The sequence below is a fragment of the Heterocephalus glaber genome, unplaced genomic scaffold (assembly GCF_053883595.1).
Source record: "Heterocephalus glaber isolate CG9 unplaced genomic scaffold, H.glaber_assembly_v1.0 deba00001447, whole genome shotgun sequence".
Lineage (NCBI taxonomy): Eukaryota > Metazoa > Chordata > Mammalia > Rodentia > Bathyergidae > Heterocephalus > Heterocephalus glaber.
Window position 1 is genome coordinate 8,601,313 of NW_028258299.1, and position 72,089 is coordinate 8,673,401.

Here is a 72,089-nt window from a genome sequence, read left to right on the forward strand (position 1 = left end):
GCTCTCCTAAATTCTTCTCTGGCTCTGACTAGAGATTTGGGAAAACCAATCAATGCTGACCTGGGATTAACTGGGTGGAGAGGGAGAAACCCTCAGGGATCAGAGGGTGATGGGAAGGGAGGAGCTGGGAAGGTAAGGTGTTGCTAACAGGGGGCGATAAAAGCAGGAGAGGAGCTGAGGAGATGCTCAGTCCTGGAGCTTCCAGTCAGTGCCCAGTCCTGCCAGGATCCCACAGCTCCCTCACCCTCACCTGCCCCAGGTGAGTCACTGCCCTCCAGGAGGATGCCCCTCTCGCCCGCCATCGACCAGGGTCCTGTGAGGACAGAGGTCCCATGGAGCATGGAGGATTCTGGGATTGCTGTCTCTTCACAGGGATACTTTTGGGAGTTTGTAGTAGTTTTTGTGTTTTGGAACCAAGGTCTTGTTATGTTGCCCAGCTGGATTTCAATTCACTACATAGCCCACATTGTCCTGCCTCAGCCTTCCTACCACTGTGATCATGGATGGATGTACTAAGCCAGAGTTAGAGTTTCGTTTTGATTCAAACTTGCTATATTTGCCATCATTCCTTATATCTTCATTTGGGCGTGGGTTTATATCATTTCATAACTTTTTTGTTTTTTGAGAAACAGGCTCACCATTTACTTCAGAGTGGCCTTGATATCCCTTTGTAGTCCAAGCTGCCGTTGAAATCACAGCGATCCTCCTGCTTCAGCCTCCAGACTGCTTTGATTACAGGAGTAAGTAACCATATCTGGCTTTGTTATTTCATAACTTTTTAAAAAGCTTATAATTTCTTGGGCTAGGGATGTAGTTCAGTGGCACCGTGCCTGCCTCCCAAGTGCAAGGTCCTGAGTTTGACCAATTGTACCAATAAATAAAAGCATATATTTTTCTTTAAACAAAAGCCATCTCTTCAAATCTCAGCACAGTCAACCATGTGGTTCTTCTGAATTCCTTGTGAGGGTGAAGCATGGGAACAGGAGGATCCAGGACACCCATGATTAAACTGGACTAAATTGCTGAAATTTTTGTACTGAGGATTGCACAGTGACTTCCCCCTCTGCTACATCTTCCAACTTTTTTCTTTTATTAGTGTTTTGAGACAGGGTCTCATTAATTCATCCCGGATGGGCTGCCACTTGAAGATATCGTGAATCAGTTTGCCAAAATGCTGGATTGCAGGAGTGGATCTCCAAGCCTAGCCTAACCTTTGTTATTATTACTCATTAATTTTTAAAATTTTTGACAAAGATTCTTACTATGCAGTTCAGGCTGGCCGTGAATACACTGTGGAGCCCTGGCTATCCTACGATTCCTGTCCCAGCTTTCCAGGTGCTGGCACTACAGGCTGCCCTACCACCCGAGGTTTCTTTTATACCATTTTAACAGCATTTCTGGGGATGTTGCTCCATGGTAGAGCCCTTGTCTAGGCAGCCAGTGCCTCACGGTTTCAAGCTCTCCGATTGAATGGAAGAGAGAATAAGGTTTTCTTTTCCTTTAGTACTGAAGACTGAAGACAGGGGTGCAATGTCACGGCACTAAAACGCCCTGACACCCATTTCTGGCTGTTTTTGTTACGAGACTGGCTCTCCCAACTCAGCTAGGCTGACTGTGAACTCTTCATCCTTTGTCAGTCTCCCAAGTGGTGACATTAGAGGCTTGGACCCCCTCATGCAGCTACAAGTTTCTTTCCTCTCTCTCTCTCTCTCCCCTTCCTCTGTCTTTCTCTCTCTCTCGCCATCTCTCTCTGCTTCCCCAGGCTCCATTTTTCCTTCCTTCCTTCCCTCCTTCCCTCACAACTTCACTCCCACCATCCTTCTCTCCTTCCCTCCATTCCAGCACTGAATTCGAACAGCACCTTGAAGACAAGATTTTGCTAAGTCAGTACATTGACCAGTTTGGGCTTGAAATCAAATTGTAGTATTCTCTGGCCTCAGCCGCTCAGGGTGCTAGGATTACAGAAGTGTGCATGAAAGTATGTATTCACAAATTAATGTTCAGTTAATATTTTCTCAGTGATCTTTCATGGATGTTCATTTGTGATTTTAGCTAGGGCCCTTTTTGCTCATGGGCAAGTTCGATCTTATCTCAAACTGAAATGCCAAAAGGAGTGTTGAAGCTGTCACTCTGAAGAAAAACTATATTCAACCCACAAGACTGCACACACATTAAAAATCTATATAAATTTTGTATTTGAATATTTGGGGGGAGTTTTTTCTTTTGGACGGTGGGTTTTTTGTTGTTTTTGTTGTTGTTTTAAATCAGTTTTCCCTATGTAGTGCGGGCTGGCCGTGACCTTGGACTCGTAAAGCTCATTCAGCTTGTGGAGTACTGGTTCGATGGGCTTTCACCACCAATACCTGGCTCTATTTCTTGCATTGTTTTCTGTGGTCCTGAGCTTGAAACCAGAGCCTTTCTGCTGACCCACCTCCCCAGCTGTATTTCTCCTTTCATTAGAATTCACTTCAGAGAAGTTTTGCTAAGAGACCAATTGTACAGGTTGGGCTTGAAATTAGAATTCCTTTGACTCTGCCTCCCAGAGTGCTGAGGGGAAAACCATGTTCTACCATGCCCATGTCTCTACAGTATTTTTAAGGAGGAGACTTGTTTTGATGTATTTTCTCCCCCACACTCGATCGCAAAGTGGTAGGTTGTCATACATGGAAGAGTTTTAACACCCTACACCAGAGTTAGCATTTTCCATCTCTAAATTCAACGTGCTCTAGAACAATGTTACATGGCTTTTATAGTAATGGCTTATTGCACTTCCTAAAATGAAAATGAAATCCACTTTGCAGAGTCTCCCTAATATCTCCTGGGTGGCCTCACAGGTGAAATGGAGATGGTAAGGTTCTGGGGCCATAAGACTCTTCCTTTGCTATTGTTCGAAGGCCTTGGAGCAGAGACCAGAAACTCCCAAGCAAGAAGGGGCTGAGATGTTACAAAGCACAGAGCCCACTTGCCACAGGGACTGGAATGCCAAGCACTAGTGGTTCCAAGTGGATGGGGTGGTGGTGTCATGGTGCCAACAGTGTCAGAGGTGTGGTTTTTGGCCACCTAAGTCAAAAATTGGGGTAAACTGAGAAGGCTCCATTTATAGCTAGACCGGGGGTCATAACAATGATTTGGTCTTCATGGATCAGAAGGGGGCTCATGAGCTTGGCCTGACTGGATGCCCCTTCCTGGATGTGACCCCACATTCTTCTCCTTGCAGGTTTTTCAGGATGACTACACAGAGCCCACTGACTCTGTATGAGCTGACCAAGAAGAGCCTGCTGAACAGTGAGACTATAGCCAGCACTGCTCTGCATGACCTGCCCTCCATGATCTTCCACGAAATTTTCATGGAGGCCTTCATGGGGGAACACAATGAGGTCCTAAAAGTGATGGTACAGGCCTGGCCTTTCCCCTGCCTCCCTTTGAGGACCCTGATGACTCTGAGGAAACCAAAGACCCCACACCCTCAGTTTGGAGAAATCACACTGCAACAGAGAAACCTACGGACCTTGCAAGCCCTACTGGATGGAATTGACATTCAGCTGTCCCAGAAGGTTCACCACAGGTGAGGGGGATACACGATACTGGAATGAGGGTTCTGGGAGCCCAGGGAAAGGAGAGTTGGTATTCAGGACATGGGAGATGGAAGTATAAGCTTTGATGTTGAGGATTTTTCACCTACACAGTTTGCCTACTGGGACGGGGTTTCCTGAAGAGAAAGCTGCATGTGGGGAACTCAGGAGGAACCTGAACCTGCCTCCTCTCAGAGGGAAGAGGGGTCAAAGCCCACTGCACTGAATGGTTACAAGGGTAGAAACTGGAAGGCAGGAAAAGTAGGGGTTCCCTGAATGTCCAGAGAGTGAAAGAGAAGCACAGGTAGGAAACAGGGTCTTTACCTGAGTTCTGAGACTGCTTCCTGATTCACTCCCGCCAGGTGGAGACTGCAGGTGTTGGATTGGAGGGATGTACACCGGGACTTCTGGACTGTAGGGCCCAGAGCCATGAGGGCTGCCTACTCAGAACATTCCAGCAGTAAGGAAGCAGGCAAGCCTGGGTTGAGGAAGAAGAAGCCGACCTTGAAAATATTTGCACACCTTTGCTTTGAAGCCTGGATTAGGTCTTGTGCCACCTGTGATGAATTACAGCTCTGTCTCTTGAAGTGGGCCAGGAAGAGAAAAGCTTCAGTACACCTGAGCTCTGAGAAGGTGATGATCAAGTCCGATGCTGTCTTTAAAATCCTGAAGCTTCTTCGTGCTGTGCAACTGGACTCTATCCAGGAGCTGGACGTGTTCAGCGACTGGACTCGGGAAAGCATGAAAGCATTTGTTCCTCACCTCAAGAAGATGACGAACCTTCACACATTTCACTTCAGTAGCCTGAGCCCAGAAGTGTTTACTTCAGCCTCAAAAAACAAGTGGCATTCCCGCATCTACGCTTTTCACTTAGGACAGATGCAAGGTCTCCGGGAGCTGCATATAGATGACGTCTTCTTTCTGGAAGGAACTCTGCACAAAATCTTCAGGTGAGTGGGTGGTGAGGTTACTTGCACATTCAAGAGGACAGTGAATCTGAAGTGGGGATCTGTGTGTCAAGCTGGTGGTAGAGTGGGAGATCCTAGGAAGTGAGATGTCTGGACCATGGAAGTGCCATGTCTGGACCATGGCAAGGTCTCCCATGTCCCATGCTAACTCATGTGAAGGCAGGGAATAATCTGGGACTGGCGGTCTGCAACCAGTCCTGTGCTCAGCAAACCAGGAGTGTACGAGGGGACATAAGGAGGGGAGCTGTGATTTCTTCCTTTGGAAGCATGTGTAGGTTAAATTGCCCAGAAGAGGAGCATGAAAGGAGGGACAGCTCTCACACCTGCCCATTGAACAGAGGACTAAGCTTAGTAGCTCTGAAAGGGAGCAAGCCCTTTTCTATATCCGACTTTCAGAAAATCTGCTGGGTGTTGCCTCATGTTTTTGTCATACAATATAATACCTCACACCCAGAAGTTAAAGGAGCAAATTTTCTTTTAGCTCAGTTTACAAAGATTTGGATCCATAGTTACCTGACTTCAAGACCCGGCACAGAAGAAAAAGTCCACAGCAGGGTCCACAGAAAGCAGCCAGCCTGCCTTCCTTCTATCCATTTAGATTCCATCCAGGCTGCAATTCTGTTCCTTGTTGCCATCCACACCCAGCAGAGAGGAAAGAGGGCAGTGTATCCCTCTTCATGAATTCCATCACCTTCAGCCATGCTAAACCAATCATTAGACCAATCCAGATACCACACCCATGATCTGACCAATTTCCCATATCCCCACTGCAGAGGGCACAAGGCTTTGGAGGACATCTAGACAGAAGCCATAACTTGTTCCAGGCAGGGCAATGAGCACATGGGATGGGCAGGAGTCTGGATCTCAGGGTGAGGAGCAAGAGTGCAGGGCTGAGAACAGGGACACAGGCTTTGCTCAGGACACAGGGCCAACTCCAGGCCAAGCGGATAATCTTGCCCGGCTTCCTTCTTTCTGCGTGTGCCCCCCCTGGCCTCCTCTGGACAGAGCTGAGCTTTTTTCTTGGCAATGAGCACAGAGGACTGTAGAGAACTGGGACTGAGCCAATTACACACGTGATGGTGAGTTAACTGAACAGTGCCTTCAACACACAGCATCTGGGTGATGATCATCAGATGGTGAAGGCAAGCTAAGCCCCAATCTGACTCTGCTACCTTCAGGTCATTTCATCATGCACCCCACTCATCATGGCAATTTATACCAAACAACTTTTCTCTCTCTCTCTCTCTACAGGAGCCAGACCCCCTTGGAGGCCCTCTCCTTGAGTTCAAGTCCACTGCAGGAGTCTGACCTAAAGCATCTGACCCACTGTCCAAGCATGAGCCAGCTGAAGTCCCTGAGTCTTAGGAAGTTCTCAATGAAGTCATTCAACCCGGAGACCCTCCAGGCTCTGCTAGACAAACTGGCCAGCACCCTGGAGACCCTGGTCCTAGAGCACTGTGACATCACGGACACCCAATTCCTTGCCATCGTGCCTACCCTGAGCCGCTGCTCCCAGCTCAAGACCTTCAGTTGCTATGGGAACCCCATTTCCCTGGGCATCCTTCAGGTCCTGCTGCATGAGTGCAGCGCACTGAGCCAGTTAACCCAGGGGCTGTATCCTGCCCCACTGGAGAGCTATGAGTCCAAGATTCCTACAAAGTTTGTTCACCCTGAGAAATTTCACCAGGTCTGTGCTAAATTGGCACTGGTACTGATGGACATAAGGCCATCCCTTCTGGTCCAGATCTGTACCTACTCCTGTGATTGGTGCATGTTGTGCCAACTGTATACACTGGAGCCCAGTGGAAACTGGGAAATCACAGAAGAGTATCGCTATCGCAGTAGGGTTAGATGTGACAGTTGTGAGAATCCCCTGCGTGGTAACCGTATATTTCTTCTGTAGAGGTCCCCTCAAAGCCTTCTGTGCTCACAGGTAGTCCTTTCAGAAGTGACTGGATCATGGGTGCATGATCCTCATCAGCGGACTTCTCTACTGAGTCTACAGCTCAGTGTGATGCAGGGAAATGAGGTGAGGTCAGAGGAGGTGGGTCACTGGATGTGTGGCCTAGAAGGCTCCATCTCTCACCCTCCTGTGTATATCTCCCTCTGCCTTGCCAACCTATGAACTGAACTATAAGAGCAAGTAAACCTTTCCTCTTTAAAATTGTGAGGGTTGTCTAGAGTGTATCATTGATGATGGAATAGTGAATTCACACGCATGTGTCTGAAGTTATTGTTGCATGGATTGTCAAGGAATGAGCATAAAGGGACTCTTGGCAAGTAAGGTAGAACACGTCCAGTGGCTGGACACTTTGGTGGCTGAGGGTCCCCTTAAGTTTGAGGGCCAGCCTGAGCTACATTGTGAGACTATCTCCCAAAAAGATTAAATACAGAAATAAATAAATCCTCAATATAAAATCTTTTATGGTGACTCAGTGACTTGCTTTTCCATGATATTTATGCCTTCATTATTTTTGGTTTCTTTCTACTTGTATGTTTCCCATGCATAATGATATTTATCTTGGAGAAGGAAGCATTCTTTTCATCACTGTTTGTTTTGTTCAGTATAGGGGACTGAACTCCAGATCTTCACACTTAGCTATCACACTTACATTATTTCAATGTTTCCTTCATCATGTGGCGATGGTACATGTACAGGTGACATCCTGACTGTTTTTATGTTCTCTTACCTCCCCTTCCATATCTTGGTCCTCTTCCATGGCAAGTTTAGTTTTGGAGACAGGCTTTCACTACATAGCCTAGCGGAACTATTAGGCTCAAACCTGTGTTCCTATCTCAGCTTCAAAGAGTGCTGAGATTACAGGCATGCGCTCTCACACCCAGCTTACTTTCTCACTTTGACCTCAGCAATTTCCTGTGGTTGAAGAAAAATAAAGTATCGGTTTGTTTCTTGTCCTGGGGATAGGTTGCAGCCTCAGGAAGCACCAAAATAACATGGTGCTCTTCAGATGCTTCCTTCCCGCTTTTCAGTTCTTGGAATGGAACTGGAGCCTCACCCATGCTAGGCCAGTTGCCAGCCATTGAGCTACACTCCCAGCCCCCCTTTCATCTTCTTTCCTTCTCTCGGGTCATCTGTTGTATCCCTGCTTATTATTCTGGATGTTTCCAGAATGGTCAAGTCTAGCTTGGCTTCATTCACTTGGGGTTGCACCTGTGATGCCCACTATCTCTCATGGCTCCACCATAATCCATCATCTGGACAGCAAAGTTGAGATATCCTTTCATCTACGAAGGACAGCTGGTCAATTCCAAACACTCGTAGAGATGAAGAGAGTAACTAAGGATATCAAGGGGGAGGTCTGCTCACTTGGATAAACACTTAAGAGTTCCATTACTCAGTCATGTGTTAGGGATACCCGTCAACATTTTTTCCATGACATTTTCACCTGTTAGAATTTTCAAGGGGCATAATCAAGTTCCCGCCACCCTGGCCTCCACACCTGAGCATGACACGTGGCAAGTGGCAATAACCACCGAATGAGTACATGTGGCTTGCAAATTCCCTATGTCCGGTCATAGTTATGGAGAGGAAAGTATATGTAAGGGAACAAGAGTAGGCTAAAAATGAGAATAAGGTGGCTGTCATCACAACGTTTGTGATGATGTGGACACTGAATGGGCGTCATGAAGTGCAGCATTTCCAACAGAAGAAAAACTTTTAAAGCTATTTTTACATTCTCCCCCAAGCCATGGAGAATGATATTCTGACTGTAAACAGTCCTGTAATGTAGTCTGAGCCAAAATCTCCCCTGCACCGCAGGGCCCTCTCCAGACATCCCAGCTTAAACTGCTTCCAGATCACTCTGACATCCCACGTATTTATGCATCTTGAGGTCTCTGGTTGCTTCTTCCCTTCTAGAAATGGTATCTTGGATTACCAATCCCTTTACTTCTTTTCCACTTAAGAATAGGTCTTACAATTTTGTTTTGTCTGGGCATAGTGGGGCACACCTGCTGTCTAAGCCCATAGGAGGTAGAAGCAGGGGGATTGCCTTGAGTTCAAAGCCAGCCTGAACTACATAGCAAGATGCTGCCTCAAAAAACAAAACAAAGCCAAACTCAAAGAAAACAAAATATGATTTGTTCTAATATTTGATCAAAATAGTGACAAATTCCTATAATCCCAGCACTCTGAGGGACTGAGGCAATTCTTTCTCAAAATAAAAATTACAAAGCCAGGTGCAGTTTCACAGGCTTGAACACCTGTAAATTCTGAACAACTCAATATCAATCAGGGAAATTGAAAACGTAATTACACAATTACCTATAAGAAAAGTGAAGACCTTGATGGCTTCACTGCTGAATTCTACAAGACATTTAGAGAACTATTCCCACTACTTTTTCATCTATTCAATGTAATTGAAAGGCAAACAATACCCCCAAAGTCATTGCTGGAAGCAAGCATCATCTTGATCGCAAAAATAGAGAAAGACCAACCCAAAAAGAGAACTATAGCCCATTCTTACTATTGAATATAGATGCAAGAATTATTCATAAGATACCGGCCAATAGAATGCAGAAAATTGTGAAGAGGATCATACACGTTTACCAAGTGGGATTCATTGACTGATGAAAGGATGGGTCAACATACAAAAATCGATCACTGCAATACACGATATTAATAGAGCCAAATACAAAAACCATATGATCATCACAGTCGATGCAGAAAAAGCATTGGACAAAAATCCAACACCCATTCATTAATAAAAAACCTATGAAAAATTGGAATAGATGGTCTCTACCCCCACCTGATAAAAGCCATCTATGAAAAACCAACAGCCAATATCATACCAAATGTTCAAAACCTGAAATCCTTCACACTAAAATCAGGAAAAAGACAAGGATATCCACTATCACCACTCCTGTTCAATCTAGTTATGGAAACATTAGCCACAGCAATTAGATAAGACAAAGAAATAAAAGGAATAAAGATAAGAAATAAAGACATCAAATTGTCATTATTTACAGATGACATCATCCTCTCTATGGAAGACCCCAAGAACTTCACCAAAAGTCTTCTAGACTTAATAACCAAATTTAGTGCACTAGCTGGTTACAAGGTCAACACACAAAACTGAATACCTTTCTTGAACATGAACAACAGACTGACGGAAATAGGAACTGGAGAAAAACTTCCATCCCTATAGCATCCAAATAAATGAAAGACCTAGGAATCAACCTAATGAAAGAAATCAAAGACCTCTACTGTGAAAACTATAGCACTCTGAAAAATGAGATCAGAGAGGATATCAGAAAATGGAAAGACATAATCAATATAGTGAAAGAGGGCAGACTTCCAATACTGCTATATAGGTTCAATGCAATCCCAATTGAAATTCCAGCAGCATACTTCACAGATCTGGAGAAAACAATCCCTAAATGTATTTGGAACAAGAAGAGACCTAGAATAGCAAAAGCAATTCTAGGCACTAAAGACAAGGTAGGGGGTATCACAATCACCACCTTGAAACTATGGTACAAAGCTACTGTGATGAAAATAGCATGGTACTGGAAAAGAAACAGACTGGAGGATCAATGTAACAGATTAGAAGATGGAGAAGCAACTGCAGACACACTCAGCCACTGCATCTTTGACAAAGGCACCAAACACCCTCACTGGAGGAAAGATAGCCTCTTTAATAAATGGTGACAGAAAAATTGGATTTCAACCTGTGTAAGCTTTAAACTAGACTTACATCAAGCACCAAGCACCAAACTAAAATTGAAATGAATTAAAGTGGTACATATGAAAACAGAAATGTCACATTGTCTGGAGGAGATGTTAGGTTGAACTCTTGAAGACATGGGTGTAGGAAAAGATTTCATGAACAATACCTCACGTGAACATGAACTAGACCAAAGAAACAACAAGTGGGATCTCTTCTTATTAACAAGCTTCTGTACAGCAAGAGGAACCAGCAACAGCATGAGGAGAAAACCAATAATGTGAGAAAATAATTTTATCAGCTCTTCCTCAGATAAACATCTACTGTCTAGAATCTATAAAGAATATAGGATTCATCAGAGTCAATGAAAAAGGAAGCATGCACAAACAACACAAAAAGCTATTCACAGAAGTAATGACAGAAAACTTCCCAAACAGGGAAAAAGTATTTGACATACCAATAAGTGAGGCATGTAATATCCAAATAGCCATGATCAAAAAAATTGTCCTCAAGGGATATAATGGTGAAGATGCCAGAAATTCAACACAAGGACCGGATATTAAAAAGGTATTAGAGAACCGGGAGACAGAGAGGATCCCCCCGCATGCCCCTGGGCATGCCAGCTCCACTGCATGGTCACCTGCAACAACAGGCTCCCCCATATCTGGGATCTTGGCTTTGTAGATCCCTGGTTCCACACTACAGAGGCACAGGGAGACAAAAAGCCATTGTCCTGAGCTGCAGATGTGAACAACAGAGAGAGGAGCTCCCTCAGGCTGGCTGATGAAAACTGAAGCCCACTGGAAAAGTGAAGAGAATCTCTGCAATAAGCGTACACAAGACCACCGTACTTGGTAAGTTGGAGAGATCATCACCTCCCATGTGAACCTGGATTATCTTTTGGGGAAAGGCAGGTGCAATCTGCAATAGAATATTGCAGAGTTCAATCCTGCAGGAGGACAGGGAGATCTACTTGGGACTTGCAGCCAGGACGCTGCCTGAATCTCATGAGTCTGTGACTGGATTGGTGAGGCTCATTGACTTATAACTGCACACTGCTGCCCGTGGTGGTTATTGTGACAGCAGAGACATACCATGAAGGAGACCCTTCATTTTCAGCGTTCATTTGTTCTTTTAAAAATTACCACTATTTTTTTTTACATATTTTAATTTTTTTCTTCTTCTACTCTTTTAAAAGTTTTCTTTTGCTCCTTTTCCTTGTTCTCTTGTCTTTCTCTCTTTCTTTCTCCCTCACTCCCTTGCTGTCCCACATTGCTCTTCATCATCCTTTTTGTTCCTGTTCTGGCCCTAATTTGTATTTCTTCTTTAGTTTTCATTTCTTCCCTTTCCTTCTCTCACCTGTGCCCTCTGGCCTCACTGCTAACCTTCCCCTATCCCTCACCTCCTTTTTCCTCCCTCCCAACTCCTTCGAACACCCCATCCCAAAGGGTAAAGTTGCTATATTGAAGAGTTTATTCACTATAAACATATCTTGGATTGGTCCTTGACCTCAATTTAATTGACACAGTTAAAGGTGATAGGTTAATAAGCACCACAAACTTACATTTTCTAATAGGTATTTGATGCTATGGTGTTGTTGATTGTATCACTTGGGCTAAGGTGTTTTGATTGATCTAGTCAGTTATCCTTCCTGGTATAATGAAACTGAGACAGCCTCAGAGGCATTAGAGACTCAAAACCTAAAGACCAGCTATACCTGGAAGACACTTCTGAGAAGCAATCATTCCATAAGTGTTCTAAACACATCAACAAAGATACTTACAATAAGCAACTTCAAAGTATCAACCCAGGAACTAAGCCAAGGACAGTACCAAAAACAAAACTGAGAAGACATTTAAGCAAGTGACAAACTCAGACTTCCACCTCACAAAGGGAAATTCTGAGGGAAACGAGGTGGAAAAATCTGATAATCAAACACCTGGACACCCTGAACTGATAGTACAGGGAGTAATAAAACAGATGAATGAGGCTCTAGAAAAATACAAAACAGAAATAATCTCCCAGACAGCTACAGAGATGGTGAGCAGAGTGAAAGACATGATTAGAGGCTCTAGAATGGAAACAGATTAAAAACAATAGATGAGCTCAGAAACATGCTGGAAGTCATGAATGCCCAGCATAAGATAGAAATGGAAACCATGATTGCTCAAAATAAGAAAAAAACGGAATCTATGAAAGAGATTCAAAAAAATATTCAAGAGAGTAAAAACTCCATCAAAAGCATGCATAGCAGATTAAGGGAATCTGAAGATAGACTATCAGAGATAGAAGACAGGATTGTGGTGAAGGACCATGCAAACTGAGATTTCTTGAAAACAGTAAGGGACCATGAGAAATCAATCCAGCAGCTGCTAGATGATGCAAAGAAGAATAACATAAGACTGATAGCAGTCCATGAAAAAACAGAAGATAGTACAATTGACATGAAGAAAACTGTTCACAGAAGTAATAGTGAAAAATTTCCCAGACAGAGATGGAGAATTGGACATACAGATAAGTGAGGCATATAGAACTGCAACTAGCCATGATCAAAAAAACATCTACACATAGACACATAATAGTCAAGATCCCAAAAACCCAACAGAAGAACAAAATGCTACAGGCAGTTAGAGAAAAGAAACAAATCACCTACAAATAAAGCCCATCAATATAATGGCAGATTTCTCAACACAAACCCTCAAATCAAGGAGAGCCTAGAGTGAAGTATTTCAAGCCCTAAAAAAAAGAATTCCAACCTAGAATGCTGTATCCCGAAAAACTATTTTTCAAATTGAATGGGGACACTAGATACTTCCTCGACAAAGAACACCTGAGAAATTTCATGAACACCAAACCAGCACTCCAAACAATTCTAAGCAATATCCTAGAAAAAGACAATGAAGGTCACAACTCCATGCGGCCTAACAGAAGGAAGCCACCAGGCAAGAAAAAAAAGAAAAGAGAAAGGGGAAAAATAAGAAATAAAAGAGACAATAATAGTGAAACGTCATGACAAGTATGAGTCAATATCTATCAATTATAACTATCAATGTTAATGGTCTCATTTCATCAATCAAAAGAAACTGACTGACAGAATGTATTGAAAAGCAAAATCCAGCAACATGCTGTATACGGGAAACACACCTAACTCAAAAAAAATTCATACACTGAAAGTAAAAGATGGAAAACAGTTCTCCACACCACAGGAACACAGAAAAAAGCAGGGGTAGAAATTTTATTTCAGACACAGTCAATTTCAAACCCAAACTACTTAAGAGAGACAAAGATGGTCACTACATCCTTGCGAGGGGAACAATCCGAGAGGAAGAGATGACAATCACAAATATATATGCACCAAATATGAATTCCCCCAACTATACAAAACAAATATAAATGGACATGAAAAACCAAATAAGCACTAATACAATTGTAGTAGGGGACTTCAATACCCCATTATCAGAAATAGACAGACGATCTAGACAAAAAATTGACAGTGAAATTCTAGAACTGAACCAAGCTATAGAAGAAAGGGACTTAATAGATGTTTACAGAGTGTTCCACCCCACAAAATCAGAATGTACATTATTTTCAGCTGCACTTGGGTCATTCTCCAAAATAGACAACATGCTAGCTCATAGGACATGTCTAAGTAAATGTAGAAGAATTGAAGTTACCCCCTGTATATTATCAGACCATAGTGCAATAAAATTGGAGGTCAATGACATAAGAAGCTGCAAAACTCCTACAAACACATGGAAATAAAATAACACCCTCCTGAACAACCAATGGGTCACAGAGGAAATTTAACAAGAAATTAGACAGTTTCAGTAAGTAAATGATAATGCCAGTACAACATACAGGAATCTATGGGACACAATGAAAGCATTTCTATGTGGAAAATTCATAGCAGTCAAGGCCCATATTAGGAAAACAGAGAGAACTCAAATAAATAGCCTAATTGAGAATCTCAAGCTCCTAGTAAAAGAAAAGTATAACAAACCCAAAGATCATAGAAGAGAGGAAGTATAAAGACCAGAGGAGAAATCAATGCAATGGAGACGGAAAGAATGATAGAAAAAATCAATGATTCAAAGAGGGTTTTGTTGAAAGAATAAATAAGATGGTTAAGCCCTTAGCCAAGTTTATCAAAAAAAGAAAAGGCTCAAGTGCATGCAATTGGGAATGGAAAAGTGGAAGTCACGACAGACCCAGCAGAAATCCAGAGTATCATCAATACCTACTTTGAAACCTGAATTCTAATAAAATGGAAAACACAGAAGAAATGGACAGATTCCTAGATACATACGCATTTCCAAAGTTAAATGAAGAAGATATAGAAATTCTAAACACCCTATTTACAATGAGTTAAACTGAAAATGTAATAAAATATTGACCACCAAAAATATCTCAGGTCCTGATGGCTTCACTGCTGAATTCTACAAGACATTTAAAGAAGAGCTATCACCACTACTCTTTAAACACATCAAGGAAATTGAAAGGGAGGCAAGGCTTCCAAATTCATTCCTGGAAGCAAGTATTACTTTGATTCCAAAACCAGGGAGAGACACAACCCAAAAAGAGAACTACAGACCAATCTCCCTAAGGACCATAGATGCAAAAATCCTCAACAACATACTGGCCAGCAGAACACAAAGGGTCATCAAGAAGATCATACACCCTGGCCAAGGTGGATTTATCCCAGGGATGCAAGGATGGGTCAACATTCATAAATCAATAAATATAATACACTATAGTAACAGAACCAAGGACAAAATCTTATGATCATCTTAAGAGACTCAAAAAAGGCATTGGACAAAATCCAACACCCATTCATGATAAAAAACCCTATATAAAATTGGAATAGAAGGTTTTGATCTCAATCTGATTGAGGCTATCTATGAAAAACCAAAAGCCAACATCATACAAAATGGTCAAAAAATGAAAACTTTCACGCTATAATCAGGAACAGAACGAGGATGCCCACTATCACCACTCCTGTGAAATATTGTTCTGAAAACATTAGCCACAGCAATTAGAAAAGAGAAAGAAATAAAAGAAATAAAGTTAGGAAAGAAAGACCTTAAATTCTCATTATTTAATGATGATATGATACTGTACCTAGAAGAGCCAAAACACTCTGCCAAAAGACTTCTAGCCTTAAGTGACAGATTAAGTGGAGCAGCTGGATATAAGGTCAACACTCAAAACACAATAGCCTTTTTATAAACAAATAATAGAGTCACTGAGAGAGAAATTAGGGAAACAATTCCTTTTACAATAGTATCCAAAATAATGAAATATGGAGGAATCAATTTACCAAAGGAAGCAAAAGACCTTTACACTGAAAACTACAGCTCTCTGAAAAGGGAGATGGAGGAGGATATAAGAAAATGGAAAGACATCCCTTACTCCTGGTAGGAAGAACAAATATTGTGACAATGGCCATGCTTCCAAAAGTACTATATCAATTTAATTCAATGTCAATTGAAATTCCAAAAATATATTTCACAGAGTGAGAGAAAACAATCCAAAAATGCATCTGGAACCAGATAAGACCTAGAATAGCAAAAGCAATTCTAGGCAACAGAGATATGGCTGGGGGTATTACAACCCCCGACTTGAAACTATAGTACAAATCTACTGTGATAAAAACAGCATGGTACTGGCAAAGAAACAGACCTGAGGATCAGGGAAATAAATTAGAAGATGCAGAAACAACTCCAGACATACTCAGCCACCTCATGTTTGACAAAGGAGCAAACCATCCTCATTGGAAAAAAAGATAGCCTATTTAACGAATGGTGTTGGAAAGACTGGATTTCAACCTACCAAAGATTAAAACTAGATGCACCAAACTAAGGTTGAAGTGAATTAAAGACCCAAATATTAATACAGAAATACTAAATTTGGTGGAAGATATGTTAGGTAGAACTGTTGAAGACATTGGCATATGAAAACACTTTATGAACAAAACCTCTGTAGCACAGGATCCAGCACAATGAATCAAGAAGTGGGATCTCATCTTCTTAAATTGCTTCTGCACTGCAAGACAAACCACCAACTGAGCTAAGAGAAAAGCTATAATGTGGGAAAAAAATTTTCAGCAGCTGTACCTTAGACAAATGACTACAATCTACAATATCTAAAGAACTGAATAAATCAGAACCCCAAATTCAAACACTCAATTTATAATTGGGCATCTGAAATGAACAGACATTTCTCAGAGAAAGAAGTGAAAGCACCAAATAAATATATGAAATCATGTTCAACATCACTGGTCATTTGAGAGATGGTGATGAAAAGAAGTGTGAGATTCCACCTCACCCCAGAAAGAATGGCTGCTATCAACAAATCAACCAATAGCAAATGCTGGGCGGGGTGTGGGGAGAAAGGAATCCTTCTCTACTGGTGGGAGCGCAGACTGGTGCAACCACTGTGGAAATCAGTATGGAGATACCTCAAAATACTAGGCTTACAGGTCCCATTTGACCCAGCTATTCCCCTGCTGGATATCTTCCCAAAGAGTTAAAAGAATCATACCATAGTGATATATGTGCACTCATGTTTATAGCGGCACAGTTTGTAATAGCTAACGCTTGGAAACAGCCCAAGTGCCCCTCAACTGGAGACTGGATAAAGAAGATGTGGTTTTTTAAATAAAATGGAGTACTAATCAGCCAAAAACGATAAGATACTGGAGACATTTGTAGCTAAATAATGCATAGTGAGCCATCCGCTTAAGTGAATTAAATAGGACACACATGTTGTAAATACCGAATATTTTATCTAGTGTGAGAAACTGAAAGTGTAATTAAGGATTAAAATGATTAAAATGAATCATTGATAATTTGAAATAAAAAGAAAAGTTTCAAAGAGTAGGGGTGGCAGGCGGAGAAAGGGAGAGATCAGAGTTACAGGCTGGAATATGGAAAGAATCCATATGTAGATTGTATGTAAAACTATAGGGAGAGATGTAGATAGAGACTAGGCAGGAGCTCAACAGTGGGTTGGGAAGGAAGAGTCACTGAGATCAAAGGAGTGAAGGGTGTGTTTCCAGAAGAAGCACATACAACTATGTACAGTAGACAGTACATGATAGTGTGATAAATGAGTGCTACTGCTTTAGGTACTTATCCTAACATGTTGTGCTTTCCATCCTTTAGAGCATAATCCTACTTATATAAAAGAGTTTACTATAAAACAGTGTGCTGCAATGCCAGTGGTAGCCTCATGTATCTCATGATGAACTGCGTACATGGATAACATCAAGGGGCCATCACAGATGATTGACGTTTACCTTCTCAGTTTGCACTTAGAAGTTGGCATGCTGTGTGGTACTTTGTGATACACATGGATGAAATTGCCTAATAACATATTTCTCTAATTATATTTCCATCACGTGTCACTTGACTATATTGAAAGTTAAATTTTAAAAATTTGGCCTATGTAGAGTCTACTACCTAATTTAATTTTTTTCCAGACCACTAATATTTGTTCAATATTAGTTTTGAAAATCTTCCTAAAACAAGTCACATTCTTTGATGTCTTGTTAGGGATGGAGATTTTTTTTTTATTATATGGAAAAATGTTTAAGTACTTTTTAGTTTTGCTTTGGTTGAGTTCTAATATATTTTAATACTATTATAGTATTTCCCTTGCATTGCTTTTCTTTGAATAATTTTAATTTTCATATATGTGTGTTTAGTGAATGATAATAAAGTTATAAAGGAAAGGTATTAGAAAGCATGTCCTCAATGTGCACCCACTTAGGGGCTAAAGGAGTAGTTTAAGTGGGAGGTGTAGGGAAAAGGACAAATATGAGAAAAAGAAAACTGTGGAAGCAAAGGCTTTGTAAATAGGGAAGAGAGGAGGAGGTAGAGGGTGGGCAGGGGAATGGGGAAAAAATAAGAACCAAGATACATCATTTAAAGTTACAAGATCCCAATAATGAATGTAAATGTACTGTATACCTAAAGTGTACCAATAAACTTAATGAAAAAAAAAGACCTGCCAAAAATAAAAAAAAAAGATTTGAACAGAAGAGCTGTACCAGGATGATAGAGTGTTCCACTGGCAGTGATGAAAATGAAGAAGAAATGAAAGAAGGAAGGGGAAAAACCAGGAAGGCAGGAGGAAGAGAGGGAGTGAGGGAGGGAAGGAGCAAAGAACAGAAACAAGACAAGAAGGATTCAAAGAAAAAATGTAGGAAAGAAGGGATGAAGAAAAGTATATACAGTCAGTCCCCAATTTATGAATGAATGAATTCCATTCCAGGAAAAAGACCATAAGCCTGATTTGTCTCTGTCTAACAAAGTGAATCTCAAACACTTTTGCCACAAATATACAATGTACAGCATAAAAAAACCCAGATATAAGGATGTTCATATCTGTGAAAGATGGCAGCCCGAATGTGCCTAAGTCAGGCACTTACTTAACTGCAACCAATCAACAAATTCTTTCCCCCACAGCTCCTCCTCAGAACACTGCCCCGGGAGCAGTCTGGGGTCCTCAGCTCATAAACTGCTGATTCTTCCCCAAATGAATTTTCCTTTTTCATTATGTGTGTGCAACTAGGGATCAAACAGAAGGAACGGCCACCACTAGCTGTGTCCCACCCCAATTAGTTTTGTGTCTTTTTTGTTGTTTGTTCCAGGACTAGAGCCTGACTCCAGAAGCCTTGTGTGGACCTACAGCCCCAGGCCCCCAACACTATTTTTTTATTTTGAGACAAAGTCTTGCAAAGTGAATAAGTCACCCAGGTTGGGGTAGAAATCTAGGGACCTCAGCCTCCTAGAGTTCTGGGATTAGAGGTGCAGGCCACCAGACCTAGCTAAAGAAATTCTTCTTAAAAGCAAAACAAATGTCAGGAAGTGGTAGGCACACCCTTGTATTCCCAGCACTTGGGGGGCTCAGGCCAGGAGGATTGCTGTGAGTTTGTAGTGAGCCTGGAGTACATAGTGATTTTCTGTCTGAAATAACCAAAGGAAATTTTAAAAAAGAAAAAAAAGACAGTGACCCAAATGAAAGATCCACATTTATTTATTTTCCAATTTTTAAATCCAGTGAAACCCTATGCAAATAGTATAAATATACCTATAGCCCCAGAAGTTTAGACTTCCACATCAAGAAATTCTAAAGAGAAAACAAATGAACAAAGAAGTGTCACCAGGCATGGTGGGCCACACCTGTAATCCAAGAGCTCAGGAGGCTGAGGCAGGTGGATCACAGCAAGTTTGAGCACAGCCTCAGCTTCATAGTGAGTTCAAGGCCGACATAGAATAACTAGTGAGCCACTGTGACCAAAAGCCAAAATAAATCAATGAACATGTGAATAAATTAATTAATTAATAAAGTGATGAAGAATCCATATTTGTGAGTTCCATGCTCCTCCCCTGGTAAGGTGGGACCAGGGGATGAGCAGCACAACACTGCCTGGCCTCCAACAACTTCCTGTGCCTCTCAGACACTAAAGTGTGGAGTCTCATGCACCAGGCCTTTGGCATGACATCAAATTTGTGCTCATTTTTCCATGTTTAAAAGCACTTTTTCAAGTTTGAAAGTTACGTGTGCATTCATGCCTCAGTTTTCTAATTAATGATATTTTCCCAATAACTCAAGTGAGGGTATAGCTCAGTATAGAGGGCTGGACTGGCATTGGGGAGGGGCTGTGGTTTCCACTCCCAGCACCACAAAACAAACTGGTTTTCACCTAGAGTAGCACAAGACAGTGGAGCTTACATGCTGCCTCTGTGTACATAGATATATAGAGAGGCACAGATGTCTTTGTGCTGTTTTCATTCTTTGGTACTGGTGAGTGAACACAGTTTTTGCACTGAATGAGTTTTGCACTATGATTTGGTTATTTTTTATTTTTAAGAGAGGGTCTTGTTTCCCCACTATATTGCCCAGGCTTGACTTGATCTTGAGAGCTTCAGCCAGCTAGAGCACTTGAATTACAGGTATAGGCCGCAATACCCTGCTCCATTTGTTTTTTTTCAGGTGCAGCCTTTCTTTACATCATAGATGCACCCAAGGTACTTCATCCAAGTGATCATCCTGCCTCAGCTTCCAAAGAATGTGGAATTGCAGCTTGGAATTGCACAGCACCCTGATACTATAAAGTGGCACAGCATCAAACTTTGGGTGGAGACTAAGATTGCTTTAGAGGAATCATTCTTGAACACATTAATTCCCTTCCCATTTCACACTGTCACCTATGACTGCTTAGTAATGTTAATAAAACTGAACCTGTGTTTGTGAAGTGAATCAGTGACTGGTTCCTTGACTTTCACTTTCTCCTTTCAGGAGTACTTGATGTGGGCTCTCACTTTTTAGTGCAGGCTGCACTTGAGCTCACAATGTGCCCAGGCTGTCTTCAAGTTCACGCCCATCCTCCTGCCTCAGCCTCTCAAGTGCTGGGATTACAGGGGTGTGTCACCACACCCAGCCTCAGGCTCTCCTAAATTCTTCTCTGGCTCTGACTAGAGATTTGGGAAAACCAATCAATGCTGACCTGGGTTTAACTGGGTGGAGAGGAAGAAACCCTTAGGGATAAGAGGGTGATGGGAAGGGAGGAGCTGGGCAGGTAATGTGTTGCTCATTCCGGTGATAAAAACAGGAGAGGAGCTGAGGAGATGCTCAGTCCTGGAGCTTCCAGTCAGCACTGGGTCCTGCCAGGATCCACAGCTCTGTCACCCTTATCTGCAACAGGTGAGTCACTGCCCTCCAGAAGGGTGTCCTTTTTGACAACCCTGCCAGTGTCCTGTGAGGACAGAGGTACTCAACCACCTGGACTCTCTGAACTGGCAACAATAGAGGATCTGGAAAAAAAGATATCAGAAATAATTACTCAGATAACAGCAAAGATTTTGCTCATGGTCCAAGACATGATTAATAAATCTAGAGAGGACACAGATAAAAAAAATAGAGGATCTGAGGAACATGATGGAATCTCCACATGGGAAACAAATGGAATGCATAAAACAGATGGAAACAGATTTCCAAGAGATTAAAACTCCATCAAAATTCTGCACAGCAGAATGAACAAATGTGAGGATAGAATTTCAGATATAGAAGATAAGATTGCAATTTGTAACCAGGAAAAGAAAAATTGGTTTAAAATTGTAAGGAAACCTGAGAAATCAATCCAGCAGCTGCTAGATGATGCAAAGAAGAATAACATAAGACTGATTGGAGTCAATGAAGAAAGAGGAGAGAGTGCAGATGACATAAAAAAATCTGTTCACACAAGTGATGGCAGAAAACTTCCCAAGCAGGGGAAAGGAACTTGACATACAGATAAGTGAGGCATATAGGACTTCAGCTAGCCTTGATCAAAATAAATCTACACATAGGCATATAATAGTTAGGATTCCAGAAATCCAACAGAAGAACAAAATTCTACAAGCAGTGAGAGAAAAGAAACAAATCACATACAAAAGAAAGCCCATCAGAATCACAGCAGACTTCTCAATGCAAACCCTCAAGGCAAGAAGAGCTTGGAGTGATGTATTTCAAGCCCTAAAGGAAAACAGCATCCAACCCAGATTGATGTACCCTGCAAAACTGTCTTTCAAAATTGATGGAGAAATAAGATACTTTCATGATAAAGAGCACCTCAGGAACTTCATGAATATCAAACCGGCACTCCAAAAACTTTTAGACAATACCCTAGGAAAAGACAATGAGGATCACAACCCCAGGAAACCCAGCAGAATGAAACCATTGGGCATGACAAATTAAACGTAAAGTGGGAGAATACAACAAAAAGAAAAATTCATGACGGCTTTTAAAACTTTTAATTTCATCTCCCTAATGAGTGTATAATTCAATTTTGTTATTTTACTGATTAGTATTTTTCTGATTCTAGAGTTACACACCATTCTTTGTGCTATACTGTCTATTTATCATCTTCTTATGTCTACTTTTTAATTGGGTTGGCAATTAATGAGCTCTAAGAATTCTTTATATATTCTGGTCATAGGTTCTATGCATTGTAAATATGGTCTGTTTAAGGACTACTTTTCATTTTAACGATGTCATTTAAAGTTCTACATTTTTGATTGTATCTCATTTATCAATGTTTTTCTTTTCTACATCATGTTTTTTGTATCCTAGGAAGTTCTTGCCTACCCTAAATTCATAAACATTTTCCCTTACAATTTCTTCTTAAAGTTTTATACTTCTAGGCTTTCTTATTTAGGTTCATAGATCCCTTCAAGTTATTTTCATGTATGGAGAAAAAGGGTTGAGGTTAATTTTTAATATATGGATACCAGGTGTTCTAGTGCCTTTTGCTGAAAACACTATCTCTTTCTTGGCTCTTGAGTTGAGTTTATATTCTATAAAATGCTAATGTGAAATAATCTTTCAAAACTCAGTGGACCATATATGTGTGGTTCTATTTCTAGATTCTCAGTTTTAGTCAAATGATCTGTATGTCTTTCCTTACACCAACACTGCTTTGATTACCGTAGCTTTAGAAGAAGTCTTAAATTTAGGTAGTAAATGTCTTCCAACACTATTTTTATTTTTTTTTAACTTTTCTAGGTCCTTTGTACTCCTACATAACTTTTAAATTTCAATATCCAATTCTTCATTTATAGCAAGTATACACAGACCTGAATTTTTATATATACCTTGTGTTTTCTAATCCTGCTAAATTCAAATACAAGTTCTAAGGGTTCCTAGAGATTTCTTAGTATTTTCTCTGTAGATGATCATTTCATCTACATATAAAGATTTTGCTTCTGCCTTACCAATCCTATCTTAATTGTGTCATTTTATTGTCAGACTATTTTGGTGGGGACTAGGTTTCAAAGTTTAATAAGACAGATAAAGAGTAAGTATATCTGTCCTTGTTCCCCACCTTAAGGAGAAAGCATTGTATCTTCTCCATTCATATAAGGCGTTTTTACTGGAAGTATGGAGTACATGTCTTTAATCTGTTGAGAAGGTTCTGTTTTACTTCTAGTCTCCTGATAGCTTTTACCATGAACAGCTGTAGAATTTAGTCCAATACTTTTTCTCCAACTAGTGACAGGATCATATGGCTTTTTCTTTTCCTCTGTTAAAATGATGACTTTTGGGGGTGGATCTTCCTTCCAATGCTGAACCAACACTGCTATCCCTATAAGAAAACCACTTTCTACATCCAACCAGATCTGACTTCTAATAGTTTGTCTTTTTAAACAAATTTCTATCTATGTTCATACTTTTTTCTTCTATTATCTTTATCCAGTTTTAGGATTAGCACAATGTTGAGTTCCTAAAATGAGGGGAAAAGTTTTCCTTCCTTTTTCTGCTTTAAATGTTTGATATAATTTATCAGTTAAAATGTATATGAGCCTGCTGTTGTCATACAGGTAGGTTTTCAAGCTAGGAATATACTTTCTTTAACAGGTTCTATTCAAATTTTATATTTCCTCCAGAGTTAGTTTCATTAATTTGTCTTCCAAGGTTCTTCTTAGAAGTTGTCAAATTTATTTCAAAACAGATTTTTGAAATATGGTTTCTATATCCTTTTAAATTCTGTAAAATCTGTGGTAATGTCTCCTAGATCTTGATATTGTAATTTAAAAATGTATAATTGATATTGTGTAACAGGAAGAAAAGGTCTAACAGTGCAGGGGAAGTGGGAGGGGCAGGGGAATGGAAAAAAGGGAAAAGAAAAAATATGAGAAAAGGAAAAAAATGGAAACAAAGTCTTTGCAAATAGGGAAGGGTGGAGGGGGTGAAGGGAGGGCAAGGGAAGGGGGAAAAAAAAGAACCAAAATACTCGTGTAACGGTACAAGATCCCAATGATGAATGTAACTGTATTTTATACCTAAAATGTACCAATAAACTTAATGGGAAAAATAAAATAAAAATAACAAATGCTGGAGGAGCTGTGGGAAAAACGAGCCCTTCTCCACTGTTGGTAGGAGGGTAGACTGGTGCAGCCACTGGGGAAATCACTGTGGAGATTCTTCAAAAAACTAAAACTAGAGGTTCCATTTGACCCAGCTATATCTCTTCTTGATATTTTTCTGACAGAAATAAAAACATCATACCACAGAAATATATGCACACCTGTTTTTATAGCAGCACAGTTTGTAATAGATAAACCATGGAAACAGTCAAAAGGCCCATCAACTGATGAGTGGATAAAGAAGATGTAGGGGTTTTTTGTTTGTTTGTTTTGTTTTTTGATACCAGGGATGGAACTCGGGACCTTGTGCTTTCAAGGGAGGCAGTGGAACCACTGAGCTAAATCCCATGTGAAGATGTGGCTTTTTATTTATTGAATGGAGTACTACTCTGCCATAAATGATGAGCTTCAGACATTTATAGCTAAAAGGATGGACCTTAAGACCATACTCTTGTGAAATAAATCAGACACACATGTTTAAATAATGCATTGTTTCTCTGTGTGAGGAACTGAATGTGGAAATAAGGACTGAAGTGTATAACTGATGTTGGGAAATGGGAATCAAGTGTTCTCATGGGAAGGGGAAGAAGGTAGCAGGGAGGGAGACAGGAAGGAAGGGACAAGAAAAAAGTGAAAATAGAAGGAAAAACATAGAAACAAAGCTTTTGTGCATAGGGGATGGAGGGGGGACAGGTATAATTTTTTTAAAAAAAAACATTGCTTTAGCCGATAATGGTGGTACAATCATGTAATCTCATCACTTGGGAGGCTGAGGCAGCAGGATCACCTTGACTATGCAGCCAGCCTTGGGGTACATAGTGAGACCTTGTCTCAAAATAAACAAACAAACAAAACTATTTTTTAGAGTATTTAAAGGTAGCAAGGCTTTCATGGCTGAGTTTTTTTAAAGCAGTGATATTTTTCCAATAATTCAAGTGAGGGTACACCCTAGTGTAGAGGGCTGCACTAGCACATGGGAGGCCCTGGCTTTCACTCCAAGCACCACAAAAACCTGACTATCTCCTAGAGTAACACAAGAGAGTTGAGCTTACATGCTGCTTCAGGGTACATAGATATATAGAGATGTGTGGATGTCCATGTGGCTTTTCTTGTCTAGTAGAGATGATTGAACACAGAGTTTCTGCACTGAGGTACATCCCCAGGCCTCAGGAGCTTTTGGGGGGAAGAAGGTCTTGTTTACTCACTAAATTCCCAGGCTAGACTTGAATTTGTGATCATCCTGCCTCACCTTCCAGAATGTTCAGAACACAGGTATGAGCTAACTGGTCATGGTGGTTCATGCCTATAATCCCAGCACTCAGGAGACTGAAGCAGGAGCATTGCTGTGAATTTGAGGCTTGCCTGGGCTACGTAGTAATTTCAAGGTGAGCCTAAACTACACAATGAAACCCTGTCTCAAAAAAAGCAAAAGGTACGAGCCACAATTCTCTGCTGCTTTTGTATTTGAGGTAAATCCTTTCTTTGTTGGACATCTAGACCCATGGTCCTTCCAAAGTAGCTGCGACTACACCTTCAGGACAGAGCTCCCTGATACTGTACAGTGGTTTGAACTGCAGAACAGAGTCAAAATTTGGATATAGCATAAAATTCTTCTATAGAGATCATTCCTGCTGAAGATCAGAACCAGATTAATTCCTCTCCTGTTTCATACTCTCACCTGTGACTGCCACATGTTAATAAAACTAAACCTGTGGCTGGGGTTTAGCTCAGTGGTACTGCACCTGCCTCACAAGCACAAGGTCTTCAATTCAATCTCTGATACCAATAAATAAATAAATACATACATACATAAATACATACATACATACATACATACATACATAAACTAAACCTGTGTTTGTGAAGTGAATCAGGGACTGATTGACTTTCACTATCTCCTTTGGGAGTGGTGGTTGTGGGGACTCACTTTTTAATGCAGGCTGGACTTGACCTCACTATGTGCCCGGGCTGGCCACAAACTCATGGCTATCCTCCTGCCTCAGCCTCAGGATGGCTAGGATTACAGGCATGTGTGTCACCATGCCCAGGCTCTCTCTCTCCTAAATTCTTCTCTACCTCTGTCTAAACCCAATCAGTCTGGACAGAGAGTCCCAACTGGATTAACTGGGTGGAGAGGGGAAAACTCAATCAGGGATCAGAGTGTGACAGGAAAGGAGGAGGAGCTGGGCATCTGAGGTGTTGCTAACAGGGGGGATAAGCACAAGAGAGGAGCCCAGGAGATGCTCAGTCCTGGAACTTCCGGTCACTGCTTGGTCCCGCCAGGATCCTGGAGCCCCGTCAACTGTGTCTGCACCTGGAGAGTCACTGCCCTTCCATGAGGACAGTTCTCCTGCCCACCCTTGTCCTGTGAGGGCAGAGGTCCCAGGTGACTCTGAGGGTTTTGGGATTTCTTTCTTTTTTCAGATCAACAGGTTTAAGACTTTGGGCTTTTGTGGTGGTGTATGTTTTAGAGAGGGTCTCACTATCGACTTTAGACTGGACTTCAACTGTGCTGTCCTGGCTGGCCTCAAACTCATGCTGATTCTCCTGCCTCAGCCTCCTGAGTGCTGGGATTCCAGGCTCTCAACATCACATTCCACTTGTTATTGTTTTTTGGAGACAAGGCCTAGCTATGTCACCCAAGCTGTTCTTTAAAAAAAATTTTTTTTGGTAGTGGTTATTGAACCAAGAATGTTCACACTGTTATATCCCCAGCTCTTATAGTATTTTCAGACAAGGTCTCACTAAGTTGACCAGGCTGGGCTCAAACTTGCCATCTCCCTGGCTCAGCCTCCAGAGTGTGGGGATTACAGGCTTCCACCTCTACTAGTGGCATCAATGCTGTGCTTGACCTCAACATGTAACCACAGTGACCTTGAACTCCAGCTCCTCTGCTCCCAGCCTTGGATTGGATTAAGTCTGGCCCCACCATCCCTGGCTGACATTTTTGTTTTGACCCTAAATCAAATTTACCTTATTCTCCTGTTTGTGTGTTTCTGATTTAGGTTTTCTGAGACATAGTTTCTGCCATGTATTTCAAGCTTGACTGGAACTCACTGTGCGGCCCAGGCAAGCCTCAAACTCTCATCCATCTGGCTGCCTCCACCCCAAAGTGCTCGGATTACAGGCACACACCACCATTCCCGGCTCATTTTGAAGTCCTTAAATTGCCTAGGCTGGGCTTGAATTTAATCTTTTGGTCTCAGTCTTCCACAGTGCTGTCATTACAGGGCTGTACCACCATGCCAGGCTGAGTGAAATCTTTTTAAAAAGTTCATGGAGATACTCCTAAACAGTAGAGGCCTGAACCACATGTAGTAGATGCTTTGATCCCATGCACAATACAATAGTAAGAAAGGGAAGGAAGGAAGGAAAAATACATGAGATTATTTGTTCAGTACCCAGGACTGCAGAAAATAGGGCTGCCTACCAATTCACTAACAAGTTTCCCCATGACTTATTTTGAGACACAGTCTCCTATCTTTCCAGGCTTTCATCAAACTCCACCTGCATTTGTCAATATCCCTAGTGATGGGATTACAGGCTGCTGTCACCTCAACCAGTTAAAGTTATTTCTCTCTCTCTGTCTCTCTCTTTCCCTCACGAGTGTAGGTGACAGGAGCCACCAGGAAAGGGGTGTGAGGACTGGGCTATAGCAATGTGGTTGGTTTTACCTGGATCTAGAAAGTTGGCTGTCACAGCAGTGGTCACTCATTTAATTCTGCAGCATGGACCAGCAGGACAAATCTGTGCTGGGTGGGGATGCTGTGCATGGTGACAGTAAAGACAAATCCTCCCAAGCTTCACTGAGAGTCAGGGAAGAGGGCAGAGTAAGGGACACAGGAGAAACACAGATTCTTAGGAGTCTGGGTAGATTCCCTACTATCCTTCACCCTGAAGTCACAGTAGAACTTCTGCCAAAGAATGAAGGAGGAATGAATACAATTGTGAGCCCCCTTCCTAGATGAGGAAATGTGAGTTTGAATGATTTGGCCAAAGCCATACAAAAGACAGTGGTGAAATGAATGAAGTTAAGACCAGTTTCCCAGATTTCCACCTTTCAAGGTAACACCCTACTCTCCATTGTGTTCTCCTAACCTTTCTTTTTCTGTTGAGGTCATTTAACTGTTTTTCCCTTTTCTAAAATATTTCTTCCACCCTGTCTTTCACTCCCCACCTCCACTAGCTTCTGTTTGATGTACAAGGGATCCCTGAAATTCACAGGGGTTACATCCCTAGAGCACCTAAGAATTTTGAAAAACAGTGAATTTCAGATATGGTCATAAAATCCTGTAAATGCCTATTTTTATACTTTAAACCCAAAATATACTATCTCCTATAACTATGTAATTTAATTTAATAACATACTGTATTAATAAAGCCTTAGATATAAAGTGTTTTGGCAGCATCTTAGGGAACTCAGGGCTTTAAGAAGAACAAAACTGAGAACACTTGAGAAAGCTACATGCTGTACAGCAAACTGTTATAATGTGAGAATGCTAGGACATTTGCCAGAGATGGATTACAGGGCAGCAGCCAATCAGCAGCAAGGAGAAATGAATAATGTTCTCCAATTGGCTACTTGCAAACCTCCCTTCAAAATAACTATGGTGGAGGATATTTGTGGGTTCCACACAATTGCATGGGTTTCCACTAACAATTATTAACTAGGTTCCAAAGAAAAATCCATCAATGTCTGAGGCCCTGAATTCTGAACAGTGACTTTATGAAAGTATACTGTATATTCATCCAACAAGACGTTTCTCAGCCTAAGGAATTCCAAAACCAGCTGCTCACATTGCTGATGGGTTATGGCACTGAATCTGTTTCCACTGCCAGGTGATGGATGACATAGGGAACCAAAGAGTGAGGTGCACAGAGCCTACCTGTCCCTCCTCCTGCCTTATATGGGGTGAGAGAGAATCCAGACAGTTACAATTATTTGAAATGAATACACACGACATTCATTTTATACTCTGCTTAATTTTTCTTAGCCAGGTGGATTGTGGGATCCAAGAAGTTACAGAGCCTTGGCCATCTGACTTTTCCATTTTCTTGGTTATACTATGTCTTTGAAGTGAGGATCAGAGTGTTTTCACAAGACTGGTGGGAATCAGTTTCAGACTCCTTGGTTCCCAGTTCCACCTGGGTCCAGAGTTCAGGGAGGTGCAGTTGGAAATGGATGTTTTGAGCATCACTTGAATTCACCTGACTTCTGTAGGACATTTTTCTGGTGTTGTTACAGGCAGGAGTAATGCTTCGGGACCCTGAGCACAGAATAGATTTTGGGGAAACTCTTCTACCATTGTCAGAACAGAAGCTTTATTCTCGGCCATGCATGAAAGGATGTCTCTTTCCTCAGTGTTTCCCAAGGACTCCTGGCCTTGCAAATCACCAGGATGAATACCAAATTCCCACTCACACTACAGAGACTGACAATTCAGAGCTTGCTGAGGGACAAGGACTTGGCCATGGGGGCTGTGGAAGATTTGCCAGGGGAGCTCTTTCCACCAGTGTTCATGGAGGCCTTCACCAGGGGTCACACTGAGGCCCTGAAGGCCTCAGTGTAATCCTGGCCTTTCCCTACATGCCACTGGGAGAACTGATGAACATGAGGGATCCACAGACTGAAAACACTGAGATGGAAGTTGGTCAGGTGCAGAAAAGAATGTTATAGGCTGTTCTGGATGGGCTGGATGTGTTGCTGAGCCAGAAGGTTTGCTCCAGGTGAGTGTAACCTAGGTATCCTAGAGGGAGTGCCCTGAGATTTGAGCAAGGGACAGAAAGTGTCAGGGAAAGTGGGAACTAGAGGGTAAAGCAGAGACTTCTGTTGGTGACTCGCAGAGAATCAGAGAAGCCTTGGGCATTGCTGAGCCACCTGGGAGTTGACTGCCACATAGGGAGGACAGGTAATAGGAAGGCAGCAGTGAAAGGAGCAGGAAGTTCCTGACTTTTCTCATACGTATGAGGAGTAGGGACTGGGCTAGAGCCAACAGGAAAGAAGAAAATAGTACAGCACAGAAAGATTGCAGAAAATATCAGCTGATGTCTGGGAAGAACAAATCACAGGAGGAAAGTGGGGCTGGGGCTAAATTCTCAGAGTCTTAACTGGTTCACTGACAGGAGACTGAAACTGCAAGTGCTAGATATGCAGAACACTCACCAAACGTTCTGGAGAGTCTGGGCTGGAAACGAGCTGGAAACATGCTCCTCAGAGGCCATGAAGAAGACAAAACCACAAAAGAGTGGGGCAACTGTGGCGGAAAAGCAGCCCCTCAAGGTGATTTTAGATGTGTGATTTGGTCTGGAACATCTGAATCCATTCCAATCCTTCCTCCTGAAGTGGGTCCAGGAGAGGAAAGGTCTGATGAAGCTGAAGTATACAAAGGCATGTATTACCCTGGCATGCCTTTGGGAAGTGGATGTGGGGGACTCTTAGACACTCTTTACCTCGGCTTATTATAACCCTTACCTGCGCCATGTGAAACAACATCACAAACTATTTTTCTATGATGTCTCTGTGCCTGAATTCTTTTCCTCAGAAGAGAGAAAACAGTTGGCTAACAAAATCACCTCTGAATTTCTTAAGCTTCAATCTCTGGAGGAGATTTACATGGAATCAGTCTCTTTCCTGGAAGGCCACCTGGACCAGATGCTCAGGTAAGATGTTGAGCTCTCTCCTGCAAAATTATCTTTCAAAATTGATGGTGAAATTAGATACTTCCATGACAAAGAACACTTGAGAAATTTCATGAACACCAATCCAGCACTCCAAGAAATTCTAAACAATATCCTAGAAAAAAACAATGAAGATCACAACTCCATGAGGCCCAACAGAGGGAAGCCATCAGGCAAAGTAAGAAACTAAAGGGAAGGGGGGAAAATAAGAAATAAAAGAGACAACAAAAGTAAAACATCATGATGATAGGGAAAAAGTATGAGACAGTTTAGTAGATTAACTATTAAACCAGTTGTAGAAGCAATATAGGTAGTGTATCCCTTTAAAAGTTACCTTAGCCCATTGCTCTGGTTGTTTAAAGCAATGGATATATGACTCTTTCAATCTGTGGTCTTCCTACAGGTAACATCCTAATTCTGAAGAACAAAGTTGCAATGCTTGGGAAAACTTGTGATATATGTGCTTTAACTGTCATGTGTTTAGGACTGTAATCAGTAACATAAACCGCCTGTGTCTAACCATTAAACAGGAATTGGAATTTTATTTACTTAACAAAGACCACTAGGGATGAGATAATGACTAACAAAGGTATAAAAGAGGAGACTAACAAAGAGCAGTGAGAGGTCACTGAGCAGACCAGTTTCTGGTGGCCCTGCCTGCTTGCAAGAAAACTTTTATTATTTTACCCAAATTCTGTGTCTCCATGTATTTCTTTCCATGAATTCCAGAAAATGACAAGAACAAGTCAGTATCTATGAATTATAACCATCAATAATAAGGGGCTTAATTTACCAATCAAAAGAAATAGACTGACAGAATGGATTAAGAAGCAAAATCCAACAATATTCTGTATACAAGAAACACACATAACTCAAAAAGAAATTCATACACTGAAAGTAAAAGGATGGAAAACAGTTCTCCATGCCACAGGAACCCAGAAAAAAGCAGGTGTAGCAATCTTATTTGCATACAAAGTAGATTTCAAGCCAAAACTAATTAAGTGAGACAAAGATCATCGCTACATCCTTGTGACGGGAACAACCCATGAGGAAGAGATGACAATCATAAATATATATACACCAAATAAGAATGCCCCCAACTATACAAAACAAATATTAATGGATGTGAAAAACCAAATAAGCACTAATACATTGTAGTAGGGAACCTCAATGCCCCACTATCACAAATAGACAGATCATCTAGATGAAAAATTAACAGCAAAATTCTGGAACTGAACCAAGTTATTGAACAAATTGACTTAATAGATGTTTACAGAGTGTTCCACCCCACAAAATCAGAATACACATTCTTTTCAGCTGCACATGGTTCATTGTCCAGAATAGACCACATGCTAGCTCATAGGACATGTCTAAGCAAATGCAAAAGAATTGAAGTTACCCCCTGTATGTTATGAGACCATAGTGCAATAATATTGGAGATCAATGACATAAGAAACTGCAAAACCCCCACAAACACATGGAAATTGAATAACATCCTCCTGAAAAATCAATGGGTCACAGAGGAAATTAAAGAAATTAGACAGTTTTTACAAGTAAATGCTAATGCCAGTAAAACATACAGGAATCTATAGGACACAATGAAAGCAGTTCTATGAGAGAAAATCAAAACAGTGAATGCCCATATTAGGAAATCAGAGCTAACTCAAATAAATAAGCTAATGCAGAGCCTCCAGCTCCTGGAAAAAGAAGAGCATAGCAAACCCAAAGCTCCTAAAAGAGAGGAAATTATAAAGCTAAGAGCAGAAATCAATGCAATGAAGACTAAGAGAACAATACAAAAAAATCAATGAATCAAAGAGTTGGTCTTTTGAAAGAATAAATAAAATTGATAAACCTTTAGTCAACCTTACCAATAAAAGGAAATAAAAGGCTGAAATCCATGCAATTAAGAACAAAAAAGGTGAAGTCAAAAAAGACCCAGCAGAAATCCAGAGGATCATCAATACCTACATCAAGAACCTGTACTCTAATAAAATGGAAAACACAGAAGAAATGCATAGATTCCTAGATCCATATGAATTGTCAAAGTTAAATAAAGAAGATATAGAAATTCTAAACACTCCAGTTACAATGAGTGAAATTGAAAATGTAATAAAAAATTTACCAACAAAGAAAAGTCCAGATCCTGATGCCTTCACTGCTGAATTCTACAAGACATTTAAAGACAAACTATCACCATTACTATTTAAACTCATCAAGGAAATTGAAAGGGAAGCAAGGCTTCCAAATTCATTCCTGGAAGCAAGTATTACTTTGATTCCAAAACCAGGGAAAGACCCAACCCAAAAAGAGAAATACAAGCCACTCTCCCTAATCAACATAGATGCAAAAATCCTCAACAAGATACTGGCAAACAGAATAGAGAGGGCTGTCAAGAAGATCATACACCCTGACCAAGTCAAATTTATCCTAAGGATGCAAGGATGTTTCAACATACATAAATCAATAAGTGTAATACACTATACTAAAAGAACTAAGGACAAAAACCATACAATCATCTCAATCGATACAGAAAAAGCATTCAACAAAATCCAACACCCATTCATGATAAAAACACTACAGAAAACTGGAAGAGAAGGTTTTTTTCTCAACCTTATCAAGGCTATCTAAGAAAAACCAACAGCCAACATCACACTAAATGGTCAAAAACTGAAAACTTTCACACTAAAATCAGGATCAAGACAAGGATGCCCACTATCACCACTCCTGTTCAATATAGTTCTGGAAAAATTAGCCACAGCAATTAGAAAAGAGAAAGAAATAAAAGGAATAAAGATAGGAAAGAAAGAAGTTAAACTGTCATTATTTGCTGATGATATGATACTTCACATAGAAGACCCAAAAACTCTGCCAAAAGACTTCTAGACTTAATTGAAAGATTCAGTAGATTAGCTGGATACAAAGTCAACACTCAAAAAACAATAGCCTTCTTATTCACAACAGACTCACTGAGAGAGAAATTAGGGAAACAATTCCTTTTACAATTGCATCCAAAAAGTGAACTATATAGGAATCTATCTAAAAAAGGAAGCAAAAGACCTCTACCCTGAAAACTACAGCACCCTGAAAAAAGAGACTGAAGAGGATATAAGAAAATGGAAAGATATCCCTTGTTCCTGGGTAGAAAGAACCAACATAGTGAAAATGTCCATACTTCCAAAACTACTATATAGATTTAATGCAATCCCGATTGAAATTCCAACAATATACTTCACAGAACTAGAGAAAACAATCCAAAAATTCATTTGGAAGCAGAAGAGACCTAGACTAGAAAAAGGAATTCTAAGCAACAGAGACAAGGCAAGAGGTATCACAATCCCCATCTGGAAACTATACTACAAAGCTACTGTGATAAGAACAGCCTGGTACTGGCAAAAACCCCCACAAAAAACCAGATCTGAGGATATGTGGAATATATTAGAAGATGTGGAAACAACTCCAGACATACTTAGCCATCTCATCTTTGACAAAGGAGCCAATTCATTGGAGGAAAGATAACCTATTTAATAAATGGCATTGGAAAAACTGGATTTCAACCTGTAAAAGAATAAACTAGACCCATATCTGTCACCAAGCACTAAACTAGGATGAAAATGGAATAAAGATCTAAATATTAAAACAGAAAAACTAAGCTTGCTGGAAGATAAGTTAGGTAGAACTCTTGAAGTCACTGGCATAGGAAAAGACTTTATGAACAAAACCTCAGTAGCACAGGAACTAGCACAAAGAATCAACAACTGATCTCATCGTATTAAAAAGCTTCTGCACTGCAAAAGAAACCACCAACAGAGCTAAGAGACAACCTACAATCTGGGGAAAAGTTTTTAGCAGCTGTACCTCAGACAGAGGTCTACTATCTAGAATATATAAAGAACTAAAACATATCAGACCTGCCAAATATAAAGACCCAATTCAAAAATGGGCATCCAAAATGAGCAGACATTTCTCAGACAAAGAAGCAAAAGCAGCAAATAAACATATGAAAACATGTTCAACATCATTGGTCATTAGAGAGATGCAGATGAAAACAATGCTGATTCCACCTCACCCCAGAAAGAATGGCTGCTATCATGAAATCAACCAATAACAAATGCTGGCGGGGCTGTGGGGAGAAAGGAACCCTTCTCCATTGTTGGTGGGAGTGCACACTTATGCAACCACTGTGGAAGTGAGTATGGAGATACCTCAAAGAATTAGGCTTAGAGGTCCCATTTGACCCAGCTATTCCCCTGCTGGGTATCTTCCCAAAAGAATTAAAAGAATCATACCACAGTGATATATGTGCACCCATGTATATAGCAGCACAGTTCCTAATACCTAAGGATTGGAAACAGCCCAAGTGCCCATCAACTGGAGACTGGATAAAGAAGATGTGATTTTATTTATAAAATGGAATGCTATTGAGCCACAAAGAAAGAGAAATTAGAGACATTTATAGTTAATGGTTACATATGGAGGTCATACTCTTAAGTGAAATAAATAGGACACACGTGTAAATACCAAACAGTTTCTCTAGTGTGAGAAACTGAAAGTGTAAATAAAGGTTAAAATGATTAAAACAAATAATTGAAATAGGAAGAAAGGGTTCAAAGGTATAGGGGTAGTGGGAAGGGAAGCAAAAAGGAGGGAAGGGAAAGGAAAAATTATAAGAAAAGAAAAAAATGCAAAAGAACTCTATGTAAATACGGAAGGGTGCAGGGGGTGAAGGGCACACAAATAATGGGAAATAAGAACCAAGATACATCATCCACAGGCACAAGAACCCAATGATAAATGTAAATGAATTGTATACCTAAAATGTACCAATAAAAGAATTTTAGGAAGAAAAAAAAAGATGTCGAGCTCTCTCGCCAAGGTCAGGAGATCCTTTCTGTGTTCTAGAAAGATTAGTGAACACGGACCATGTGCCACCCACAGGAGATGTGACAGAGATCAAACAGTAGAGCATCAACACATTGCCTTTTTCATTCCTCAATTCTATGTCAAAGTGTCACAAAACACTACACTGGAGTAGCAGACTGGAAAGGACCACTGTGCTAGGATGCCAGAGGTCAGCGCTCAGACACAGTGAGAGCAGGTGAGTGATTTCTTCCTTAGGAAGCATGTCTACGGGAAGGCGCTGAGAAACAGAAAAGGCAGAAGGCACTAAAGGAAGATGAGAGCTCATGCCTCACACTGTGAGCGCCTTACTCGTGAGCTGTGTGAGTGCAAGTGAGCCTGTCCCTCTGTCCCCCACTGGAAAAGGCTGCTGTGGACTCCAGCAGTGGCTCTGCAACTTAGCTGGATGTTAACTCCCTCTCTTCCTTATCTTCCTCATGGCAGCCATCAGTGCTATCTTCCCATCCTTTCTCTGCCTTACTTTTCTCCTTCTCCTTTCCGCTTTCTCCCTTGGATCCAGCCCAATCCCCACTCCTAGTTCTTGTGGGAGGAGACAGGAACTTATTGCTCCTTACACTTCTGCCTCCCCAATTAGCAGTCCTCTTCCTTCACAATCAATATCTCTGTGGCTCAACAAGGCCCAAAGGCCTCCTTGGTCCTCCCAGTAGTCACCATCAGAATGCTCTACTCCATGGTGGGGGGATGACCAGACCGGAAGTGCAAGACTCTGAAGTTGATGGCAAGGAGCAGAGGTGCAGGACTGGGAACAAGGACACAGACTCTGCCGCCAGCCTTTCTGGCAACCCCAGGGATGTGGCCAGATCTTGTTTGATTTGTCCTTCCTGCCTGTCTCCTGCTGCCTCATCAGGAAAGATCTGGTTTTCTGTTCGGGGATAAGGGAAGGGGACTATAGAGATTTGAGACTCAGGCAGTCACACAAGTGATGATAACTGACCTCAGCCTAAATTGAGGAGACTCATGGGCCAGTGGTGCTGTGCCTGCCTCAAAAGCACAAAGTCCTGGGTTTGATCCCCAGTACCACAAAATTTTTTTTTAAATTAATGTGATTCAAATGACAATTCATCCATCTTTTAGTTATTCTCCACCAACTGCCAGATCTAACTGCTTGGTCTCTCTCTAGGTGCCTGCCATCCCCCTTGGAGACCCTCTCATTAATGCACTGCCAGGTTTCAGACTCTGATGGGAACCAGCTGTCACAGTGTCTGAGCACCAGACACCTGAAACACTTGGATCTGAGTGGTATCAAGCTGACTCATTTTAGTTCTGATCCCCTTCAACTTCTCCTGAATAACACGGCAGGCACTCTGACCATGCTGAACTTGCAGGCCTGTGGGATCACTGATGCCCAGCTCTGTGCCTTGCTCCCTGCCTTGAGCCGCTGCTCCCATCTCATTTCCTTCAGCTACATGAGGAACTCCATGTCCATAGCCACCCTGGAGAGCCTGCTGTGCCACACTACCAGGCTGAGCAACTTAAACCTGGAAGTGTACTCTGTTCCTGAAGAGATTTATGTGCCCAGGCATGGCATTCACCAGTGGAAATTGCACCAGGTTCAGAATAGGTGGAGGAGGATCATGTATCCATTAAACCATCCCAGGATGGTCTGGTTTTGTTTTTCTCATTGTGGTCTCTGTTGTAACTGGGGACTCTATTACCTGCACCCTGCTCTATACAATTCTTGTATGCCTGTCTAGTTTGATCCACATAACCTACGCTTCATTATGGCCACCAGGAACACAGGGCACTGTTTCATTGTAAGTGAGAAAAGAACAGGTCAGACAACAACCTTGGAGAATCATTGACTTGAAAGCAGAAGTGACTTTTCTGGACTTGGGTCCTAGAAAGGACCAGAAATATGAATATGAGTTTCCAGATGTAAATTCAAGCTTGAGATGAATGTGTGGGTAAATGTAAAGAAATGATCACAAATAAAAACAGTTTCATGTAATCCATCTGGTTTCCTCTGTGATCAATTTACCTGGTTTCCAGTTTGGAGCTCATGAATCTGTAGTAACTGATGGGAAAAGGCCCTGAGTTGTCTGATCAATGAGAGTTGGCTTCAGGAACCCACAGCAGCCCATAGAGATATCCCATATTGTTCATTCCCTCTCATTCTTTCATTTTCCCTAGCCACGTGTGGCCTTTGTTTTCTTGTTTTCATCCATATACCCACTTTACTTGGAAGGCATCTTAGGGCCTTACCACTGAACTACAGCCACAGAAATTTTTATTTTCCTGACAAAGTCCTTCTGAATGGCCTGCATTGTCCTTGCACTTAGATCCTCTGTCCTAACATTCCAGAATGCCATGACAACAGGTGTGGGCCATTATTCTCAGATATTTCCTCCTTAGTTCTGTGCCTCTCTTTTCTTGTTAGTCTAAGGTTGGCAACCTGAAATGCACATCAGAGACCAACTCTCTAAAGGGGAGTTCCTTTGAAAATTGCAGGAACTGTGATCAGGTTCATACCTGCTATGGAAGGCCACTGGTAACCCTATAATAGTGTTACACGCCTTTGATAACTGTTCTTCAACTCTGTAAAGTAAGAATGATAGCACCTATTTTATAAAGTCTCCCCAGCCTCTCCCAGCTCAGGTCATGATTTGAATGGAGAAGGTAAGATGGTTGGGCCATAGGATATTTCCATTGCTATTACTCAAGGGCTTTGGAGTGATGATCAGAAACTTTTCCCAAGCTGACACAGCTGAACTTTTAGATTCCTCACCACCCTCTTCCAATAAGGATAGGAATGAAGAGGATTAGTGGTTGGAAGTGGGTGGGACAGTAGCATCCTGGTGCTAAATGTGGCAGAGGTATGGCTGTAGGCAGCGATATTGGGGCAAACTGAGAAGTCCTTCATGACAGACAGGCCAGAGATTTGGTTCAGAGTTAGTCTCCTGGGTCATAAGGTGTCTCTTGAGCTTGGCCTGAGCAAATGTCTCTTCCTGAATGTTGCCAACATCCTTGTTCTTTTTTTTTTCTCTTTTTGGTACCTGGGATCAAACTCAGTACCTTGTGATTGCAAGGCAGGTGAGGTGCCACTTAACTAAATCCCCAGTGAGAATCCTTGTTTTGGGGTTTTTTTTTTTTGGTTCCAAGGATCAAACTCATGACTTTGGGCTTGTGAGGCAGGTGGTGGAACCACTGAGTTAAATCCCCAGCCCTGAGAATCCTTGTTCTTGAAGATCGATCAGGATGAGTATGCAGAGCCCTGCTAAAGAATGAGGCCACAGACTGGGGATTAAGCTCAGTGGTTCTGCCACCTGTCTCACAAGCACAGGTTCCAAGTTTGTTCACCATTACCAAAAAAAGAGAAAAAGAAAAGAATGAGACCATAGTCTGTATTGCTCTGCATGACCTTCCCAGACTGATCTTCCAGGAAATGTTCATGGAGGCCTTCATGTGTGGACCTGATGATGTCCTGAAGGTGATGGTGGCAGTCTGGCCTTTCCCCTGCCTCCCTTTAGGGTCCCTGATGGACACGAGGAAACCAGAGATTCCACAAAATGAACTGGAAAAACTCCAGCTGGAGGAGAGGAATCTACAGACTTTGAAAGTGGTGCTGCATGGACTGGATATGCTGTTGGCATAGAAGGTTGGCCCCAGGTGAGGGTGGCCCAGGTGACCTGCAGAGATGCTGCAGGGATTCTGGGGAAGGAAAGAGGGTCATGAAGGGGCTGATGTATGGAGCTGAGGTGTGGAGCAGCTTCTGATGCCGTGAGAGAGGAGGATCCAGAGATCCTGCCCATTGCTGAGCATCTAGGAAGTGGCTTCTGGATGTGGAAGCTGCCTGCGCTGGGTGTGGTGACCACAGAAGGAGTCTGCACCTGCCTCTTCTCACAGGAACTGGGAGTTGAACCAGGCTGCATGCAAGATGTAAAAGAAGGTAGAAAAAAGATGGCAGGAAAAGCAGTGGAGGAGCTGATGCTCAGCAAGTAGAAAAGAATTACAGGAATGAATTTGGGTCTCTGCATCAATTGTGAGACTTCTTTTGGTTTCACCCAAAGTAGATGTAAGGTGCCAGTGCTGGATTTGAGGAACATTCATCAGGACCTCTGGACTGTGAGGTCCAGAGCCATGGCTCATGCCTGGGCCCCATAAAACAAGTAAAGGGAGCAAATGGTTAATGACTGTCTAGTGAGCAGGAAGAAGCAGCTCCTGAAGGTGATGGTAAAGCTTCTCACCATGAGTGGAAATCTAAATGGATTACAAACCTATCACTTTGAGTGGGCCCAGCAGAGAAGACATTCAGTCCACCTGTGCTGTAGAAAGATGGAGATTTACAAGATGCCCTTTGATACCTTCACAGATATCTTGAAGATGCTGGAGCTGAACTGTGTTCAGGAAGTGGAAGTGTGTGACTTTTGGGGAGTAAAATACCTGGCACCATTACACTTACCTGGGCCACCTGAGAAGTCTTCCAAAACTCTCCTTCTTTTTTTTTTCTTTCTTTTTTTTTTTTTTAACTCTCCCTCTTTTTATTTTCTAATGGGTACTGTAGGACCTCAAATACTACTGGGGAGTGTGTCGATGAGTTCACTCTTAAACTCGGGGAGCTGAACCACCTCCAAACCACAAGGGAAACACAATGCATTATCTGTAAGTGGACCCTGTTGTCTGTCAGCTATTTGTGATTTACTAATGACTAGGACAGTAGAATGCCTGTGGATTGTTGTATTCTTCCTCTATCTGTAGCAAGGTAGGACATCAATGCAAACTTAAAAACAGGGATATAAACTAAAGTAGCCAATCTGGAAAAGAGCATCATGGTAGCCAGCCAGATGTGAGAGTCAGACACTCGGAGGACAGGATTGTCAAGTGCTCCTTAGGAATCACGGCTAAGGTGAGAGGCCAGGAAAGGGAAAAGAGAAGAGTGAAGACTGCAAATAGCAAAAGAGGCTTTGGTGAAGACTGTGATTGAGTCCCACAAGGGACTCCAGTCCCTGTGGTCAGATCTTGCCTGATTTCTCCCTTCTGCCTGTCTCCTGGCTTAGCCTGAGCACAGGTACAGTGTCAGCTTGACAGAGTAAAGGGAGCTTCAGAGATTGAGGACTAACCCAGGGACACAAGAAGGTGATGAGACTCAGACTGATCTGACTTGAACTCTAACTATTTTGGGGATAAAGATACACAATGTAATCACCAATGTTAATCTGTTTTAATATGATTATGAAATTTTGTTTTACTTTTTCACAAAATAAAAACAAGAAATAAAATTGACTGTGCTGATTCTGTGTGAAACACTCTTGACCTTCTGGGGCCAAGTGAAGCCAGACTCTCTTCTTCCCTCAAGCACACTGTGCCTGGGGGAGATTTGCCATGATATCTTTCATTCATCTGCCCATTTTCATTTCTAACCTCTACCCTAAGAACTGTCAAGTCTTCCCTCTGAACTGTTCCCCAAGTTCCCAGGAGTTTAGGTTGTCCTGGGTCAGTCTCAGAGGCTCACGATGGAGGTTCCACCCAACATTCTGGCACCCACCTTCTCATATGGTTTGGGTCTGGTTCCTTTGACTTTAGCCTTGAGGATGAATCCCAGCCTCATGGTGCTCCTTGTTTGCTTTAGGAGACACCAGAATGCTTGTCTTAGTTTTTCTGTTTTGTTTGGTTCCATTATTGAGACCCAGTCCTGCTATGTAGTTCGGGCTGGCCTTCAACTCACTATGTAGCCTATGCTGGCCTTGAATGCACGATGCAACTTCTGGGTCAGTCTCCCACATACTGAGATTACAGGCATTATGCCCCTGCTTGGTATAATGTTGAGTTCTGTTTGGTTTGGTTTGGTTTGGTTTCTTTGGGTTTTTTGTTTCTTTTTTCGGGTTTTTGAGGCAGGCTCTTTCTATGTATTCTAGACTGGCCTCAGCCTTGACCTGGAAGCAATCATCTGGCCTCAGCCTTGAGTGCTACTGTGCCAAGTGCGCACCAGCCCACCTGCAATTGCTGGTCTTAGAAAGGCAAGGTACCAGTGACAAGGAGAGTGTGTTGGCTCAGACCTGTTATCCCCACACTGGGAGGCTGAGGAAAGAAGAGGCCGAGCTGGAAATCAGCCTGGGAAATACAGCAAGTTCCGGGCCATGCAGGTCTGTATAGTGAGGCTCTGACAAAGAAATTAAGAGAAGTTTGAAAAGAAAGCAACATTTGATGCTAGGAGATTTCTTTCCTACTGTTTGCGTGGGTGACTCGCTGTCTACACAAAGCTACCTAACTCAGCAACATTTTCCTTATTGTTTTGTTTGTTTGAATACTTGAGTTTTCCACTGCTCTTATACACATTTTTCTTTCTGTTTTGTTTGCTTGAAAGTTTTTTCCTATGAAATTCAGGCTGGCCTTGAACTTGCAATGAAATCTGGGCTGGCTTCATACTCCCAATTATTGTGCCTCAGCCTCAGGGAATGTTAGATTAACATGCATGTGCCAACTCACCTGGAAATTATAAAACATCTCCATAGTTTTTTTGAGGCAAGGTTTGACTGTGTAGTCCAGGCTTGCTTTGCACTGGTGGCTGTCATCCTACCTCAGACTCTGAGTGCTGGGATTATAGGCATGCACCATCACACCCAGCCCATGATAAAAGTCTTTTTACAATGGCATTTGGTGGTGCTTTTACCTGCCTAATGTTGGGATCATATCAAACTTTGCCTGTGTAACTCTCAAAATTATCACAAACCACACTGGTGAATCTCAGTGATATAGAAGAAAATAATGACTGAGTCCTTGTCTGTCACTTTATCCATAATTCCCTGTCTTGCATGAAAATGTGTTTCCTCTCTCAAAGTGAAATATGACAAAATCACTATGAGGATTAAATGGGTAGAAGGACAAGGTCTAAACAGATATTCTGTTGTATAGAGAAAATATCTTTAGAACAAAGGACTATATAATATCATTCCAGGCAACACCCACAGTGATCCACCTCTTCTCTCCAGTCTACCTCCCAACCTCACACACAGCTATAAACCCATCAGTGGGTTAATGCAATTATTGTCACACAAGCATGACACTTTAGAGGGACATCTAGATATAAACCAAAACCAGCATTCTCCCTATAAATCTCACACAGTTCTGGAAGACAGTGTACATGGAGAGACTCTGGCTGGAGGAGTGATTGAATTGCAAAGATGAAGGGAGATGGTGCAAATGCAGGGCACCACAATATTGATTATGCCCAAAGCAGACTGCAAGCAGTGCAAACTGTAAAGAGTTAACCCCTTCTTAACTAGAAGGACAAGGTTCTAACTATGATCCTATATTTTGTCTATTCTGTTCCTACTTTGAGAGTTCCTTGTCTTTTTTCTTTACAAGACTTGCCTACATTAGATTCCACTGAAACAGCACAACTGCATTTCTTCACACATAGCCCTATCCTTGCACATAGCTTGCCTTTACCCCAATTGATTACCAATAAAAATGAGTGGCTTGGACTGACCAGTGCCTTTGGTGGAGGAGCAACATTGGTCATCTTGTCTCCCCAGTTTCTCTGTCTCTTTAATTCTGCTTTCAGTTTTTTCTCAGCCTTTCACCACAGCACCAAGCAGGAGATCAGAACATACTATAGAGGCCTCTGATAGCAAAGATGAAGGGAGGTGCCACTTCAACCCCTTGCAGGTACGGGCAATAAGAGGAAAAGAGCAGATGGGAGGTCAGCGCCTTCTGCACAGTGCTGTTCATACAAATCAGGATGGCAAAATTACTATCCTGCAAGAACAACTTCAGGCCCAACTTCATAAATTTCAAATGGAGGCTCCCGACATTTACTGTTGATAATCTCAACAATATTGCTTATTGGTTCAACCCTAGGAATTGGTTCTCTGGTCTCAAACTTCATATTTGGATTCTTATAGCTATTAAAATGGTCTTTTTCTCCTGCTTTTTCTGGAGTCCTAAGAGTGCTCTGTGTTCTGGTCCAGTGGACTGGCCATGTAGAAGCTATAAAGACAGTTTTACCTGTACTCTCCACCCTCTGCTCAATCTGGACTCTAAAACAAAAAGGAGGGAATTATGGGGAGACTCTGGCTGGAGGAGCGACAGAAATGACTGCAAAGATGGAGGGATTCTTGGAGCAATAGCACAGGGTTCCTGGGATGCATGGATAAAGATAAAAGTTGGCCTGCAGGACAACAGCTGAGTAGGATCAAAGACAAGTTATTGCTGGGTATTTAGCTCAGTGGTGCCACCCACCCCAAAATCGCAAGGACCCAAGTTCAATTCTGGTACCAAATAAAAAACAAAAAAACAAAAAAACAAGTTATCATTAGATATGATTGCTCTGGTAATACCCTCTGCACCCTCAATAGCTTGCTTAGATTAGGTCAAAATGAGTCATGTACCAAGCACCCTGTTCCTTTCCTGTCCCCTGACTTGAATTCCTGCACAGATGTATCTCTTCTGGACCTTTGTCTTCACTTTTTTGAGTTAAGAATAAAAGACCAGGGCTGGGGTTGTAGCTCAGCAGTGCTGTGCCTGCCTGGCAAGCACAAGGTCCCGAGTTCAGTTTCTGGTACTGGAAAAAAAAAGAATAAAAGGCCAGCAGATTCTCAGCTTGTCACTGCTTCCCTGTGCTCCTGTACACCCTACACGAAAGTGTACGGCAGCCTAGTGGATCTTGTTTCATTTATCCAAAGTGACCTTACCATGGTTTGCACACATATAATTCCAGCACTCAAGAGTCTGCGGCAGGAGGATCATCATGAGTTCAATCTCAGCTTGGGCTACACAGTGAGTTCAAAGCCAGCCTGAACTATACAGCAAGACTCTGTCTCAAAAAGAAGGAAAAAGACTGTTCTCTGGCTAAGTAGCTACATTGCCCAGGTTGCACTTGAACTTGTGGCTCTCCGGCCTCAGCTTTCCACAGTACTGTGATTACAGGCACTCACCACCATAATTGGATATTTTTTGTTCTTTAATGTGGTGCTGGGCATTAAACCCAGGAACTTGCACATGCTATGCAAGAAGTTTACCACTCAGCTACACACCCAGAACCAGTCCTCTGCCTTCAGTATAGTTTGCATAGTTTTAAACATTTTTCAGACTCAATGATTCCAATAAGGACTGAATATTTCCACCATTCCCACAATGCTTCTGAGGCAACCACACACACGTAGCAAAGGCTGTCATTTGGAGGCTCTTCCAAATAGAAACGTATTGGACAGGTACATAGGACAATAATGGTATAAAGGGGTTTCATTGTTTCACGTTCATGAGTGTTTACAACAGTAGTCTTTGGTGGTCAGTCTCTCTGCTTTTGCAAGTTCACCTTTCCTCAGGCTGTAGTGCGTACTTTTTTCCTAGTTTTACTTAGCCCAAAGTCACTCTCCAGAGCCCTTTTCTTTTCCTATATTTAATAAAATTTTGCTAACATTTAAAACAAAGAGTAATCTTTCCTAAAACTGAGTGTGATGCTGCATGCTTAAATTTCTGGGACTTGGGAGGCAGAGGTAGGAGGAGCTCCACGAGTTAAGTCCATTCTGAACTACATAGCAAGACCTTCTCTCAAAACAAGTAAGCAAACAAAAAGGCATAATCTTTCCTTGCCAGGAATGAAGGTGCATGCCTCTAATCTCAGTGAATTAAGAAGCTGAGGCCAAATTATTGCAAGTGCAATACTAGCCTGGCCAATTGAGCAAGACCCTCTCTAAAAATAGAACCCTAAACAAACCTGAGGATGTAGCTCAGTGGTAGATTATCCTCAGTTCTATCTGGTGTACTGTACAAAGAAATAAATAATCTTTCCAACAAAAAAAAGTTTTGAGCCAAGATCTTGCTATGTAGTTCAGGCTGGTCTTAAATCGCTATGCAGCCCAGCCTGGCCTCAAACTCATGGTGATCCTCTTGCCGCAGCCTCCCAAGTGAGGGGGTTCCAGGCATACACCACCAAGTCCAGCTTTTCTGAAATAAATTTTAATCCAAAGTGCATTGAAAGGGTCCATTTACTAAGTGCTTTGGTTGTGTACCAGCAACTTCTTTAACATCTTGGAAGCCCAGATGTGGCGAATCAGGACACATCTGTACTCTATGTTCCTCATATACACAGTGCGCCTAACACTGCAGAGACCTAGGGACAGTGGTTCACCTCCCTCATCATCAACACCCTTCCTCCATTCCTGAGAACACCAGGAGCACAGGGACACAGTGCACAAATGCGACAGCTTTCCATGTGGCCACCATCTCAACAGGATTCCACAGAAAAGCAGAGCTCTGGCAGCCAACAGGGCTGCACAGGGGCACACAAGGCTGGCTCTAGTGCAACCAAGATTCCAAGCTGTGGGACAAGCCTGCCCCCTGCTGCTGAGTCAGGCTGGGTGAGAAGTTTTGTGAGCAGGACTGTGTTTTGTGGGGTAGTTTACAAAATTGCTATTATGAAATGGTGTTTCAAGATGAATATTAGTATTGTCACTTACGTAAGTACCAAAGGTATAAATTGGTTTCTTAATTTTTTAATTTTTTAATTTTTTTATTTGTTGGTATCGGGGATCGAACTCCAGTCCTTGTGCTTGCGCAGCAGGCCGCACAACCACTGAGCTAAATCCCTGGCCCTAAATTGTTTTTTTAAATCATAGAGGAATTTGTGTGTGGTGGCACTCCCCTGTAATCCTAGCACTCTGGGAACAATGTTACCAGATTCCGTCTCAAAATAAAGGTTTAGCCCATTGTAATAGCTCACACCTGTAATCCCAGCACTCTGGAGGCTGAGGCAGGAGGATCACTGTAAATTCAAGGCAGCCTGAACAATGTAGCAAGAGCCTGAATCAAAGAAATAAATAAATAAGCAAAGAAAAAATTCTAAAGTTCCAGAATTTAGCTTAGTGTGAATGTATTGGATTCAATCCTCTGTATTGAAAATAAATCAATGATTTTAAAAGTTGCTGTATGCCTCAGATTGAGCTCAAATTTTTAGAATCTCCTGTCTGAGTCTACTAGAATCCTGAGATTAAAAATGTATACGGCAAACTCCAAGTGAAAAGGCTTACATATTACTAAAGCAAGTGAGCCAGGTGTGGTGGCATGTGCCTGTAATCCCAGCACTCAAGAAACTGAGGGGAGAGGATCACTGAGTGTTTGAGGAAAACATTGGCTACATAGTGAGTTCAAGACAAGCCTGAATGGCATTTTTTTGGAATAGGATTAATATACCATGAATGAGTAATTGAATTTTCTTGAATAGAGGTAAACACGATGAGTTTTTCAGGTTTTTTTTTTTGCTTCTATTACATTGAATACAAAGTCAATTACACAGTTTTTGAAATACTAAATGAATTTTCATTTCAGTTTAATTTTCAGCTGCTAAACCAGTCGTGCATTCTTCATGAATTTTTTTGACTTAGTGTCTTGACTTATAGTGCAAGCTAATTGTTTATTGTTGTTGTTTGTTTGTTTGTTTTTTGTACTAGGGATCCAACTCAGAATCTTGTGCTTATAAGGCAGGTGCCAGCACCACTGAGTTAAATCCCTGGCCCAAATGATTTATTTGACCTGGCTCTTAGAAACTCATTTGATTTGGTTTAATTTTTTTTCAGTACTGGGGATCAAACTCAGGATCATGAGCTTGTGAGGCAGGCGCAGCACCACTGAACTTAATCTCTGGCTGGTTTTGAACTCATTATGTGCCCAGGCTGGCCTCCAACTCATGGTGATTCTCATGCCACAACTTCCCAAGTGCTGGGATTACTGTGTGTGTCACCATGCCAGGCTCAGGATAGATTTGCAATGTGCAAGCCCATCTGGCATTTCTCATAGACTTTCAGTCTCTAAACCAGTCTTGCTGCCCTCTTCCTCCCAGTGCTGGAGCAGACGATTTCCTGTGAACCTAAAGTCAGAAAAGAAATGGAGCAATTCTACCACCACTCAGAACCTGCACTGTCATCCTCAACTTTGCATGTGAGGAGGCTCCCAGCCAGAAATGCAGCCCTGAACCAACCAGGAGATGCATCTGGGTGTCTACAGCCCCTAAGTCACTACTTCCCAAAGAATGAATGAGTGGAGGATCCGCGGCTCCATTCTCAGCTTTCTTCTTCAGTGATAATTCTCCTGTATTTTTTTTTTTTTGTACTGGGGATCAAACTGAGGACCTTCTGCTTACAAGGGAGGCAGCGGAACCACTGAGCTAAATCCCCAGCTATAGTGATAAATAATTCTAATGCTCTCAGCTAGACATGGCCATTCATGCCTATATCCCACCATTCAGGAGGCAGAGGGAGGAGGATGGAAAATTGGGGGTCACCTGGACTACAGAGCAAAACCTGTTAAGGAAAATATAGAATAACTGCCTGCCTCATTCTGCTTCTGTAACTTGCTTTGCTTGCTTGCTTCACTTCTGAGAATATTGTTTCACTTCTCAGAATACCAATACCAGATGTGTCACCATTAATCACAAGTTTGTAGACACGAGATAGACAAATGCCTGCAACATTGCCTAACCGCAACCCCTGACCCAAGTGAGGCCAGATGTCCGAACCAAGGTAACAGTCACCATGCCTCATGAGCAAAAGTACATGTAGACCCTAACTTTCTGTGAATCACATGACTAGAATTCCCCAGTTTAGAGTATAAATGTAAGCCACCAGTGCAACTCCGGGTCAGTCCCTAAAGGCATGTTCCTGTGGGGCTGGCCTGCTAGCAAATAAATTTTGTTGTTTTACCTTTGCTCCTCCATCTCCTGTGAGTCTTTTGGTCACTCCCAGTGAAATCCACACCAAACCTATCCCGACACACACACACACACACACACACACACTCTCATACAAAAAGCACAGATATTTTCAAAAGTGGATCCTTAAAGATATATTGAAAACAATTTGGGCATATATTGTATTTCTATGAGGCTTATATTAAAACCTCAAAAATGGATATGTGAGAGAAAGCAGGATACTAGTTAAAGTGTTAAAGCAATCAGCATTTTTTGCAGATTTATGATTTTGACACTGTGCTGCAGGTTGGGGAAACTTCCCATTGAATAACTCAAATTCCACTGCATTGACCTTTTTTCCATTCATATTCCAAGCTCATTACAGACCTGATTTCTAAAAGCAAACAAATTGTTAAAACCCTGAAACAGAAAAAGGTATAAATTGAGCCACAGAAGATAATTTTAATTAACTCCTAACAGGATTCCTATGCTCTGATTTAGCTTACTCTGTTGTCTGTAATACTCATCAATGAATCTTCATTTTTTTTTTCTTTGTGGTACTGGGGGTTGAAGCCAAGAACTCCCTTTCTGAGAAACATCCCCAGCCCTTTTTTATATTAATCCAGGTTGTATCTAAGTCACTAAATTGTCTAGGTTAGGGTGAAATTCATGATCTTCTTGCCTCAGCCTCCCAGAGTGCTCAGTTACAGGCATGCACTACCAGCCCGGCTCACTCCTTTTTTTTTTTGGTACTGAGGTCAAACTTTGGACCTTGTGCTTGTGAGGCAGACAGCAGAACCACTGAGCTAAATCTCTGGCCCAGTAACCTCCTTTTGATCCAGGTATTTGCCCTTCTCTTCTGCTTCAGCTACTCACAATAACAGGTACATTTATAGGCCCATACATCTTCCTTAGATGGCATCCTAACAAAAAATAATAACTTAAGAGTTTCCTGGTTTTTTATGTGTTTTTGGAGGGGAATGAGTGCATTCAACAATGAGTATTTTATACTAAGATATATACCTAAGTTTGTTACAAAGATAATGTCATCATGATTGTTATGCTAAAGTATTATGTGTGGCTCCTGATTCAAAGTTTTTCTGTTCATATTCTATAGGAAATCAACTAGTAAAACAACCATGACTGATAAAATAGTCCTCTAACTATATTTTAGATTCCAAAATGCTTGTTATGCAGGTGAAATTATAATAGTTAAGTTCATTACTCCTATTGCAATGATAATGTTATCGATCTTCTCTTCTGGGTGTTCAACCTCCAAAGTCCAGAGAGCAGTACTACGAAGGTAACTAGGCTAAAAAAACTGCCAATATTTTGGCCCTGGCCCTCCAAGGCCAACAAAGATCCAGGGCATGAAGGAACTTTTTCTACAAGATCTTACATTTTTGGTAAGCCACCCAACCTCCTGATCAGGGAGATTGTTGGACACCAAATCAACATCTGTAGTTTCCCAAAGGAATGTCACCTGCAGGAAAAAAAACCTTCCATGCTTTCAGAAAAAGGAACATGGTCAAGCAAGGCTGTGACATATCCTGATGGCTGACTCTGACATGAGCTGAGAGGCTCTGTGCATGGTTTCAAGATATTTCCTGAGAAGACCTAATTGACCTTGATAGATAGCAAGAGGTTAATTTTATTTAATATAAGTCTCACTGAAACTTGATCTTAAACACCCAGTAGAAAAGCATAGCTAAAGATATGTAAAATCAAGAACCTAGTTATATAGCTAGATTAAAAAGAGGGTCCAATTGCTGATCCCTTCTGACAATTTCCAGATATACTGGTAGCTGACCATTGTTATGGGTCATTGGATAAAATCATGCTAAAATTTATACAAACTCAACAAGAGTTTTAAAAATTATTTTGGCTCAAATTGTTTTTCAGGATTATTAATTTTTTAGTCCTTTTATAGCCACAATTTAAAAAATCATAAGATATCAGACTTATAGATAATCTCCATTAATGGAAGGGTGTAAAGGTTGATAAGTTACATTCACTACTTTAGTCTCTTAAGAACAGTTTCTAAACATGGCTATTTCCCAAAAAAACCCTTTTATTTTAGTGCTTATACCTTGACTATACATGTTCTAATTTCTTTAAAAAATCTTGTTTATCCTTGCTTATAGGCTGCCAAATTCAAAGTGATCATACAGATAATATCAACAACAAATGTGCTAGACATTTTTTTAACCAATATCCACCATTTTAACAAGCATGCCCTTCCTGTGCTCCCTTTCCTAATGGGAGCTGGAGTTCTGGCAGGAATAGGCACAGGGGTCATGGGAATTTCAGCATCAACACACTTCTATTACTCCCTATCTCAGGAGCTAAATGAGGATATGGAAAAGGTGGCAGACTCCTTGGCCACCCTACAATCGCAGATCAATTCACTGGCAGCCATGATATTTCAAAACAGGTGTGCTCTGGACTCAATCCCAGCAGAAAGAGGGAGGATCTGTCTCTTGCTGGAAGAAGAAGGCTGCTACTTTGTAAATCAGTCAGGCATCATAAGCAACAAGGTTAGAGAGCTGAGGGAATGCATAGAAAAATGCAGATGAGATCTAGAAAACCAACATTCTTTGTCAGGATATTTTAACCAATGGCTTCCTTGGCTCCTACCTTTCTTAGGGCCTCTCACTATACTCTGCATGATTCTGCTTTTTAGACCCTGTCTGTTCCGCTATTTTCAAAATTTCTTGCAGGAACACATGAGAGCCTTCACAAACCAGACAGTTGGCAAGCTCGCCATGGCCAGATACCAGCCCATCACCACTGATGCAAGCTCATCATACTGGGACCTCATTGCGGCCATCTAAAGCCCCCTACCCAATAACGCCCCTATGCCAACAAGAAGTAGCTACAGAAGAAGAGACCCTTGCCTCTATTCCATAATAACAAGAGTCTGAATGTTAGACAAAATGGCCACAGGGAGGTCTGTTACTCAAAATGGCGCCCATTTCTCATAAAACGGGTCGTTTCCTCTCCCGGGAAACAGAACTGAACTCGTCACCCCGCCCCACTACTCATCTGCCATCGGTAAGTTTAAATTCCATCACCTGCCCCAGCAATACCACCAATCCTCAACCCCCACAATGCTCTCCCGCCACACAACCCGTTATAAACCTCACCCAGTTAGTCTCTCACTCTGTCTCACCATTGTTCCAGACAGCCTAGCAGCTCCTTCCCTCAATAAAGCCCTGCCTCTGGTGCTCCTGTTTTGACTTGATTTCTTTCACTCCGTTGTTCCTAGAATTCATTCTTTGATTTTAGAGAATACAAACTCGTGTTTCTGATATCTAGCAGGTTTTGGAGTTACATCTATTCCCCCTATACCAAAATGAACAGACAATTCTCAGATGAAGAAGTTGAAATGTCAAATAAATATATTAAAAAATGATGAACATCACCAGTCATTCAACAGGTGCAAATTATAACAACGCTGAGATTTTCTCCAGAAAGAATGACTATTATCAAGAAATCAACCATTAACGTGCTGGCAAGGATATAGAAAAAAGAACCCTTCTCCGCTGTTGGTGCAAGTAGAAACTTGTGTAACTACTGTGGAAAGAAGTGTGAAGATTCCTCAAAATACTAAAACTAGAGGTTACATTTGACCCAGCTATCCCCCTTCTTGGTTACATTCTTCAGTTTTACAGAACACAAACTCGCTTTTCAGATATCTAGTAGGTTTGGGAGTTACATCTCTTCTCCCTATATCATTTTTTTCCAGAAAGGACAAGAAGCATTATATCAAGCAATATATTCATACCCATGTTTATAGAAGCATAGTTTGTGTTAGCTAAATCTTGGAAACAGCCCAAATCCCCAACAACTGATGAACAGATAAAGAAGATATGAGTTTTTTGTATGTTTTAGTTTTTGTTTTTGTTTTTGTTTTTTGTTTTGGTACTGGGGATCAAACTCTGGTCCTTATGCTTGCAAGACAGGGGGCAGAACCACTGAGCTAAATCCCCAGCCCTATATGTTTTTGTTTTTGAGACAAGCTAAACTTGCCTTATGCAGTTTAGGCTGGCCCTGAAGTCACTATGTAGCCCAGGCTGGCCTTGAACTGACAGCAATCCTCCTGTCTCAATCTCCTGAGAGCTGGGACTCCTGGTGTGCACCACCACTCCCAGCTGATATGGTTCTTTTTATACACTGGAGCACTATGTAATAAAGAATGGTAAGTCTGGGCTTGGTATTTAGCTCAGTGGTTCCCCCGCCTGCCTCTCAAGTGCTAGGTTCTGAGTTCAATCCCCAGTACCAAAAAAAAAAAAAAAAAAAGAGAAAGAAAGAAAAGGAAGGAAGAAGGATAAGTCTGAGACATTTCTAGCTAAATGGATGAGCCTTGAGTCCATACTCTGAAATCAATTGGACTCAGGTTTAAATATTGCATTGTTTCTCTGCTGTGAGAAACCAAAAAAAAAGGGAATAAGGAACAAAATGTTTAATAGATATTGAGAGATGGGAAAAAATTCTGAGAAAGGAAAAAGGGAGGGGAGGGGGGAAGGAAAGAAGGGACAAGAAAAAAGTGAAGAAAGGAAAAACATGGAAAAATGATTTTGCAAACAAGGGGAAGAAAGGTTGAAGGAAGGAGGGGGAATGGAAAAAAAGAAAATATATCATGTACAAGTACACATTCTCTATGATGAATATTATCATTATGTATATCTAAAATGTTTGAATAAAAAAAGATGAATTGGAAAAAAAAGTCACAATGGCCAGATTTATATACTTCCTTAAGGGATAAATGGAAGTTTGAGATTGTACTGCAATTGGTTCCACCCTTTTGGAATTTCCCATGGAAATAGGCCATTATCTCACTAGGGGTGGGGCATCCTCTTCCAACCACTAAGACTAAGACTAAAGACAAGAGGAAAACTATAGATTACTGACCAAGGTTGAAGATGTCATCCATAAGACATCTGTTGGATCAATATTAGCTAAGAGGCTACACTTGTAATCTTATTTTTTGTGGTTTGACCTGCATTGTATCCACCCCATTATTTTACCCTATAAAATAATCTGCAAACCCAGGAGTGGTGGTGCATGCCTGTGATCCCAGCTCTTGGGAGGCTGAGGCAGGAGGATCACTGGGAGTTCAAGGCCAGCCTGAGCTACATAGTGAGTTCAAAACTAACCTGGACCACCTAGTGAGATCCTGTCTCAAAAAGAAAAATTGGGGAGCAATCACCTCAGAGGCAACCCACTCAAGACCCTTCCTGTCTCTCAGGAGCTATTTCTATTTCCCATACCTCAGCTCCCAAGTGTGTGGGGCTCATTCCTTTGAGCACCTATGTTCCCCAATAAATATTTTCCACTGTTAATCTCCATTGATTCTTGGAATTCATTCTTCAATTTTGGTGAACACGAACTTGACAGACCAGGTTGGGAGTTATATATCTCCTATATCAGAGCTCCCCCCTTGGACATCCCAGTGAGTCCCCTAAGCAAACAGGCACTGTGGGAGGGGACAGAGGACTGTCTCCTCTCCTCAGGGGGAAGAGAATATTGGGCTATTTTTCTCCAATGTTACTGGGGAAAGAAACCCAGGGCAATTGTGCTGAGCTACATCCCAGGTTATTTTTATTTTTAATTTTGAAATAAGATCTCACTAGATCAGGGTGGGCTCCCACGTTTGATCCCACTGCCTTAACTTCCCAGAGTGCTAGATTATAGGTGTGCACCGCCACACCTGGCTGGAGTGCTTTTCATACTTTACATTTCTAGAAACAACCTACAATGATGGATCACTCTAAATCCAAGGATTGTTTAATAGCTGGGATCACACACAAACTAAATTTAAATTTCTGCTATTTTCTATGCTTTGGTTTATATATATATATATATATATATGCATACGTACTAAGGATTAAAGCTAGGGCTTTCATACTGAGCAGCATATGTAGCCACTTTATAATTTTGATTTTTAATTTTGAGACATTCTCAATAAGTCACTAAATTGTCCAGGCTGGACTTGTGCTTTTTTTCCTTCTGCCTCAGCCTCCCAGAGTGCTGAGGTTGTAGTGTGTGCCACCATGCCCAGCTGAACTTCTGAACTTTTCCAGGTTACACCAACTGTCAAAAGAAGTTTGTTAATCACGTCTTCAAAACACTCTGGTTGTTGAACCCTTTGGGATCCTCTGAGCCCTTGCTGGCTGAATGAAGGCAAGTTCATCTCCCTGGCCAGCTGGAAAGTGGAGGAAGTCAGCAATGCACTTCAAGTTTTCAGCCAAGGTGATTTGAGGTGCTGGATGACAACCACAGCCCCATTACAATTGTAGGAACAGAGACCCCCAGACTAGGCTAGAATAGTAAAGCAGATCTGGTAGAAGACGGAGGACAAAACTTGCTTAGAGGAGAAGAAAAAAAAAACTTACTTGAAACAGGGTGAGGAAAGCCTGTAACCAAGCCTGAAAATGTGCTGATGCTTGGCCCCATTCACAAACTCAACGAGAACACTGTTCCCAGAGCATGAACACAGGCACTAGACCAATCAGAGTGCCCTTCTGTGCTCCTGGACACAAGCAGGGGGCCAAATCCAAAACCAAATTCCATGGCATGAATGCATTAAGTCACCCAGGGAAGGGGGCTGCTCTCACCTGCAGGAGCTCTGGACACCCAGCTCTGGGCATCCCCCTCTCTTCAGAGAAGTCTATTCTGATTCCTCCAATACATCTTGCTTTCATTTTGCAACTTGTTGGACTTTACTCGTTAGTTTCTATACTTGATCTACAGTCAAGACCCAAGAATGAGTCAAGGTTGTCTCAGCAAGAATACAACACTATTCTAGCGGATGCTTAATAAACAGAAATGTAGCCCGGCATGATGTTGCATGTCTGTAATCCCGGTACTTAGGAGGCTGAGTCAAGAGGATCGTGGGCAGTCTGGGTTCATGATAAACAAATAAATGTTCATAATTTCCATCATTATTAGTCACACTCACTTCTCAGATTGATGAAATAATTGTTGAGATAAAATCTGTGATTAAAAATTCTAGTTCAACAAAGCTTATGTGAAGGACATTTACACAGAGATATTAGACATGTGGAACAAGAAATTTATTTTTATTTGTTTTTTGTTTTCTGAGACAAGTTCTCCCTATGTAGTTCAGGGTGGCCTTGATCTTACTATGCAGTCCAGGCTGGCCTCGAACTGGCATTGATCCTCTTGCCTCAGTCTCCTGAGGGCCCGAATTACAGGAGTGTACCACCATGCCCGGCAAGGCAAAATAAATTTAGCAGAAAGACACAAAGATGAGAAAATGCCATCAAACAAGCCTAGTTTTGAAGTTCAGGGAAAGTAAAGATTTATGAGAGATAAACTAAATAGAATGGGCATAAACTGGGTTGGTGGTGCACTCCTGTAATCCCAGTACTCAGGAGGCTGAGGAAGGATGATTACCAATAGTTAGAGGCTACCCTGAACTACATAGTGAGACCTTGTCTCAAAAAAACAACAAAAAAGAGGGCAAAGCATTAGAAGGACAGCATAGAATCTCCTTTTCTTTATGTCTTGACAATTCTAAAGAACTGATATAATAAAGCCCAGGACGGGAGACACTATTCAATATTTAAAATGCTAAGAGATGAAACACAGCACCTGTCTCGGCATGGTGCTGCTGTACCCCCAGCACTTGTGAAGTTGAGGAAGGAATATCCTCATGAGTCCCAGATGAGCCTGGGATACATAGGAAGTTCAAGGCCAGTTTAAATTACATAGTGAGACTTTATCTCTAAAAACACAAGAACAAACAACCACAAAAGTTAACTGCAATGCAAAAAACCAAAAAAATCAAAAAACAAGAAAGAGTTATAGATTCTGAATGTTGTAGGGGAAGTCTTGATATGAGTTTATTGTGCATCATATGGAAAGAGAAAATCCAAATTTTATTTATATGTCTGATGTTTGCTCCTGATCAGACTGTGTACAGAGCTTGGACAGAAGAGAGGGCTCCTGAACCTGCATCTGTGTCCTTCATTACCAGAGAACAGACAAGGAAATGTTAATTCCTGTGAGGCTGATTATTGCCCATGAAATGTCCCTGTCTGAAGAAACTGACCCTGGAAGAAAAGGGCTCTTAGTAGTGTCTCCTGTGGTGACAGAATCACTGGCCTCTGAGACTCATTTTGTTCTCTCCAACATCCCTAAGAGACCAGCCAGACCTTATGTTTGTTGTTGCTTAGTTTTTGGTTTTTTGTTGCTTTGTGTTTTGTGTTTGTGTTTGTTTTGTTTTGGAGACAGGATCTCCCTATGTTTTCCAGGCTGAACTTGGACTCACTGTGGAACCCAGGCTGGCCTTGAACTCAGAGATCCTCTGACTCAGTCTCCTACGTGCTGCGATTGCAGGCATGCACCATTATGCATGGCTATGAGACACAGCTTCTGCCCTCAGAAGATCTTGGTCTTAGAAAAGTCTGAGACCCTGGCTCTGCCTGGCAATGCTGCCCTCCCAGCTCTGCCCAGCTCACATTCTTAGGCTTCATCATCTCAAACCAGTTCCCTGAGCTGATCCCAGCTGAACCACCTGCTCTCTTCTGGGGCACCAAAAACCAAGTCTCCCTCCCTGCCCTCAGGGATAGTGTCAGGTTGAAGAGTCTCTACTGGGGCTTTGTAGTACCCTCTTTGGATTTCCACACTCCCTCTATGCAAATTTCTTGCAATCCTAATGCCTAGATCCCAGAAAAAGGCCCCAGGCATTTGAGATTATTTGGGTTTTCTACAGGGTCATGTGAGGGCACCATCCCTAATGGCCTGGCATCCCTGTTCACTTCTTAAAATAATTTTGGCCTGATTTCCTTTAAAGGGGATTTCACTTAAGTGTTTTTACCCTGGTTGCGCAGAATGGAACCTGGGGTTCTGCACTAAGCTCCAGTCACAGACCTTTTCTTTGTTTAGTTTTTAATTTTAAGATAGGGTCTTGGGCTGGGGATGTAGCTCAGTGCCACATTGCCTGTCAATCAAGGATGAGGTCCTCAGCTGGATTCCCAGTAACCCCCTCCCCCCCAAAAAACAGATATGGTCTCAAGTTTCTAAAGTGCCCAGGCTGGGCTCAAACACGAGATCTCCTTGACTCTGCCTCCCAGAGGGCTGGAATTACAGGTGGGAGCCAAAAATCCTGGCTTCACCTGAGTCTTGGAGACCAAGCTCAGCCTAGGTGGTCCCTCTCCTCCCTGAGTGGGGGTCGGATCTGATGTCAGGAAGCAGAGCACCCAAGGCACCACTGATCCATGGAGGTTGCTGCTCTGTTTTCCCTGAGGATGATGTCACTCACTTCACACAATTGCTCTACCTCTTTAATATTTGGATAATCTTTATGTGAGCTAGGATCCTTTAACCACAGTTTCTCAGGTTTGATATTTTTCTAACACTGTCAGGAACAGATAATACCCTGCCCTATCTCACACAGAGCTAAAACAGTCACAAGGGTCACACAGTCACAACATGGGTGTGGAGACAATCAGTGAACAAGTCCTGGATTACCAATCTCTTCTTAGTTCTTTCCTTTCAAAAAGGAACTTTTTATCTATTTATGGATTAATCTGGAGAATGCTGAAAACCAGTGAGGATTAACTGGGTGGAGGCTCAGAATCCACACTGGGTGGAAAGCAGTCTCTGAAAAGGGAGACAGGACCAGGAGTCAATCAGTGAACGAGTCCTGGATTACCAATCTCTTCTTAGTTCATTCCTTTCAAAAAGGAACTTTTTATCTATTTATGGATTAATCTGGAGAATGATGAAAACCAGTGAGGATTAACTGGGTGGAGGCTCAGAATCCACACTGGGTGGAAAGCAGTCTCTGAAAAGGGAGACAGGACCAGGAGTCAATAAAGGTTTCTGAGGAGCACTGGGGATCCTAGAGCCCGGACTGCGCCTGGTTTCCTGGGAGCCCTGAGGACAAGGACAACTTCCTCCCCCTGGTGAGTCACCTCCCTCCCTAGGACACTCACCCTGTCTGCCCTCAGCCAGTGTCTCATGGTGACCTGCAGCCCAGGGTGCCATGAAAGTCCTTTTTCTGTGCATTCAGATGAAGAGAGGTAAGGTTTAGATTTTGCCTTAAAATTCAGATTTAGGTTCATCTAAAATAATTGATTTCTGCTGTAAATTTTCTATTCTACTTTTATTTGTGAGTTTTTGAGACGTCTCCTTGTGTGGTTCAGGCTTGTTTTGAATTTACTCTGTAAACCACAGCAATGTTCCTATTTCAGCCTCCCAAGCACTGGAATTATAGGCATGCTCCAACAAACTTGGCAATCAACAGCTTTTATTTTATTTTGTTTTTGGTACAGGGGATCAAATTCAGGACCTATTGCAAGGGAGGCAGTGGCCCCACTGAGCTAAATCCCCAGCCCAACAATTTTTATGTATTATTTTATTGTGTATTTTGGGGTTTTTCTTGACAGGGTCTCACTATAGTTCAGGCAGGCCTTGAACTCACAATGTAGCACAAGTAGGCCTTAAATTTGTGGTGATCCTCAACCTCCCAATACTGGAATTACAAGAATGTGCCACCATGCACTTCTACAGCTACTTTTAACTGTGTTAATATTTATTTTTTGGTCTCACAAGAAGGGTCCCACTAAGCCTCTATGATACCTTAGCTGGATTCAAATTTCATTACATCTCAAGTTGTTTTTATGTTTGTCTCACTAAGTCATCAAATACCTTAGGCAGAGCTGGAACTTGTTATCATCTTTTTAGATGGTAGCATAAAGATCCATGTAGAAACATTCATGGCCCATGGCTTTTTAAACACTTACCATCTGTTCCTAAATTTTTCGTGATCAACCTTATGGTTTTATGAGTGGATGAGTTAGACGTTCCTTTTCACGGAAAACTGAAAATATTCTATGCAATATTTTTAAAGTGGATCTTTCATCTCCATCTCCATTCAAAACTGGGAAATTTCAGATGTTTAAGAAGAATTTTTGGGAATGTACATCTGAGGATTTTCCATCCTAACTTAATATGTTCTGTAACAATTTACTTTCCTGTAGACTTTGAAGTCTGTAGTAAATGTATAATCCTTATCAGTTGTGCCTGTGAAAGAGTATAATGAAGAGGAGTTGCTAATAGCAGCAGGGATTTGGGGACTATAGTGAGATTTCAGCATCAGACACATGAGAAGTACTCAGAGTAAGATATCAGGAAGCATCAGTTATTTTATGTTTTGTTTTGCTATGTATTTTATGCTAGACCAGCCTTGAACTCACTGTGTAACCCAGCCCAGGATGGCCTTGAACTCACAATGATCCTGCTGTCCCAGCCACCAGAATGCTGGGATTAGAGGTGTGGCCACCACCTGGCTGACAGGGAATTTGGGAGGCAGCACCTGAGATTGCCTTCCTCGGTTCTGGCATTAACCATACATGTGAGGGAGGTGCTGATGGCTCATCTGGATGTCCAGGTGAGGGAAGTGAGGGAGGTTAAGTCACCTGCCTAAGGCACACAGCCCCCTGAAAACAGACAGCAGGGGAGAAGGTGGAGAGGAGAGGAGAGGAAGTCATTATGGTCCACTCCTCTCCAATTCTCCCCATCCTCCACCTCAGTGGTCCATGTTGTTTCAGACCCTCTCAGGTCCATCCTATTATCCTTAAAGGAGATAATACCCTCAACCCTTCACCCTCCACTCTTCATCCTCCACCTGCCTTCCTAAAGACAAAATATATGAGGCCTATTTGCCCCTACTGGACAGTGAAATTATGTGGCAGAGGATACATTCAGGGAGGGTGTGTGAGGCCTGTGGTATAGTGGGGTGGTGCATCCCACTGGGATTTAGAAAATTGTGTGACCAAACAGTGTTCATTCATGTATTTCTGCAGCACCACCCAGCAGGATGAACCTACACTGGGGGTGGGGATGGGGTGGGGATGGGGTGTGCAGTAACAGCGGAGACAATTCCTCCCAAGCTGCACTGCAGAGACGGAAGAGGCCAAAGAGTAAGGAACATGGCAGATGCATAGATGCTTAGGAGGCTAGGAAGACACCCTACTATTCTTACTACATCCAACGTGGAAATCATGGCAGAACTTCCTCCAAAGAAAGAATGTAGAATGGATTCAACTCTGAGCCCCATTCACAGAGGAGAACATCTGAGATTGAACAATTTGGCCAAAGTCACACAAGAGACAGTGGAGAGAGTTGAACTCAGGTAACACCTATTCCCCAAATATCCCCAATACAGTATTACAGCCTCATCTCCTGTGTCATCAAACAATTCCTTTGTTTTTTGTTTTGGTACCAGGGATCGAACCCAGGTACTTGTGCTCTCGAGGCAGGCAGTGGAACCACTGAGCTAAAACATTTCCTGTTTCTTTAAGCCCATTTATCTGTTCTCACCTTTTCCAAAATTTTTCTTGTACCCCATCTTTCATTACCCACCTGCAGAAGCTTCTGATTCATATATTTTCATCCAACAAGGCTGTTCTCAGCTTAAATTCCCTAGCCAGATGCTCGCACTGTTGAGTGGTTATTGAGAGGGAAGGAACAGGCTGAAAAGAATGTATACAGGGCAAGGCTTTATTTGGAGGTAAAGATGCCTGGTCATCTGGGACTATGGAGAGACTGGCCAAGAGGGAGGAATGGAGTGAAGCTTATAGGGGCTGGGACAGAATCTTGGAGAAAGTGGACTGGCAGAGCTAAATAATAGGGGTGGCTTTAATTGGTAGGCAAGATTGGAAATGTGGAACAAGGCAGGATGTGGGATAGGTTTTGATTTCCCAAAAGTGACGATGGAGGTACTTTTTATGAGAAGGGGGTGTTTCACTTATTTTATAGAAAATGAGTGCTATATTGGGTTTTGACATCTCCATGGCCATCTCGTCTAAGAGTTATCCCACTGAGTCTCTGGTTCCACTGCAAGGAGATGGATAACACAGGGAACCAAAGGGGGAGATGGACAGGTCATATCTGTCCCTGATCCTGCCAGCTCTGAGGTAGGAGCAAAATCTAGGATTCTACAATTATTGGAAGTGAAAATGTATGGCATTTATTTTTTGTATGCTCAATTGTTCTTACCCTGGTCCATTGTGGGAACTGAGAAGTTAAAGAGACTGGGCCATATCACCTTCCTATTTCTTGGTTATACTATGTCTTTGAAGTGAGGATCAGAATTTTTCCCAACATGGGTAGGAGTCACTTTCAGATTCCTTGATTCCCAGTTCCCAGTGGGCCCAGAGTTCAGGGTGCTGCAGTTGGAAATGGATGTTTTGGTCATCACCTTGCTTCACCTGGGTGCCATGGACATTCTTCCTGCTCTCGTTACCAGCAAGAGTAATGCTTTGGGACCATGAGCACAGAATAGATTTGGAGTAAAATGAAGATTCTTCTCCCATTGTCAGAAAAGGAACTTTGTGGCTGAAAGTTGTTTTCCAACTTCCAGAGAAGGTGAGGAGAAAGGGTGTCTTAGCCTTTCCTGAAAGGATGTCTCTTTCTTGATATCTCCCCAGGGCTCTTGGCCTTGCAGATTCACCAGGATGAGCACCCAGCCCCCACTCACACTACTGAAACTGGCAACTCAGAGCTTGCTGAAGGACAAGGACTTGGCCATGGGGGCTGTGGAACTTTTGCCAGGGGAGCTCTTCCCACCAGTGTTCATGGAGGCCTTCAGCAGGGGTCACACTGAGGCCCTGAAAGCCATGGTGCTGTCCTGGCCCTTTCCCTACCTGCCCCTAGGAGCACTGATGAACAGGAGGGATCCACAGACTTCAGACACTGAGGTGGAAGTTATGGAGGTGGAGAAAAGGATGTTACAAGCTGTACTGGATGGGATTGATGTGCTGCTGAGCCAGAAAATGTGCTCCAGGTGAGTGTAACCCAGGTATATTGGAGGGAGAGCCCTGGGATTTGAGCAAGGGACAGAAAGTGTCAGGGAAAGTGAGGGCTGGAGGGTAAAGCAGAGGTTTCTGATGGTGACTGGCAGAGGATCAGAGAAGCCTTGGGGATTGCTGAGCCACCTCGGTGTTGATTGCCAGATGGGAGGACAGGTAATAGGAAGGCAGCAGCAAAAGGAGCTAGAAGTTCCCGACTCCTCCCACGGGCAGGAGGAGCAGGGACTGGGCTTGATACAAAAGGAAAAAGGAATAAAAACCCTGCAGCACGGAAAGTGGAGCAAATAGCGGCTGATATCTGGGATGAGCAAATTGTAGGAGAAAAGTGGGTCCTGGCCTAAATTCTCAGACTCCTTACTGGTTCACCCACAGGAGGTTAAAACTGCAAGTGCTAGATATGCAGGACAAGCACAGCAACTTTTGGAGAGTCTGGGCTGGAAACAAGTTGGAAGCCTGCTCCTCCTCAGAAGCCATGAAGACAAGAAACACAGAGAAGAGTGGGCCAAGGGCAGCAGAAAAGCAGCCCCTCACGGTGATTGTAGACCTGGAGCTCAGTCATGAATGTCTGTATCTATTCCAATCCTACCTCCTCAAGTGGGTCCAGCAGAGGAAAGGTCTGGTGCAGTTGGATTGTCCGAAGCTGTGCATTAAAGCAGCAGACATTCAAAGTATCATAGAGATCATAGAAATCCTGAACCTTGATTCTGTGCAGGTGGCAAAACTGGCTGACCGCTGGACATTATCCACCCTGGCTCTTTTGACCCCTTATCTGATTGAGATGAAAAATCTTCAGACACTAATCATTTCTGACATCTCTGTGCCTGAGTTCCTTTCCTCAACCGAGTTAGAGCAGTTGCTCACCCAAATCACCTCTCAATATTGTAAGCGACACCATCTGGAGAAGGTTTGTATAGACTCTCTCCCGCTCGTGACCCAGTGCCTGCTCCGGATGTACAGGTAAGATGTGAGGCTCTCTGTAGAGCCTGAAGAGACTTCCTGTGTTCCAGAAAGCTTGATGAACATAGACAAATGTGACAGAGATCAAACACTAGAGTATCAACACATTGCCTTTTCCACTCCTCAGTCCTACAGCAGGGTGTCACAAACCACTCTACTGGAGTAGCCAGTTGGGAAAGGGCCACTGTGTTGGATGCCAGAATTCAGAGCTCAGATATAATGAGGGTCTGTAAATACAGAGCGCATTGAAGAAATACAAGCGCTCACATCTCACACTCAGTGTCTGAGCTACGACTTCAGGAGAGGTGTGAGAGACAATGAGCCTGTCCCTCTGACCCCCAGTGGAAAAGGCTGCTGTCGATACCAGCAGAGCCTTAAAAACCTCAGCTGGATGTTATCCTGCTCTCTTCCTGGGCCTTCTTCATTCCAGACATCAGTTGCTACCTTCCCCATTCCTTCTGCCTTTTCTCCTTCCACTTTCTGCTTCCTGCCTTGGATCCAGCCCAGTCCCCACTCCTAGTTCTTGTGGAAGGAGACAGGAACTTTTGCTCCTTACACTTCTGCCTCCCCAATTAGCAGTCCTCTTCCTCTGCAGTTAATGTCCCTGAGGCTCAACAATGCCCAAGGCTTCAGGTCCTCCTAGGAGTCAGGATCAGAATCCTCTGCTCCATGGTGGGGGGATGACCAGACTGGAAGTGCAGGACTCTGAAGCTGATGGTAAGGAGCAGAGGTGCAGGACTGGGAACAAGGACACAGACTCTGGCGCCAGCCTTTCTGGCAACCCCAGTGGATGTGGCCAGATCTTGTCTGATTTGTCCTTCCTGCCTGTCTCCTCCTGCCTCATCACGAAAGATTTGTAGGTTTCTGCTTGGGAGTAAGGAAAAGGGACTATAGAGATATGGCATTCAGCTGGTCATACAAGTAAGGGTAAAACAGCCTAAATTAGGGTAACTCAAATGACATTTGACCCACCTTGTAGCTGCTACCCACCATCCCCTGTTTTTCACTGCCTTTTGCAAAATATAACTGGTCTTTCTGTATTTGCTTGACATCCCCCACAAGGTCTCTGTCATTAACATACCATACATTTTCACCCTGAAACCAGCTGCCAGGATGTCTAGCACCAAACACCTGAACCACTTGGATCTGAGTGGTATCAGGCTGACTCATTTTAGTCCTGGTCTCCTTTGATTTGTCTTGGATAACACTGCAGCCACACTGACCATCTTGCATTTGCAGCCCTGTGTGATAACAGACGACCAGCTCTGTGCCTTTCTGCCTACCTTGAGCCGATGCTCCCAGCTCATTTCCTTCAGCTACCTGAGGAACTCCATGTCCATACCCACCCTGGAGAGCCTGCTGTGTCCCACTGCAAGGCTGAGGAACTTATGCCTGAATGTCTGCTGGGTGAGACTGAACTAGTTTCAGGGTGGGCTAAGGAGGATGGTGCAGCCATTAAACCATCCCAGGATAGTCCAGTTTTGTGTGGCTCATTGTGTGCTCCCTTGTAACTATAGAGTCTATTATCCTCATCCTGCTCCTTGGCCTACTTATATCACTATCTAGTTGGATTCAAATATCCTATGCTTGCATTGGGCATCAGGAACAAGGACCCTTGTTTCAATATTAATGAGAAAAAGACTGGTCATACAGCAAACTTGGAGAATCATCGGATCCAGAGTTAAAGTGAATTTTGTAGACTTCGGGTCCTAGAAATCATCAGAAAGAGGAATCTGAGTTTCTAGCTATAAATTCAGGCTTAAGATGAATATGTGTTTGATTGTAAAGAAATGATCTGAAATAAAGGGAGTTGCATCTAAACCATCTGGTTTCCTCTGTGATCATTTTTACCTGATTTCCAGCTTAGAGCTCATGAATCTGCAGTAACTGATGGGAAAAGGCCCTGAATTATCTGATCAATGAGGGTTGGCCTCGGGAACTCACAGAAGCAAATAGAGATATTCCTATACTGTAGTTCATTCCCTCCCACTCTTTAGTTTTCTCTAGCCACAAGTTACTTCCATCTTTTCTAGTTTTCCTCCCTTCCCAATAAACCTATATTACTTGGGAGTCATCTTAGGGCCTTCCCACTGAACTAGAGCCACAAAACTTTTATTTTTGATAAATTTTATTTTATCCCATTCTGCATTCAGCCCCCTTCCTATGTACAAAAGCTTTGTTTCCATTTTTTGTTCTATTTTCATTTTTTAGTCTCAGAACTTATTTTCCAAAGTCCTTCTGAATGGCCTGCATTGTGCTTGCACTTAGATCCTCTGCCCTAACATTCCAGAATGCTGTGACAACAGGTGTGGGCCATTATTCTCAGATATTTCCTCCTTAGTTCTGTGCCTCTTTTTTCTTGTTGGTCTAAGGTTGGCAACCTGAAATGCACATCAGAGACCAACTCTCTAAAGGGGAGTTCCTTTGGGAATTGCGGGAACTATGATCAGGTTCATACCTGCTATGGAAGGCCACCGGTAACCCTACAATAGTGTTACATGCCTTTGATAACTGTTTCTCAACTCTGTAAAGTAAGAATAATGGCATCTATTTTATAAAGTCTCCCCAGCCTCTCCCAGCTCAGGTCATGATTTGAATGGAGAAGGTAAAATGGTTGGGCCATAGGATATTTCCATTGCTATTACTCAAGGGCTTTGGAGTGATGATCAGAAACTTTTCCCAAGCTGGTCACAGCTGAGCTTTTAGATTAGATTCCTCACCACCCTCTTCCAATAGGGATAGGAGTGAAGAGGATTAGTGGTTGGAAGTGGGTGGGACAGTAGCATCCTGGTGCTAAAAATGACAGAGATATAACTTTAGACAGCAATACTGTGGCAAACTGAGAAGTCCTCCACTGTAGGGAGTGGAGAAGGGGATGTTATTAGGACCTCTCCCTTGGGTCCTGGCCTGTAAGCCACCCAGCACAAGGCAAATTCAAGAACAGACAGAAATGAGACTTAGAGTGGAGAAGCTGAGTCTTGGGTCCTGGTCAGTGCTGCTGGTGGCAGCAAAGACAAAGGCCCCTAAGCACATCCAGCATTTATTGAATACAATTATGAGAAGCAATATGGAGTTGGAGAGATTTTGAAGTCATCTAATGAAATACTGCCAAACACCTGGCATGATGGCGCCAGGCACAGCTGTAAGGCAGTCAGCACTGCTTATCTTGCTAGGATAGAAGAAACCAGTACCGGCACCAGGCACAATTAGCAAGTGATCCACATGGTCAGTGAGAAGGGGAAAGGATTTTAACTGGGGTCATGCTGACCTCAGCTGCATGTAATTCAGCAATGCCCTGCCACTTCACAGACCAGGACTTAGGGCTCAGTGACAGCCATTAGCAAAGAAGCAATGCTATCCCAACTCTGCTAGTTGACATGCCCGTTTGAGTCATGCAGGGCTTCAGCCTGACTCCTGATATAAAACAGTGTAGCCGAATTTTGGAAGGCAAGAAGTATGTCCCACTCATAGCCTGCTAGTACTGGGCAGGGATGTCTCCTACACTCCACCAGAGACAGGCCAGAGACTAGTTCAGAGTTAGTCTCCTGGATCAGAAGTAGTCTCTTTATAATTTGCTTTATAACACACCCACAGGAAGGGATTATTATTTTTTTTTTGTACGGGGGATCGAACTTGGGTCTTTGCACTTGTGTAGCAGGCGGCAAAACCACTGAGCTAAATCTCTGGCTAGAAGTAGTCTCTTGAGCTTGACTTGAGCAGATGCCTCTTCCTGGATGTTCCCAGGATCGTTGTTCTTGAGGCTCCATCAGGATGAGTATGCAGAGCCCACCACCTCTGTATGAGCTGGCCAAGCATAGCCTGCTAAAGAGTGAGTCTGTATTGCTCTGCATGACCTGCCCAGCCTGATCTTCCAGGAAATGTTCATGGAGGCCTTCATGTGTGGACATGATGAGGTCCTGAAGATGATGCTCCTGGCCTGGCCTTTCCCCTGCCTCCCTTTGGGGTCCCTCATGGAGATGAGGAAATCTGGGACCCCACAATCTCAACTAACTACAAAACTCCAGCCAGAGGAGAGGAATCTACAGACTTTGGAAGCTGTGCTGCATGGGCTGGATATGCTGCTGGCACAGAAGGTTGGCCCCAGGTGAGGGTGGCCCAGGTATCCTGGAGGGAGGGTGTAGGGATTCTGGGGAAGGACAGAGGGGTCATGGAGAGTGGGGGCTGAGGTGTGGTGCAGCTTCTGATGCTGTGAGAGAGGAGGATCCCAGAGGCCTTGGGCATTGCTGAGCACCATCTGGGAAGTGGCTTCCAGATGTGGAAGCTGACTGTGCTGGTGACCTTGGAAGGAGTCCACCCGACTCTTCTCAAAAGAATTGGAAGTTGAACAAGGCTGCATACAAAATGTAAAAGAGGGTAGAAAAGGGAAGGTAGGAAAAGCAGGGAAGCAGCTGATGCCCAGAAAGTAGGAAAAAAGCACAAGTAGGAATTTGGGTCTCTGCGTTAATTGTAAGACTTCTTGTTTCACCCACAGAAGATGGAAACTGCAGGTGCAGGATTTGAAGGTGCATGAGGACCTCTGGACTGTGTGGCTGCTCATGCCTGAGTACCATATAACACATGTAGGGACCAAACAGTTGATGACTACCTAAAGACCAGGAAGAAGCAGCTCCTGAAGGTGATGGCAGATCCCACCACAAGTGGAAATCTAAATGAATTCCAAACCTGTCTCTTTGAGTGGGCTGAACAGGAAAGACATTTGGTCCATCTGTGCTGTAGAAAGATGGAGATTTATGAGATGCTCTTCGATACCTTCACGATGGCCTGAAGATGCTAGAGCTGAACTGTGTTCAGGAAGTGGAAGTGTGTGACTTCTTGGATGTGTAACAACTGGCATCATTTGTTTCTTACCCGGACCACATGAGAAAGCTTCAAAAACTTGCCCCCTTTTTATTCTCTAACAGGTACCACAAGTAGCACTGTGGAAAACGTCGATGAGTTTACTCTTCATCTATGGGAGATGAACTGACTCCAGGAGCTCTATGTGGACTGATCCTATTTCCTCAAAGGCCACCTGGACCAGGTACTCGGTTGAGTAGGATGGAGAGCTTTCACTTCAGACCACAACAAAGATTTTCTGCACTTTATGTACATGAGTGCCCACCTGTTGTCTGTCAGTTACTTGAAATTTAATAGTGACAGGGACACTAGAATATCTGTGGATTGTTCTGTAAGACCGAGGGCCTTACCAAACGCTCTGAGAAGCTGACTGCAGCGAAGAACACCCGGGAAGGAACACACTGGACAAGTTGGAAAGTGAAACAGACCTTTATTAGTCTGGCCAGACTGCACTCCCAAAGCAAAGTAGCTTAGAGAGGCAACTGGCTCAGAGTCCGAAGCTGTTTTTATAGGGGGTCTCAGGGGAAGTTGACAAGCAGAAATACAAAAGCGGAGGAGAGAGATAAAACAGACCTTTTACAGATTGTCCTTAAGATAACATATTCAGATATGGAGCTGGGCAAGCATGACAGAACACTACGCACACAACAGACCTTCCTGGCACAACAACAAGCGCATCCCTGGAACTTGATGTCTACCTGGTGATCCGTAACAGAAGCAGAAAGTTGGAGCCCTATTAAAAAGATGGAGTAACTGTTGTTCAGTCTTACAGTTCTATTCCTGCTGTTCTATTATCTATAGCAGGGTGGGACAGAACCACAAACATCAAAACAGGGATAAACTAAAGTAGCCAATCGGAAAAGGGCATCATGCTAGCCAGCCAGATGTGAGAGTCAGACACTCGGAGGACAGGATTGTCAAGTTCTCCTTAGGAATCTCAGCTAAGGTGAGAGGCCAGGGAAGGGAAAAGAGAAGAGTGAAGACTGCAAATAGCAAAAGAGGCTTTGGTGAAGACTGTGATTGAGTCCCACAAGGGGCAATTCCAGTCCCTGTGGTCAGATCTTGCCTGATTTCTCCCTTCTGCCTGTCTCCTGGCTTAGCCTGAGCACAGGTACAGTGTCAGCTTGGCAGAATAAAGGGAGCTTCAGAGGTTGAGGACTAACCCAGGGACACAAGGAGGTGATGGGACTCAGGTTGATCTGACTTGAACTCTTCCTATTTTGGTGATAATAATACACAGTGTAATCACTATTGTTATTCTTTTTCAATTTGATTATAAAATTTTGTTTTATTTTTTCACAAAATAAAAACAAGAAATAAAATTGACTGTGCTGATTCTGTGTGAAACACTCTTGACCTCCTGGGCCCAAGTGAAGCCAAACACCCTTCTTCCCTCAAGCGCACTGTGCCTGGGGGAGATTTGCCATGATATCTTTCATTGATCTGCTCATTTTCATTTCTAACCTCTACCCTAAGAACTGTCAAGTCTTCCCTCCCAATTTTTTCCCACATTCCCAGGAGTTTAGGTTGTCCTGGGTCAGTCTCAGAGGCTCACGATGGAGGTTTCACCCTACATGCTCAGCGCCCACCTTCTCATATGGTTTGGGTCTGGTTCCTTTGACCTGAGCCTTGAGGATGAATCCCAGGCTTACAGTTTTCCTTTTCTTCTTGAGACTCCTTAAGACCCAGAAGACTAACTATGAACCAAAGTCTCTGTCTTGTTTATGGTGTAGGACTTCTCAGTTTACTCCAATATCTCTGTCCTCAGTTGCTCCAAAGCTAGTCCCTGCTAGCACCAAGACAATACTATCCCATCCAATGTCAGCAAGTAAACGTCTTTACTCCAATCCTTGATATAAGGGGTATTGAGGAGTCTGAAAGTTCAGCTGCATCCACCATGAGAAATCTTTCTGATCATTCCACCAAGGAATTCCTTGAATAATAGCAATGGAAATATCGTATGACCCATGTAAATCATGGCCTGAGCTGGGAGAAGCTAGGGAGACTTTATAAAGTTGATTCCCTTAATTTTTTTGTTTGTTTTTTGGTACTGGGGATTGAACTCAGGACCTCTCGCTTGTGAGGCAGGCATGGTGCCACTGAGCTAAATCCCCAATCCTCCCTTATTTTTATTTTACAAAGTTGAAGAACAATTATCAAAGGCATGTAACAATATTATAGGGCCACCAGTGGCCTTCCATAGCAGGCATGTTCCTGATCACATTTCGTGCAATTTCCATGGGAACTCTACTTTAAGGAGTTGGTTTCTGATGTGCATTTCAGGTTGAAAATCTTGGAAAAGAAAAAAGAAGCACAAAAATAAGAAGGAATTATCTGAGAATCGTTGCCCACTTCCGTTATGGCATTCTGGAATTCCATGCCAGAGGATCTAAGTGCAAGCCCAACCTTGACAATTCAGAAGGACTTCATCAGGAAACAACAACAAAAAATTTGTGGCTCTAGTTCAGTGGGAAGGCACTAAGATGACTCCCAAGTAACATAGCAAAGAGAATGGAGAAAAACCCAGAAAATATGGAAGTAACTTGTGGTTAGAGAAAACTAAAGAGTGGGAAGGAATGAACTATATGGAATATCTCTATTTGCTGCTGTGAGTTCCTGAGGCCAAACCTCATTAATCAGACAGTTCAGGGCCTTTTCCCATCAGTTACTCTGGATTCATGAGCTCTAAGCTGGAAACCAGGTAAAAATGATCACAGAGGAAACCAAATAGCTTAGGTGCAACTCTCTTTATTTCAGATCATTGCTTTACATTCATCCACACATTCATCTCAAGCCTGAATTTATAGCTAGAAACTCTTTCTGATGCTTTCTAGGACCTGAGTCCACAAGGTCACTTCTACTCTCAACCCAATGATTCTCCAAGGTTTCTGCCTACTGTCCAACCTGTCCTTTCCTCATTTACACTGAAATAAAGGTCCTGTGTTCCTGAAGGGCAGAAGGAAGCATAGACTATGTGGATCAAACTAAAGAGGGATACATGCACAGCATGGAGTGGAGTACAAGCAATAGGCTTCCCCATTAAAATAGATATCCCAATGAGCACCACAAAAGCAGACTGTCCTGGGATGGTTTAATGGCAGGACAGTCCTCCTCAGCCCTTCATGAATCTGGTCCTGTCTCAGGTGGTGGACAGCATACCAGGAAACATAAACCTCTTGAGGAGCAGAGTACATTTCAAGTCGTAAGGTGCTTAGTCTGGCCGTGTGGCACAGCAGGTTCTCCAGTGTGTCTACAGACATGGAGTTCCACATGTAACTGAAGGTAATGAGCTGGGAGCATTGGCTCAGAGCAGGGAGAAAGGCATGGACCTGGGCATCTGTGATCCCACAGGCCTGCAAGTGCAGGGTGGTCAGAGTGGCTGCAATGGTATCTAGGAGAAATCAGAGGGGACTGGGACTAAAATGAGTCAGTCTGACACCTTTGAGATCCAAGTGTTTCAGGTGTCTGGTGCTGGGACATGGCGGCTGGTTCCAGTCAGAGTGTGAGAGCTGGCAGCAAATTAATGAAAGGGTCCTCAAGGGTGATGTCAGGCACCCACAGAGAGACCAATCAGTTAGATCTGGCAGTTGGTGGTGAAGAATAGGGGGTGGTGTGTAACAAGTACAAGGTAGACCAAATGTCATTTGTGTCTCTCCAATTTAGGGTGAGGTAATTTACCACCACTTGCTTGGCTGTTGAGTCCCAAATCTCTCCAGTTCCCTTTGTGTTCTCCCTAGCAGAAAACCACAGGGCAGCAGGAGGCAGGCAGGAAGGACAAATCAGACAAGATCTGGCCACATCCACTGGGGTTGCCAGAAAGGCTGGCGGCAGAGTCTGTGTCCTTGTTCCCAGTCCTGCACCTCTGCTCCTTACCTTCAGAGTCCTGCACTTCCGGTCTGGTCATCCCCCCATCAGGGAGCAGAGCATTCTGATGGTGACTACTAGGAGGACCAGAGAGGACTTTGGGCCTTGTTGAGCCACAGAGATATTGATTGTGAAGGAAGAGGACTGCTAATTGGGGAGGCAGAAGTGTAAGGAGCAATAAGTTCCTGTCTCCTCCCACAAGAACTA

The 72,089-nt window shown here is 42.6% G+C and overlaps 3 protein-coding genes and 1 pseudogene across 3 annotated transcripts; 3 read left to right on the forward strand and 1 right to left on the reverse strand.

Annotated features, from left to right (window-relative positions):
• The first annotated feature begins 2,981 nt into the window (after positions 1-2,981).
• On the forward strand, positions 2,982-6,443 carry LOC147827392 (PRAME family member 12-like). Its single transcript, XM_087214490.1, has 3 exons — positions 2,982-3,565; positions 3,935-4,458; positions 5,719-6,443. The coding sequence occupies exons 1-3, from the start codon at positions 3,138-3,140 to the stop codon at positions 6,441-6,443; spliced, it is 1,677 nt and encodes a 558-aa protein (XP_087070616.1). The 5' UTR covers positions 2,982-3,137.
• A 23,093-nt stretch (positions 6,444-29,536) lies between these two features.
• On the forward strand, positions 29,537-37,509 carry LOC101705285 (PRAME family member 20-like). The gene is given in 4 exon segments (XM_087214491.1): positions 29,537-29,723; positions 29,726-29,788; positions 30,680-30,797; positions 36,856-37,509. Coding segments are annotated over 4 exon segments (942 nt in total). The 3' UTR covers positions 37,430-37,509.
• A 24,322-nt stretch (positions 37,510-61,831) lies between these two features.
• Positions 61,832-64,963, forward strand: LOC101705654 (PRAME family member 20). The gene is made up of 3 exons (XM_021248216.2): positions 61,832-62,179; positions 62,577-63,161; positions 64,401-64,963. The coding sequence occupies exons 1-3, from the start codon at positions 61,851-61,853 to the stop codon at positions 64,408-64,410; spliced, it is 924 nt and encodes a 307-aa protein (XP_021103875.1). The 5' UTR covers positions 61,832-61,850; the 3' UTR covers positions 64,411-64,963.
• Positions 64,964-70,683: 5,720 nt separating this feature from the next.
• LOC110346688 (PRAME family member 20-like) overlaps positions 70,684-72,089 on the reverse strand; it is a 3,233-nt pseudogene continuing 1,827 nt past the window's right edge.

Excerpts from the sequence above, each read along its gene's own strand:
- LOC147827392 (XM_087214490.1), top strand. The coding sequence starts at position 3,138 with ATGGATCAGAAGGGGGCTCATGAGCTTGGCCTGACTGGATGCCCCTTC. Across the intron at positions 3,566-3,934 it reads TCCCAGAAGGTTCACCACAG|GTGGAGACTGCAGGTGTTGG; the intron begins GTGAGGGGGATA and ends CACTCCCGCCAG. Across the intron at positions 4,459-5,718 it reads TCACTTAGGACAGATGCAAG|GTCATTTCATCATGCACCCC; the intron begins GTCTCCGGGAGC and ends TGCTACCTTCAG.
- LOC101705654 (XM_021248216.2), top strand. The coding sequence starts at position 61,851 with ATGAGCACCCAGCCCCCACTCACACTACTGAAACTGGCAACTCAGAGC. Across the intron at positions 62,180-62,576 it reads AGCCAGAAAATGTGCTCCAG|GAGGTTAAAACTGCAAGTGC; the intron begins GTGAGTGTAACC and ends GTTCACCCACAG.